We start from the raw sequence: 72,089 nt of genomic DNA, 5'->3' as shown, positions 1-72,089 counted from the left end.
TAATTATACCATTTTAATTTTTTTATTTTTAATTATACCATTTTAATTATATCAATTTAATAAAAGAAATAGCAAAATGTAGTTTGTTTTACCTTCTGATAAAATGAATAATTTAGCAAAGAGGCATAGAAGTAAAAACAAACAGCCATTCTAATGGCTAAATGTAAGTTGAACTAAATTCTATAGTTTTTAAAAGGTTTAAAGAATGAATTAAAAATAAAAATTCAACAAAAAGACATTGCAGGAAACAAATTTAATGCAGGAAGATTTATACGAATGATCAAATGAGTAAAAATCACTTATTAATGCTTGCAATGGCAATGGGGGGGAGTCAGGTGGCCTGGAGTAGAACAGAACATTGGGCCTGGAGTCAGGAAGACTCCTCTCTATGAACTCACATCTGGCCTCAGACATTAACTAGTTGTATGATCTAGAATCGGTCTGATCCCTATTGCATAGCACAGCACATCACTTTGAGTACCTCAAAGCAACCATCACGGACACCCTAAGTCTTCTGTTCTCATCAATAATCACATTACCCGCTTTCCCTGGGATGTATTTTAGACCATCTGAATTTCTCATGACTTTACTTCCCTTTTCCAATGTTGATTTGGCTGCTCAATTAAAAAATCATAAATGTTTATTATATAATATAATATAAATTAAATTAATATAAACATATGTAATTCTAGAAGAAATTGCCCTGTTTTCAGGGACCCCCCCAAAGATGCATGAGTACTTGAGGAAAAGAAGGGCTTCCTTCTTAAGAGAAGCAATAGATGGAAATCATGAAAAAAAAAAAAAAGATTCCTTAGAAACAGCAACAGTGAGGATAATAGCATTGGCTGACATTTATATATGCTTGAAGACTCCCAAAGGGCTTTGCCTACTTCATCTCATTTGATGTTCACAACATTCCCAAGAGGTAAGGCCTGAAAGTCTTATTAGCTCTATTTTATAGAAGAACTGGAATCGCAGAAATTAAGTGACTTGTCCACAGTCACACAGATCCAGTGGGGGCTGAGATAGGATTCAAATTCAGACTTTGACTCTATGTCCATTATCCTCTACCCCAGGAGTTCTCAAAGTGTGGTCCCCCAAGGCCCTTTGGGGCAATGAGTTAATTTGTGAGCTCAAAATCATTCTCATAATAATACCAAAAGTTTTCATTTCTAATATAGTAAATATTAATAGATACAATCTATATAATTAAAAGCTTTTTGGGAGGGAGTCCTCGACAATTTTTAAGAATAAAATAAAAAATGAAAAAGTTTGAAACCTGCTGTTCTCTACCACTATCTCTGCGAAAGAGCCCCAAATTGGGAATTCAACCTGGAAGACATAAATTTTTACCATTGTTGATATTTACTGTTGTTCAATTGTTTTGTCTCTGATTCTTCCTGACCCAATTTTGGGGTTTTCTTGGCAAAGATGCAGGAGTGGCTTTGCCACTTTCTTTTCCAGCTCATTTTTTTGATGAGGAAATTGAAGCAGAATCAAGTGACTTGCCCAGAGTCACACAGCTATTAAGTGTCTGAGGTCAGATTTTAACTTAGGAAGATGAGTCTTCCTGACTCCAAACTCAGCACTTTATCCATTGTGCTACCTGGCTGCCATCCATTGATATTAACAGACATGTACTGAATATTTATTTACCATCTATCAAGCACTGTCATAGTTCTTTCCCAGAACTCTGGCTTATCTGTTTCCTCCCTATCAAACAGAAATAAGCCCTCAAATGTGACCAAACTCTCTTGCCCATGACAGTCCTATCAGTACTTTAACATGATGGGTAGAATCAACTCTCCCAAGGAGCAAGGGGGTAGAGGGGGAAACATGCCCACAGTTATTAGGGGGAAATGTGTGTAATTTCTGTTCTTGCTGCTCAGGATATGTTTCTTAATAAAGGTGAAATGATGTTAAATTGGTTAAATTATGGTGGCACTAATTATTGGTGATTACCACTGGGGAATGGGGCCCAACTCAGGGTAGTAGAGAAACACTCCCCACCTGCCTCACAACACAGGAAGCACATGTTTTTAACTCTCCCTTATGGACCAGAAAATTTATGAGGCTGGGAAAGATTGAGTAATTTGCTTATTTTAGTACAGTAAATAAAATCAGGACTTGAACGCAGGTCTTCTGAGTCAGTGCTTTACTCATTTATCTAAAAAAAAAAAATCCATCCAACGTTCTCCCACAACAAAAGGAAACAGAAAAAAAAATTTCAAAAGAGGTTTTTTTTAAGTCTTTGCCAAATTTCCTTCAGTTATTGAGTTAGTTCAGCAAATAATAGCCATTCTCTGGTACAGTTATCTTTTATATAATCCCCATTTCTTGCAGTGCTTTCAAGATTTTTTTTTTTTTTCACGCACATCATTTTCATGTAAAAGTGTGACAACCAATGTCTTTCCTACCAGAGAAGCTGTCTCCTCCTTGGTACTTTTCATGTTGCAAACAACTTAGATTAAAAATTCAATCCATATTATCATATTTCTTAAGAGCAAAAGCAGAAGTATAATTTGCCAAAAACAAGGAAATGTTTTACTCCCCTTTTTTACCTCTGAAGTGCTCTGCCTTCAATTCCATTGTGCCTATTTTAGAGTTCTGCAAGAACTGACCAAGAATTGTCTGAGAAGGTTTAAATGATATAGTAGGTGCTACCTGCCAATTTCCAAACTAAAAAGTACACGACAAACTCAATATGGTCACAAATGGTGATTGTGATTTTCAAGAGAACAAGAAGTTGAGCTGAAGCTCACAGGTTGTAGGTACAAGAGATGAATGTACAGGTTTTGTTATAAAAAAGGAATATTTCATTTTTTATTATTACACTAATGAGAATGGTCAGGTCCAGAATATTCTGCCTTAAAAAAAGTATTCATCTGACTTTTTTTAGTAGTGTTACACTCAGCAACCAGCTCACTCATGAATCCCAGAGGACTCCTCTAGGTTCCAGACATTGGATGTGTCAGAATTTTCTCCATCGTAGGTAACAAGCCCTGACTATCATGTTTCCTTTTAATTGGTCCACAAAAGACACTCAATTTAAAACAAAGGCATTGGGGGAGGGACAGCAGTCTACCAGTACCAGACCTAAAACTCTATTCTAAAGCAACGGTCATCAAAACCATTTGGTATTAGCTAAGAAACAGAGTAGTGGAATAGGTTAAGAACACAAGACATCAATGACTATAGTAATCTAGTGTTCGAGAAACCCAAAGATTCCAGGTTCTGGGAGAAGAACTCACTATCTGACAAAAAGTACTGGGAATATTGGAACATAGCATGTCAGAAAGTAGCTATTGACTCATCTCACCCCATACCGAGTTAAGGTCTAAATGGATACATGATTCAGACATAAATACCATAAGCAAATCAGGAGAACAAGGGATAATTTACTCATCTGATCTTTGGAGAAGGGAAGAATTTTTGGCCAAATAAGAAATAGAGAACATTATGAAATACAAATGGATGATTGTGATTACATCAAATTTAAACATTATTGCACAAACAAAGCCAATGCAGCCAAGATCAAAGGGAAGAAGAAAGCTGGGGGAAATTTTTTATAGCCTTTATTTCTGATAAAGGCCTTATTTCTAAAATTATATAGAGAACGGAATCAAATTTGTAAGAATATAAGCCATTCTCCAATTGATAAATGGTCACAGGGTATGGAGAGATAATTTTCTGATGAAGAAATTAAAGCCATTTATAGTCATATGAAAAATGCTCTAAATCACTATTGTTTAGAGAAATGAAAATTAAAGCAACTCTGAGGTCAGATGATACCACCACAGACCTTTCAGATTGGCTAAGACAACAGGAAAAAATAATAACAAATGTTAGAGGGGATGTGGGAAAACTGGGCCACTTGTTGGTGGAGTTTGTGAACTTATTCAACCATTCTGGAGAGCAATCTGGAAGTATGCCCAAAGGGCTATTAAACTGCATACCCTTCGATCCAGCCTTGTCTCTACTGGGCCTTTCCAAAGAAATCATAAAAGAGGGAAAAGGACCCAAATACACAAAAATGTTTGTAGCCCTCTTTCCATGGTGGCAAAGAATTGGAAAATGAATAGATGCCCATCAGTTGGGGAATGGCTGAATAAGTTATGGTATATGAAAGTAATGGGATATTATTATTCAATAAAAATGATGAAGGGCTGATTTTAGAAAAGGCTGGAAAGAGTTACATGAATAAATGCTGAATGAAGTGAGCAGACCCGGGAAAACAATGTACACAGAAACAAGAAGATTGTGTGATGATCAACTATGACAGATTTGGTTCTCCTCAGTGATTCAGTGATGCAACGCTTTGAATGTGAAGCACCATTAGCATCTAGAAAGACTTATGGAGACTGAATGTGGATCAATGCTTACTATTTTCACTTTTTTCTTCTTTTTTTTTCCTTTCTCGTGATTTTTGCCTTTTATTCTGATTTTTCTCTCCCAATACTTCTATAGAAATATGTAAAAATGATTGTGCATGTGTAACCTAAAAACAAAACCACTGAAGCAATTTTTTTCTAAAGTCAATCCCAACCCTCAATGAGCTCACAATCTAATGTACATGCCATGTAATAACATGTTATAACCATCTGTGTTAGTATTTTGCCTTCCCTTATCCCCCGCCACACTGTCAGATCTTTAAATTCAGAGACCATGACTTATTTAAACTTTGCTCCTCCCTCAGCATCTAACCAAAGCTTCTACACACAGTAAGAAACTAATAAGATTTTGTTGCTATTGAACCTAGCAGCGTTTGTCCCTTTGAAGAGCTCACTAAGTATGAAGTCTCCCTGGCACGCTAATCAAATTCTTGTCAGTCAGGATGCCCAGGAGACCAGAGGAGCCTCCTGGCCAATTTGCACATCATTTGTGTCTCCTCTGGGATCCACAAAGCCCAAGACATGTGATGCTCTTTTTGTATTTCCATGGTGACGGGCTTCCAGAGGCAGCTCTCCAGACTCTTACCTGAAACCCTTCAAACATCCACCCTTCCAGCTACTGGAATCAAAACTCAAGAGTTCCCAGAGGCCTTTGCTAACAAGAATGACCCACAGGAGTCGATCTTTTGTCTATATGGGTAGAATTGAGGTCAGAGATGCTCTAAAAAGACTTTTTCAATTTTTCTTTTGAAAAACCAGCCTCCTCTGGCCCACAGCCCACACGGATGAAATACCAGCAGTGGGACAGAAGCACCAGAAGCTTCAGGAGCTCTTAGGTGAGACCCTAAGGGGCCCTAGCAAGTGGTCAGACAGATTATAGAAGACCCAGGGTTAGCACTGGACACAGACAGGATCGGGTGCTGTTTGGCAACTTCATTGGCTACCCATAGCTCAAGAGCACAGAAAAGCACTGTCCATCAAGAAGGAGTAGGAGCCCTGAGAAACAGTCCAGTTTCTGGTCCTAAGGGAGCAGGGTCCTCGAGGAACAGTCCAGTTTCTGGTTCCAAGTAAGCAGGGACCTTGAAGAACAGTCCAGTTTCTGGTCCCAAGGGAGCAGGGACCTCAAGGAACAGTCCAGTTTCTGATCCCAAGGGAGTAGGGATCTCAAGGAACAGTCTCACTTTCAAGTACAAGGGATGAAGGGCACTTCCTGGGTAATGACTAGAGTACATATCAGGAGAGCAATGGTAACACTTCTTTCCAGAATATACCACCTTGGAAGTCCCCTTCCAAACCTCCAGAATTATTTCTCAAAACAACAGTGAGAAAAAGACTAAAGTTTGAAATTGGATCTCCCCACCTAGTAATAGGAAGCAATTTTAACAAAGTTCAAAATCAAGAAATAAGGTGAATAAATGAGCAAACAACACAAAAGAATTATAAAAAGATTATAAATAGCTGCTATGGTGACAAAGAAAATCAAGACACAAACTCAGAAGAATACAATGAAATAAAAACAACTATAAAGACTCAAAGAAAAAAATGAATTGGACACAAACCCAAAAAGAATTCTTGGACATGTTAAAAACTGACTTTCAAACTCAGAATTGTAAAGGAAAGTTTAAGTTATGAAATGAAAGCAAAAAAAATAAGAATGAAATAACAAATAAAAGTTTGGAAAAAGAGACACAAAAAATGTTAAAGAAAATATCACCTTAAAAGCAGAATTGTAAATTGGGAGAAAATAAAATGTTATTTAAAAAATAGCATTTGTCAAATTGAAGAGGCAAAAAAAAAAAAAAAGCTCACTGAAGAAAATAACTTCTTAAAAATTATAATTGGACAACTGGAAGCTAATGACTCCATGAGACATCAAGAAACAAATACAAAGTCAAAAGAATGAAAAAGTAGAAGAAAATGTTAAAATCACTCTGGAAATACAACTAACTTGTAAAATATATAGAGGAAAGATAACTTGAGAATTGCTGGACTATCTGAAAGCCATGATGAAAGAGTCTAAATATCATATCTAAGAAATTATCAAAGAAAACTGCTCTGATACCCTAGAGCCAGAAAATAAAATAATAGAAGTTGATCAACATCTGAAAGAAAACCCAAAATGAAAGCTCTTAGGAATGTTGTAGCCAAGTTTCTGAGCTCCCAGGTCAAAGAGAGAATACTTTAAGTAATCAGAAAATAACTATTCAAATATTATATGGAGCCACAATCAGTTGCACAAGATTTAGCAGCTACCATATTAAATGGTCAGGGTGTGTTTGGAAGATGATATTCTGGAAATCAAAAGGGCAGGAATTTTAACCAAGAATAACCTACCCAGCAAAACTGGGTATAATCTCATTGGTTATAATTTCAAGGGAAAAAATGGTATTTAATAAAATAGAGTACTCTCAAGCATTCCTGATGAAAAGACCAAAACTGAACAGAAAATTTGACTTTTAAATGCAAGATTCAAGAGAACATGAAAGAGAAATCATAAGGGACTTGGTAAGATTAAACTCTTTATTTTTCTATATGGAAAGTTGACATATAAACTCTTAACAACTTTATTATGTAAGGACAGTTAATACCGGCTAAGAAATAGAGTGATGGATCAGTGGAATAGATCAGTTACACAAACAAAGCACAGTAGTAAATGACTATTGTAATGTAATATTTAGAAAGCCAAGGATTTAAACTTTGGGTATAAGAACAATTTTGAGAAAAATTGCTGAGAAAACTGGAAAGCAATTTAGTTATACATTAGTCATAGGATAATATCTCACACATAAATCTAGATAAGGTCAAAATACACACATGATTTAGACATAAAGGGGGATAAGTAAAATGGAGAAAGGAAAATGTACTTATCAGATCAATGTATAAGGGAAGAGCTTATGACAAAACAGAAGATAAAAGAGGATCGTTAGACATACAATAGATAATTTTGATTACATGAAATTTTTTAAAAAGACTTTTCCACAAAACTGAATGGATGTCCATCAGTTGGAGAATGGCTGAATAAACTGTGGTATATGAATATTATGGAATATTACTGTTCTGTAAGAAATGACCAACAGGATAATTTCAGAAAGGCCTGGAGAGACTTACACGAACTGATGCTGAGTGAAATGAGCAGGACCAGGAGATCATTATATACTTCAACAACAATACTATATGATGACCAGTTCTGATGGACCAGGCCATCCTCAGCAACGAGATCAACCAAATCATTTCTAATGGAGCAGTAATGAACTGAACCAGCTATGCCCAGAAAAAGAACTCTGGGAGATGACTAAAAACCATTACATTGAATTCCCAATCCCTATATTTATGCACACCTGCATTTTTTATTTCCTTCACAAGCTAATTGTACAATATTTCAGAGTCTGATTCTTTTTGTACAGCAAAATAACGTTTTGGTCATGTATACTTATTGTGTATCTAATTTATATTTTAATATATTTAACATCTACTGGTCATCCTGCCATCTAGGTGGGGGTGGGGGTAAGAGGTGAAAAATTGGAACAAGAGGTTTGGCAATTGTTAATGCTGTAAAGTTACCCATGCATATATCCTGTAAATAAAAGGCTATTAAAAAAAAAAGAAAAGAAAAAAAAAAAAGACTTTTCCACAAACAAAACAAATGTGGCCAAAATTAGAAGGAAAATAGGAAACTCAGGGGAGGGGGAATATTTATTTGTTTGGGTTTTTGTTTTTGAGATAAATTTATAAAAACAAGAGCCATTCCCCAATTAATAGTCAAAGGATGTAAAGAGGTAGTTTCCTGGTGAAGAAATCCAAGCTATTTATAGTCCTATGAAAAAATGCTATAAATTACTATTAGAGAAATTCAAATTAAGCAGCTCTGTGTTACCACTTCATACCTATCAGATTGGCTAAGATGATAAAAAAAATGACAATACTGGAGGGATTGTGGAAAAATCAGGAGACTGATGCATTAATAGAGTAGTAAATGTCTAATCATTCTGGAGAACAATTTAGAACAATGCTCAAAAGACTATCAAACTATGTATGCATACCCTTTGACCCAGGAATATTACTATTAGATCTGTATTCCAAAGAGATCAAAGGAAAAAGAGTCTATTTATACAAAAATATTTGCCACCAAAAGAGGCAAAGAATTAAAAATTGAGGGGATGCCTATGAATTAAGGAATGGATGAACAAGTTGTGGTTTGCGATTGTGATGGAATACTATTGTACTATAAGACCTAGTCTGTTCAATGTCCATTTTTTTTTCTCATTCAAAACTATGGATAGTTTTGCTGGATGTAATATTTTTGGTCATAGGCCTAGCTCTTTCTATGATCTCTAATATGATTCCAGGACCTGTAATCTTTTATTGTAACTGTTGATAAGTCTTGTAGTTTTAATTGTAGCTCCAATGTATTTGAATTGTTTTTTTCTTGTTTCTTGCAAAATTTTCTCTTTGATCTAGGGGTTTCGAAATTTGACCAGAATGTTCCTATGTGTTTTCCACAAAGGATCTCTTTGAGGTGGGGTTTTTTTATTTGTTTTGGGGTTTTTGGAGCAATGTGGCTCTTTTCAACAATGAGATGATTCAGACCAGTCTGATGGTTTTGTGATGAGAAGAGCCATATGCACCTAGAGAGAGGAATGTGGGGACTGAATGTGGATCACAACACAGTATTTTCACTTTTTGTTATTTGCTTGCTTTTTGTTTTCTTTCTCATTTTTTCCTTTTTTTATCTGATTTTTCTTGTGTTGCAAGATATTTGTAGAAATAGTATAAAAGGAGGCAGCTATGTGGTGCAGTGGAAAGAGTACCAGCCCTGAAGTCAGTAGAACCCGAGTTCAAATCTGGTCTCAAACACTTAATACTTCCTAGCTGTGTGACTCTGGGCAAGTCACTTAACCCCAATTGTCTCAGCAAACAAACAAAAAAAAAAGAAATATGTATAGAAGAATTTCACATGTTTAACATATATTGCATTACTTGCTATCTAGGGAGAGGAGGGAGAGGAAAGGAGGGAGAAAAATCTAAAATAGGTTTTGCAAAGGTGAATGTTGAAAATTATCTCTGCATGTATTTTGAAAATAAATGGTTATTATTTTTTAAAAATTAAAGAAAAAATCAAATAAAGTAGAACCAAGAAAACAATATGCATGACTATAATGATGTGTAGGAAATGAATAATAACAAAGCTATAACTGAATGCTATGGAATGATAATAACCAAGCTTAATCCAAACAATAGATGTGAAAATACAGCTTCTTCCACCCCTTTGCAGAAATGGGGGCTCATGGCTGTCGAATGCTGCATTTAAGTATTACTCTTTTGATAGAACATTTAGTTTTGTGACATTTTTTTCTTTTTTTCGTATTTTGCTATAGGAGGCAGGAGAAAGAATAAAAAAATTTAGGAAACACAGATGATGTTAAAAGAAAAGATACCAATTAAAAATGTCTTTAAAAAAAAAGCAATTTCTATACCTTGGGGATAACTTCTTTTAGGCTAGTTTTTCCAGGTTTTAACTGTCTTCTGTAGAAATGTGGTAAAGAAAAACTGCTTGACCGAAAAGGAGGCACCAGAGCAGCAGAAGAGATGGTCTCTTCCTAGTATATGGAGAAGAACCTCTGGGACAAGGGATAGAGCCCAGTGGGTGAGACAAAATCTGATGAAAAGGTCATGAAGTCAAAAAATAGCCCCACCAAGTTCACTCCCAGATCTTCTTCTGCCTTCCCCACTTCCTCATGCTGGAGATACATCTGCCCTGTGACTCTCCCATGGAATGAGGTAATCCTTGACCTTAGCCACCATGTCATAAGGCACTTCAGATATGCTCGATTCACTTCCAGTTTCACTGCTCACTCTATTTCTCAGTGTCTCACTCCTTGGGTTTCTCTATCTCCCTATCAGCAACTTTGGCCCTGCATGGGTATATCCCACATTTGTCTTTGTCTTTTCTCCTCCTTCCAGCTCCCCTTTATATTATCTTTTCCCATTAAAATGGAAGCTCCTTGAAGGAAGAGTGTCTTATTCATTTGTATTTGTATCCCCAAGAGCTCAGTTTGGCACATAATATAGTATAAGATTTGCAAAGTGTTTTGCAAAAGCCTTAAGGTGCCATATATTTGCTCAATATTTTTATCAGCAGGTAATTAATAAATGATTTATTTGGCATAGTTGATAGAGGGCTGGATGTTCGAGTCCTGCTTCAGATTTTTAATTGATATGTGACTGTTGAAAAAGTCCATTAGCCTCAGTAGCCTCCTCTGGAAAATGAGATTGGTGGCTTCTAAGGTCCTATAAACACAGCATTTTCTGGTATTAAGCTGATGAGTATTTGTCAAAAGTTCCCATTTATATACAAACATCTGTCATTGTCATCCATCTTATCTGAACTCTGGCTCCTCCCTCCTTTCTAACCTCTCTTTCTTCCCCATTCTACCCAATGGTCAACCAATATGACAGCTTGGCTCTGAAGCATTAAACCAATTTCATATCGTTATGCAGTACGGCACCATATTGCATGAATATTCCTAGCCAAGTCTCACCATCGACCTAAGTCTCAGTTTCCTAATCTGTAAAATAGGAACAAAATAAAAAACTTTATAGGGTTGTTATGAGCCCCAAATGAGATGCTATATGTAAAGCAACTTGAGAACCTTAAAATGCTATATAGAATTAGGATTTTATTACTTATTGTATCATTATTTATTATTATTGTTTATTAGTATTATTATTATTGAAGGTGAATCCACAAATATGTATTAGGCTTCTACCCTATGCACAGTATTGTGCTAGGTAGGCAATGATACAAAGAAAATGAGAACCAGTTCCTATGCCAAAGGATAGGATACACTCAAATGGAGAGAAAACCATGGCTAATTCAGTGCAAAGTACAGGCAAAATTATACAAACCTATTTTTAGAACACCAACCACTAGGGCCATCTAGGAAGACTTCATGTAGGAGAGAGCACAAGGCTTAAGCTCTGAAGGTTTCTAAGGGATTCTTAAAGAAGTGAGAAGGGGATGTGGTACAGAAACAAAGGAGCACAAGCGCAAAGGACGGAAAGAGATGTCTGTTCTGTATGGAGAACGGTTGCACTGCAGTTTGATGGTGATGGAGAGGATGTAAAAGCAAGTAATAAGAATTAAGATTAGATAGGTTGATGGCAGCCATATTGTGGAAGTCTTTCAATAGATTGCTGAGGAATATATGCAAGAAGCAATAGGGAGCCATTGAGGATTTCTGATTATAAAGGGAAGAATTATAAAAAGAAAATGAGAGGAGGCCCACAGATGGGTAGAGGAGAGAAAATCCACTAAAGCAAGAGCAGTGACAAGAATGGAATTTTCCTGGGCTCTTTTCCTCCCTGGTTGGGGTAGGAAGAGGAAGAGGAAGAGGAAAAGCTTGCTTTCCACTAGGAAGGGGCTCAGCAGGCCTCCACCACAGGCTGACGCCCAGTTGGGAATGGAAATCCCAACTCCAAGGAACAACATTTTTGCACCAAGGAAATGATTCAAGCAGAGAAATCAAAAAAAAAAATCTGCTGCGATACTGACAGAGCAAGCCACATTTATGTTGAACATTGTCATTATTCCTTAATAGTCATTAATCTGTAATAACTCATTTCAAAAGGAACTAGAGAGAATCATTGCCAGGCAGAAAATTTTCTGACATTTCTTCCTTGAACGGCTTCATACATTATTAAGAAAAGGAAGAGGATGAGTCATGAGATATCATTCTACCTGACAAATCACAGGTTATCTTAAATCTTTTTTTTTTCCAAAAACCTACAAATCCTAGACTTTTCCTAGCTAGAGAGGGAACTAATTTGTCATTATTGAAACATTTAAGACAATCAACCAGTGGCTCTGACAAAAGCACAGAGATCGCCTATTATGTATTTTAAGTAGGTCTGGTCCTACTGAAGACCTCCCAGGGGAACTAAGAATTCAGTCAACTGGCAATCAACCAAGAAGTATTTATTAAGTACATGCTACATGCTGTATTTATTTATATATGTTATTTATACATTTATAGCATAATTTATTAAGTACCTACTACATAAACACAAAAGAAATACCAGGTTGTAAAATAAAAAGTAGTTGGGGGTTTAATTATTAAATTAGAAGAAACCAGAAAAGCTTCATAAAGCTCAAATGAAGTATTTGTCAGGTTTCTAAGATAATGACTGGCACACAGTGGGTGATTAAAAATGTTAGTTCTCTTCCTTTGTTCTAAAAAAAAAGGTGGTGTTTGACCTGTAGAAAGGAAAAGGGCCTCTAGGAGACAGAAGTTAGGCGGTCATATGTTTCTACCATGGGGAATAAGCAATGCAAAGGCTTGCAGACATGAGATAGCATCCTGTCTGAGGGATGGAGAGAAGACAGGTTTGGTGGTAATTCAACGTATAAGAGGGGAAGTAATGTGCACTGAGCTTGTCAAGATGGGCTAGGTTATGTATAGCTTTAAGTCAAACAGACAACTGCAGTTTATCCAAGAGTGGAGCAGAAATGGCCGGGGCTGATGAACCAGGAGAGTCAAAGAGGTTACTGAAAAATCTATTCTGGAAATGCTACTTGATTTGGCAATTAAGGGATCATTGGAATTGTGCAAAGGGAAGTGAATCTGTATTTAGGGAAAATCATTTGGGACTGTAGCAATGTGGGGGAAGAAGTGGGGTAGAACGAGTTTGGGGGAAGTATCGAGCAGAACCCAGGCTGGAGGTGACTGTGAGCACAGACATCTGTGAAGGGTAGGTCGGGAGGTGACGGGACGCGTGGGGCTGAGGGAGATGCAGGGATCAGGAGCAATCCCAAGGTCACAAACCCGAGATATTGTTAGAATGTCTTGCGAGACAAAGTTTGCAGGGGAAGTCTGTAAGCCCTGTTTTGGTTAAGTCAGGTAGGAGTTTCTAAGACATCCGATGCCAGGCCATGGAGCTGAACCTTGAGCAAGAGATGAAAAATGTAGGCATCATTTCCATAAAGATCCCATCAAGAGAAAAGTCTAGAGAAGAGGGCCCGTGGCAGAAATTTTAGGAACAGCCAGAGTCAGGAGGATACAATGGGGGAGAAGAGACCAAGAGACTAAGAAGGAACAGAACCAGGAACAAAAGTCACAAAGATGGCCTCGTGTCCAGTGCAGTGGGGAGGTCAGGGCAGAGCAAGACTGGGAAGAAACCTTCCATTGGGCAATGAAGAGGTCAAGGCTGACTCTGGGGAGAAAAGCTTCTGAGGAATTCCCCAAATTGCTGGGGAAAGGGGGAACTAATGAGAGCAAACAGCTTTCCCCCTTAGGAATCTGAATGGGAAAGGGAAAAAAAAGAGGATGGCAGTGTTAAAGCTGGGAGTTCTGGCACGTCTGCAGGCAATACAGGGAGAGATAGAAAGGTAAGATAGAAGAGAAAAATAAGATAGAAAGGGACAGAATGTCAGAACTGGAAAAGAGTAAGAGACAGACAGAAACAGACACAGAAACAAAGATAGAGACATAAAAACAAAGACACAGCCAGAGCCGGGGGCGGCACCCAGAGGGCCAGGCCCATGTGACCAGAGCAGTGATGCTCCATCTCCAGATGTGGAGGAGGGCCAGTAACCGGGGCCCTGGGACGCCAGCTCCTCCCTTAGGCTGGGTGGATCAGGGATGCACAGTGCCAACCAGGACCTGAATTGCAGAGAACCTTTAGATGATAAAATGGGTTGTTTTCCTGTGATTCTTATCTGTTAGACGGGGATAATAATGGTCCAGTCCTGCCCTGCCCCCCCTTGGTGTTTCAGAGACCAAAGGAGAGAATATTGGGTGTTGTGCAAACTTTAAATCCTCCACAAAGCGTTCAGCCTGTTTGACTCGACCACCTGGATCACCGTCCATGCGGTTTTCTTGGCAGCGTCTGGGGCAGTTGGCCATTTCCTTCTCCAGTTTTATGCAGGCAGGGGTTGAGTCCTTGCCCGGGGTCACACAACTAGAAAATGTCTCGAGTTGGACCTGAATTCTGGCCTTCCCGACTCCAGATCCAGTGAGGTGTCCGCTACACCATTGAGTTATCCTCAATATAGAAACGCTAGTTGTTAAAACAAATCCAATTATTAGCAGACTCTAGGATGAAATGTTATTAAACAGTTGGTTCTTACAAGAATTCTCCTATACTTGAATACTGAGAAATTATATTTTAAGAAGCCTAGTAGACTTTCTGAAAATGTTTAACTTTAAGTAGAACTTCCTTAAAAACTCTTGCTTCCCTCTCTTCACCCCCTCCTACAATGCAGCTCTTCTGAGATTTGGTCCTCTGGTCCAAAAGGCAAATAACCAAACCACACACGTTTACCCTGTTAACATAATTTACTATTATTTTTATTTGTGGATAAAAATTAAGGCTCACAGTACTTTATATTGTTTCACAAGCAGGATTTTTTTTTTTTTTTGAAACAAGAATTATCCCAGTACAAATTTTTGCAAAATAATGTTTGACATATGACTTGACCCAAGACTTGAAATGAACATATTGTACAGGGCAGCTATGCTCCTTTAGTAGGCTTTAAGCTAAATTCCTTTAAAAAATAAATGGGCAAAGCACCGGCTTCCTCTCTGCAGGGAAAAAACCCACTACATTGTGTAAACTCCATAAAACACATTCAAGGCAGGTGAGGGCAACTGTTGTCCACTTTTAACTCTAAGACTTAACAAAGCCACCCAGCATTTCCCCATCATACAGTACACGTGTTTATTGAATTTTTAAATATAGTAACAATTCTGTACATGAGATCTTTTTGCAGGTTCTAAATCCCACAGATGAAAATAATCACTTCTCCCACAGAGATCGTTCTAAAAAGCACGAGACTGTTACAAACCTCTGCGGGAATGAGAACGATTCTGCTTGTTAGCTCCTAAGTGAACGAATGGACACACCAAACTTGGACACGTACATACCATATACACGTACATACCATATACACGTACAAGGAGATATATATATATGATATGTTCATGACACCACGCCAATAAAGATCACGAGTTATTTCGACATCTAATCTTTGCAACACATTTCAACAAAACCAGGAATTATCTCGATGCTGGGATCGCATACGCTCCTTTCTAAACAAGGACCTGAAATTAAAGAGAAGCTCTAACTGAAGTCTACTGAGGGGAGTGGCGACTTAGCATAATGAAATCAGAAATACTAGTTCCTATTAAGTGTTTTGAGATTGGCCTTTAAAAGCGCACATGGAAATCTGACAGTTCTCAATGGCGTTCCTCCTGCAGTGATGAAGCTTGAAGCCTCTCTAATCACTCACTGTCAGTCAGAACTAAGAAAAGCTCATTGTGTCAGCTGCGATTTCAAGTGTGCCCGCCCCCAATTCCCCTCTCAATCTCCTCCTGATTAATCTAACCACTTCTGGCTGCTACAAGGCCTACTCAAGCACGTCAAGGCTTTTTTGTACCTTTGGTGATGGCGGAGTAGAGACGATTCCTGGTACGTGGGATTTGCCCAAAATTTACAAATAAAAGGTCAGCACCATAGAATGCCTTCCATTCTGGGGTTCTGATGAAATCCACCCAACCACAGTAAAGCCAAGGAGGTTTCTCACAGAACCCAACAGAGGAATTTTCCTTCTATCACATCAAGTTCTTTTTTTTTTTTAATTAAACATCTATTTACCATTTTTCCTACTTAAAATTAATACTAACAACTTATAGTATACTCAGACAAGGGGGCACATGGAGCCCAAGAAGGGGTACCAGAAAGGGCAGGCTTCCCATAACACAGAGGATCATTGCATTTAAATGATATCACGTGGCTCACGGGAGATCACACTAGGTACCACACGCATCCTCCAGATTACACTGCAGACACAGAGTAAGTGTGGCAGACGAGGGCATGGGAGACACCGTTCCACTAAGATTCAGTGGAGGGATAGGGGTAGTTCCAAGTTGCTTTCCCATAACCCATCACCCACATCAACAGAATGAGACTTCCACTCAAAAGCTCCTGTAAATAAAGGAATATGACTGTGGTGTAAACTATGGCTTTTTGACAAATCGGCCTTGAATTTTCAGCTGGGAAATCTGGTGGGGCAGTGAAAGTTACAGCTGTGGAGGAACCCCGGGGTGGGAATGATTTTTTTGTTTCCTTTTGTTTGCCTGGCGCTGCCTGCGGGAGGCGCCGAGCTCAGCCCAAGTCCCTCTGGGAATCGCAACACCACGCCAAGGACAGCCCAAACTTCTCAGGTAGTCGAAGGCACTGGGCCTTTGGCCTCAAGGAACGTACCAGAGGAGCGTGGCCATCAGACTCAGGAGGCTCTTCTCCGGACAGCGCGGCCGCCTTCACCAATCACAGGGCAGCCTCAAAACCCTTTTTCTTAATGGATCGACGGCCGCCTAGAAGTCAAGTCCACAAAGAGAGGGACGTCTTCGGGCAGCTCCTGTGAAAACCAATTTGGCCCAATAGAAAAAGGCATGTGCAAGAGGTCAGGGCAGGTTTGCATAAGTACTTGAAGGCTTCTTGTTCATGGAACTTACAAAAAAAAAAAAAATGCACATCCTTCGCTGGTGATGAGGATAAAAACGACCCAACCTCGTGTCTGTTATTCACATTCTAGACAAAAGTCCAACATCCTCCCAGGGAGAATGAGGAGCCCCGGGCTGTGGGTCCAAGCCCAACCCACCACCTGTGGTGGCTTCAACCAGCCATCCGACCTCTCAGAGCTTCGCCTCCTCCCCTGCACTAGCTACACCTCCAGAGGGCACCTTCAGCACCTGGCGAGATAATGTCAGCACGTGATTGTCAACTTAAGCTATTCTACCCGCGGGAGGACAACCGGACCGCCGGCGCACCGCGCGATCCCCGTGCAGAGGCCAGCAGAGTCGCCTCTCTGGCTTCTTCCCTCCCATCTTATCACAGACACCAAAGCTTAAGCAATCAGAGGATGAAAGTCCTATATACAAACAGTTTTGTTGCTTCCAGGAAAGCAAAAGGATAGAAAGACAGCAAGAGAAAGATGAAGGTCATTTCACATTATTTTAGCCAGGTTATTGTGATTTCAACATTATTGCCTGAACAACATGGAACAGACGAACAGCACACAGCCAACAAATACATAGTATTTCCACAATTCAACAATATCTACTACACTATTCCATTTGGCAAAATATTTATTTATAACAAATCTGTTCAAAAGCAGTTGGTCACATTTGTTTTTCCATTTTCCATTATGAAGTTGTAACAATGGTCTCGGTAAATGCAAATAAATGGCCTCTTTTCATGTGGGTACACAAAAAAGCATAATTTGCTGTTATGTGACCGGTATTCTCTAAAGGCGTATATGTACTCCATCTGGGTTACGACAGGCGGGGGCATCCAGGGAGGAGAGCTTTGGAGCTGTAGCTTGTAGGGCTGAGGAGGAACAGAAAACCTCTCCAGATAATGTTTAATGTTCCAGACTTACCCACTGGGGGAGATACCGACAGTGGGTAACAGGAAGGCGCAATGGGGTTCTGGCCACTTCGCAAGTTTGGGTCTGTTTGCTCATCTGCACAACGAGGGGATGAGTCGAGTTTTGGAGGCTCAGCCTCCTAGGCGAACCCCAAGTTGCCGTCGAGTTGGGTTACTTAACACTATCATTCTGGGCTACCAGCAGGACGACCTGGAGTTCTCCTGGTGTAGAATACTGGAGACGGGAGGGAGGGGGAGAGGGAGAGAGCACATCCTGACCTCTGACAGGGCCCCAAGACCTTTCCCATTGTAGCCAATGAGAGACAACACAAGGATGGCATCATGACGCCATCTTGGTCTAAAGCCAACCTCAAACAGAGGCCCAGGAGGGGCCACCGGGAAACTTCAGTTGGTCTAACCTCGTGCCATGGCCTCTCCCCTCTTCTCACTGCTAGGTTTGCGGAAGGATCCGGCTCTCACCACTATTGGGGGGATCACAACTCCTCCCCTTCTCTGCACTCTACCAACCCCTTCAAGGGCAGCCTCGATTCACTGTGGGGGCCCACGAGCACCCCCGCCACCTGGAAATGGATGGCGCCACTTTCCTCATGAGAGCGGGTTGGATAACCTGGACATGGGGGAGCATGTGTGGAAGGGAGAGGCAAGGTAATCGAGCCTGAGAAAACTACCCAAGATCACCTCAATGGCAGTGGCAAGATTCAAGCACCGGCCTCCTGATGCCGACTCCAGCAGTCTTTGTTAATTCATTTTTCCCTTCTTTCACTACAGCAATTACTCAGTGGCAGGAACCCTGCTGACCACGGGGGCAGCTCCTGGAGCTGGGAGGGCTGGGGACCACCTTGGCCAGAGAGCAGCTCTCAGATGCAGATGGCCACCCCCGCCTCTTCTGGGGTTCCCCAAGGTGAAGAGAAGAAGGCGGAGGTTTGGTCGTGGCTGCCGCTCCTGGCCCATGTCAGGCCGGCTGCAGGAGGAGCAGCTCCTGGAGCCAGGCCCCTGATCCACTTGGGACGGGAGCAGCCCCGGTGCCATGTGTAGGCTGGCGCTTCTGCCCAAGGGATTGCTGCTGCTGACAGGATTGGCAGGGCCTGAGGTGGCTAGGGAAGGTCTAAATGATGAGAAAAGTGCGGCAGAAGGGGGAAGCATCCAGGAGAAATCCAGGGGTCTCAGCTGCTGTGGTCACGCCAGGGCTACTCCCTTCTATCCTGGCAGATCCGAGAGGTGACTGGACTCTAAAAGTTGGGAACATTATTAGGGGACGTCCCAAAGAGCTTTTCTTTTACAGCTTTGGCTGGAGTTTGCAAAAAAAAGTGCCCATCTCCCATAAGCAGAGACTAACTGGCAGTTCCAAGCACATCAGCGGCTACAGACACTTTCCCCAGGACCCCCCAGGGCCCCCCTGGCCCCTGCAGCTGCTGTCACAGCTGGGGATCATCATCCCAGGGGTCTGAGAGCCGCTCTTCTGGGTCCCACAGAACCACCAAGTGAAGCTCTACCTCCTTCGCCTTTCTACTCTGTGTCAGGGAATACCCTGCCACCCTCCCTGGACTCTGTGGGTCGGCCCTCAGGCCTGAGAGGATGGAGCTCACCAGGGAGAGGACAAGGTGGCCCAGGATGATGGCACCGGCCTCTCCCCTCCGTCTCATCCCTCCTCAGTCAAGTAAGCCTGCAGACAAAGGACTTTCTCTTATTTTTTTTTTTTTTTTTTTTAGGAATTAAAAAGTTGTGATTTGAGCACATCTCCAGCTGAGACAGGTCAAAGTTCTTACTGGTGAAAGGAAAAGGTTCCTGGGGGGCCATGGAGTTAGCAGCCCCTGCAAAGCGTCCTACCCGCGATGCTCCCGTGCCGGAGACAGTCCGCCATGTGGCTCTCCTGAGCCTGCCCCCAACAGGAGGCCGCACAGGTACCCCAAGTCCCCAGAGGGGGTACGCCTTTAGAGAAGAGGCAGCTCAGTGACTGCAAAGGTGAGACCCAGAACAGAACGAATGTGAGAACACAAAGGTGAGAGTCAGATGAGTGTGTCTGAGCACAGGCTGTGGCGCCTTGCCTAGTTACCCGTACAAATCCTCAGCCCGCTCAGGGTTCCCACACAGCCCCTCGGGGCTCCCGCCGCTCCCGGACAGGCCCCGATGGAAGGAGCGCCCCGACGCTCTCCTCTCAGTACTGCATGGCAACCCTGGAACGTCTCTGACCATTGAAAGGGCACACAGCACTTGCAACGCAAAGGAAGTTTATTACTCCCACTCGGTAGTTCCTGGGGGCTTGGATGTTAAGTCATACATAACGCGAGAAATACCCGGGATCTTCTTGATCTCCGTGACCATCTTCAGCACCACCTGCAGTCACAAAGACAAGAAGGTCCAGTGGGTGACCCCGGGAGAACAGGCCGCAGGCCCCATGCCTGTGCATGGTCACAGCTGTGGTCCTCAGGACCGGCCACCAAAGTCACAGCACAGCCCTCCTACTGGCAAAGGCAGTGACCAAGGGCCCCAGAACTCTGGCTCCAGCCCTGGCACTTCAAAGCTCCTTCAGGTCTGGCTCTCTGCCCATGGTCCTCACTCTCCCCACCCCACCCCCATGATCCTCACTCCCCGCCTCCCCCATGGTCCTCACTCCCCGGGGTTTCTGCCCCCCTGCAAAGCCCCATTTATCACCTGGAATCTAGCCGAGACAGGCTCGAGGCCGGGGGAGGCCGCTCCCCCAGAGCACTAAGCAGCCATTGCCGGGTCAGGGCACCGGCCCCTCTGGGGACTTTTAGAAGGCAGTTACCTCGACGGGAATCTCGTTGCCAGGCGTCGCTGCAATCCCAGTCATGAAGTCGCTGGTGATGAAGGTCCGGATCACCACTGATCTCTGGCAGGACGGCTGCTTCTGAAGAGGGTCCCGGTCAAAATGCAGGGGCGTCAGGATCACCGGCATCTGGCTAATCTTCCCGGCGTAGCCTGGGCCGAGGGGAGCAGCGAGTCAGCCTCCTTGCCGGAAGGGACCCCCACCAATTTCTGAGCAACGCAAACCCTTCAAGCCCAAATGAGCCTTAAAAGTCATTAAGGCGCCTTCGGAATGTGCCCCTGCACACTGGCAAAACTCCACTCAGACAAACATGGAGATTTCCAGAGTCTACAGACAGAGCACGGGCCGGGCAATGCAGTGGACAGAGCCGGGGTCCAAGCCCAATCTCAGACACCCGATGCTTCCTGACCGTGGGGCTCCCCCCTCCTGCTGTCCCTCCCCATGGGCACCCCTGCCCCAGGCTCAGGAGCCAAGGGCTGAGACAAGCCCCATTACCACATTTAAAGAGTATCCTTGAGGTAGAGGGGCTGGGGGGTAGAAGGGAGGTGAGGGAGACCCAAATGAGCCCTAACTTGGGGGGAGCAGGAAGAAGAAAGGAACTGCCTAAGTGAGAGCCCCCCTGTCCCCCATGGGGTAGGCCGGATCCAGGACCACTCTGCAGCTCCCCCCTCGCCCCCACACACACAAGTCTCATAGGAATTAGTAAGTCAGACTGGGAGATTTCTACCAGCTCTCCCCCGCCCCAGCAAAAGACAGCTACAGTGGGGCCCCCTCCCCAGAGCCCACTTTCCAAACACCAACCCCTCAGGGCTCTGTCCTGCTCCCTCACAAGGCCTCTGGTCTCCTTCAGAGCGGTGAAAGGGACAGCCCCAAAATGAACCCAAAGGCCTTTCTGCTTCTCTCATCCAGAGGTTCTCAGAACCCTGGCCCAGCCCCCCCCCCCAGAGCCCGACACCCCCTTTCCTGCCAGCACTGTGGAACACAAGGGGGCTGCTTCCTGCCACTCCCCCAACACCAGCACTCCTGAGTCCCCCCCTGAGCCTGCTGGCCTTCACCGGCCTAGTGTGGGCACAAAGGGGCAGCCCGATGAGAACAGGAGAGGGGCAGACAGAGTCAGGAAGGAGGGAGAGGGGAGAGCCATGGCCCTCCTCAGTGCCCGCCCTCCCTGGTGGGGAGCTGGCACTCACAGCTCTGCGTAACAATGCATTCCATCAAGGAAAACATCAGCTGCCCCGGGTTGGCGATCCCCGTCACAGAGCCCCTGCTCCCCAAAGGGCAAGGCTGCCCACACCTACCAGACTCCCTGAGAATGTTGTGGGCCTCAAAATCAGCTTGGCGCAGCGTGCTGAGCACTCCGGTGGTCAGGAAGGTGGGCGTGACATCCGTGGGAGGTTCTTTGACAGGGGGGCCAAAGACGTAGACCACCCTGAGGACACAAAGGAGAAAGGGTCCTCCCTTTAGTACAAGGGGGCGTGCTGCCGGGGCGCCTGTGTTTCTGGGGAGACTGCCCCAAATCTCCCATTAATGCAGGCGCATCAAACCCATGACAGTCACTGCTTCTGGGACCATGAGGCCCCCTCCTAGGAGGTGGCCCACTTTACAGGTGAGAAAGCCGAACCTCGGTCAGCATCCCACCGTGTCAGAGGCAAGACTTGGAGATGAGCCTCCCCCCCGGGGGCCAGAGCTCCGGCAATAAGTCACAGCACAAACAGCTGGGAAGGAGCAGGTGTCTCCGGCCCATGACTGACATTGCTGGACCTCTGCCTCATGGCCCATGGAGGGGCGCTCCATCAGCACGCCTAGCCCAGAGATGCAAGCACGGAGGCCCGGCTGGCATGTCTCAGGGCCGTGACTTGGAAAAAGGGCAGAAGGTCTAAGGAAACACCGGATGTGACTCCCAGCGCATCAGGAACCCTGAGCTCCAGGTCACGGCTTAGACTATCAGAGTAACAACAAACATGTACACAGCCTACACATTTTCTCCTTTGACTTTCAAACAACCCACTAAAGCAGGTATGTTTATTGCTCCTATTTTACAGAGGTGGAAATTGAGGCTGAGCAAGGGCAAGCTACTTGTCTGGGTCTGACCAGAAAGAAAAAGGCTACCAAATAAAACCAATCCTTCTGCCACTCCAGAATGGATTCCCCTGCCCCATTCTCCACAGAAGTTGCTCCACACTTTCTCTTCTCTCCTCAAAGCTTCCACACTTCCTTCTCTCCCCTCCACCAAGAACTTGTGCCACGAGCTCCCCCTTTTCCTTTCTCCTTGCCTCAAAATTCCTTTTAATTATCTTCTACTCCCGGCCCTGCGCTCAAGCCTCTGATATCCAATGATGAGGTGGCCCTTCGGCAAGTCCCCTACTCTCTCCTCCAATTTTCTTTAGCTTAGGGAGTGCTCGATCAACATTGTTTTCCACTCATCTCTAATCTTTCTCTACCTGTTGGTTACATCCCTGTTGTTTTCAAACAAGTCCGACGTCCCGCCCCCACTCCATCTTTCCAGTCTCCACTCATCACCTCGATTTCCTAACCTCTCACTCATTCCTTCACCTTCTGCAATCTGACATCCAACCTCTTCACTCGACTGAACTGGCTTTTCCAAAGTTCCCAAATCTGAGGTCTGTTCTCAGCCCCGGCCTTTAGGCCAATCTGTTGCATCTGACAGAGTTGCCCACCTTCTCTCTCTGGGCTGTCTGGACCACCCTCGCCCCTGGTTTCCGCCTACTTGTATGAGCCCAGAGAAGAGGGTTTAAAAGGTCAAATGGGATGAGGACTGAAAAAAGACCCCCCTCTCCCCCCAGAGATGGTGACTGAGAGACCACCAGTAATCTGGGGGTGTCACCTGAATGAGGCGGGAAGCCAGATCACAGAGTTAGGGAGGAAGTGGAGGGAATGACCACAGAGCACACCTCACAGGGGTCCGGGGCTTAGGGAAGTCTTTAAAGGGTGAGGGAGGCAACGGGCAAGAGCTTAACAGGGAAGTTAGAAGAATGGGGGAGGGGGAGCAGGGGGCTGGCAAGGGCTTCTGAAAAGTAGAGAAGATGAAAAGAGGAAACTGTCTTTTCAGTTAGGAGGGTGAGAGGAGGAAGAAAATACAGGTTACATCAATCCATCTATAAGCATTTATTAACTATCTATCTTGTGTGACGCACACAGGTTCTAAGAGGTCCCCCCTCTCAAAGAGCTTCTGAGAACAAGCCCCAAGAACAGAGTCCAGCAACAGCCTCAAATATCTCTCTTTTTAAAAGCACTTCCTTTCGGCCTTGGGCAATAGCAGAGACAACAAAATGAGATTCAAGTGGATTCTGATTTAAACATATTTCTTTTCCCAGCAAGACCTTTTGTTTTCTAACAAAAACCACTTCATTTCAGGAACGAGCCGGAAAGCAGTACCAGGCCTAGGCAGCTCCTCCAACACTCTTGCAGCAAGCGTCCCCCCCAAATCTAAATCTGGCAAAAACTCCTTTCTATACTTAATTCTCAAGTCCCCTCCCAGGACTGTCTTCATAATCAGCCCAAGAAGCAGCAGCCTCCATTTCAGGAGGCCCAAGGAGGTTGAGTAAAAGCCGGAGAAAGAACCGGCCAAGGGAATTTCAGGATCAGAAACTTCAGGAAGATCAGTAACGCCCAGCGGGATGTGACAGGACTTCTCTGGATAACAATGCTCATGAGCATTATTTTAACTAAAGGATTTCCTTCACTATTTGCCAATACTCTGAACCAACAATGATCCATCACACTGCACATCTGCGGGATAGAGCTTGTTCCTACTGTCCTATTTCCAAAGTCCCAGCTCTGAGGGACAAATCCTATGACTGTGTTCCAGTTGCTAAACTGCCCGATTCCCTGGGCACCACGTGACATCCACTAATGCTATTCTCCTGTTTGGAACTGTTCACTCGGTGTTAAAAGGCTGACTGAGTTTCCAGCAACAAATCCATGCAAATGCAGCCCTGAAATGCCCTTTTCCTCTTTGCTGTTTTGAGATCAGGATGGCAGATCAAATGAGAACAGAGTTGTCCCATTTAGTGTAACTGCTAAAAGGAGAGTTGGTCTTATCTACGGCTTTAGAACAAGCCAAGAGAGGCAAGAGCACACTTCAAAAAAAGGTACCTCTAGCCCAAAACCTAGATTGAATGCTAATTCAATAATATCAAACATACATGGCACTATTTTTTATAAGATCTGGCATCCATTTGGGGGGAAGAAGGATCCTTCAAATTATTTTTCTCAGAATTACTACTAATTTAGGCAAATCCCACTTGTCATTCCAATTACTTAAAACTTGGAAAATTGAAACAAAAGAAGAAAAAGAGTCCTACTGCTCTACTTCCAGGCCAAATACATTGAGGAATTAAGAAACTGGCAAGCTAAACAGCAGTGAAAATTGTCACCTAATATGGAAAAATGGTAAGAGAGAATTACAGGCACAATTAAAAACGTTAGTAATCTATATCAATAGTGAATGATCAAATTTTTTGATCAATAAACACATTTTAAAAGCACTGTTTTTTAAATATCTTAATCTTAATATTTATGTCCAATTTTTTCCTTTTTACAAAAGATATTCAGAAACAAAATGCCAAGGAGTAAGGCTTTGGTTAGACAGAACATGTGATACTTTCCCATTGCTTTCTCAGCATCGCCCCGTTTCTATCATTGCCAAGAAGCCCAGATGTTGCTCTTGGGAGCCTGAATGCCTTAGGCCTGCCTTCCTGCAGGAGAAGCCGAGCAGCCGACCTTCCGAGGCGCCAGGGACGTACCTGTTAATGTTGTGGCACATGCGGGGGATCAGCCGCGCGAGAAACATCAGGGACTCCCAGTCAGGGTCTTCTTTACTGGAGATGCCACAAACGTAACTGTAGGAGCGGCAGTCCCCCTACAAACACAGGGCGAGACAAGCCGTCACCCAGGGGCCGGGCCAGAGAATCCACGGGGCTAAGAAATAGTGCATGTGCATGCGTGTGTGCGTGTGCTTGTGTCTTCCCCACTGTGTGGATGAGAGGTATCCAACATGAAGCTACAACTCTCAGGGTTCAGTCTTTTTAGAGCCATCTGCTGCTGACTCACACAACTTTTGCAAAAAGAAACCCCTGTCCTTTTTTATTTTACTTTTTGCAATAAGGGACAGATGACTTAAATCCAAGCTGATGCCACCAAAAAAAGCATGAAAAAACATGGTTATCTTCACAGAATTTTCTAGAAATAACCCTCATTTCCCAGACCTGAGCCAACATTTCTAGATTCAATTTACACTCCTGGACCTTGCCACACCAACGAAATTTCAGTTCATCTCCATCTTTATTTCCTCATTGCAACCCAAAGTTCCAAGGGTCCAAAATGGTGTTTTCCTCACTCCCATCATACAAGGACTTCCCAATTTCTTTTAATAAGAATATTTGACTTGGCTCAGAAAGAGACTCCTCCCCCCCCCCCCACCTCCATCAGCTCAAATCCTCTACACTCAAAAACTCCTTAATCAGTAAATGTAACCCAAGTTGCTCAATGTGGGATTCCGAGGCAGCATGTGAGAAGAGTCTTTCCAAAAGGACTGTGATCCATCGATGTCATTTTTTCATCTATTGTTCATCCCCAATCTTTTCCTTCCAGAATGTAATAAAAATACCCACTATCTTTTAAAAGCTTCTTTTCACTTTTCAAAAGGACACTGATGAGTGCTTTCCTTAATGGGCACTTAGGCCATGGAGATGTTAAGTCTTAATTTCCTGTGTCATCATGATAGGAATTTCTCCCTCAAAATGAGGGAAGCCTTTTGATAAGAACTTAGCTTGTGGTTGGGAATGAGCTTCCAGACCCCCCTCACAATCTGATCAGGAATCACTTGCTCCTTAACTTGGTTCTCCACCATTCAGGAGGAATACTTCAGGGGGTACACAAGGCTACCAGGGTGCATCCTGGCATTAAGCCCAAAGCGCTGCCCCAACAAGGTCTGCTCTAGGTAGGGAAGGAGAAATGTCTTTTCGGCAGCCCATCAGCAGCACGGTAAAAAACTGGACTTCTGGGTTTTTCATCTCTACTTAACGTAGTTAACATAATCTAAAACTTTCAGTATCCCAAACACTCCCAAATTAATTAAAAGATAATTGAGTGAAGGGTCATCCATCCATACTAATCAGCAGGCTATACATATGATTCGGGGGGGGGGGGGGGGGGGTATTTTTAAAGATTCGCTCATAAGTTGATCATTTAGGGTAAAAAAAGACTCATCTGGCACATTTTTATTCTAAGGGAATTTAAAGGGCCACAAACAAGGCAAGCTGAATTCTTTTGGGTTAGAATGTTATCACAAGAAATTTCCTTCAAGGACACCTCACACAGATATTCAGGCCCCAATTTTCAAAGAAAATGCCCAGGACTCCAAACTCAAGGAACTCTAAAGTGGATTTCAAAAAGATTCAGCCTCAAACTTTGGACTCTCAAAGTCACAGAAGGTCATGGAAAGCCTGACCCAAGCAAGTTTGTTCCCAGTTATCTTCCAGCCCCTCCCAAAACACAGGGTCGACATTTTCTCCAGCAGTTCATCAGCCCTCTCCCTTCTCTTGGCTGGTACCACACTTGGCAAAGTCACACCCCCAAGGCCTCTGCAGCCTTTGCTGGGACAGAGCAGCTGGGAGGCCACGCCCCCGAGGGCGCTCGCCAGAGGAGGGGGCACAGTGGGCACACATGCCTGAGGACACTTACCTGGACCCCGACGGTTTTAATGGGCAGCAGGAAGGCACTCAGGGAGTGCAGGCTGGTGATCTGCATGAGCTTCTCCTGGTCTTCCTCGGTAGTGCAAGCTTTGACCCTCTGTAGCAGCGTGTGAGGCTATAGAGTACAAGGGAGAAGGGCCTTGAGGGAAGGCGGCCGCTGACCCTCTGAGCCCCACCTGGTATCTTTCTGTGATACATTTCAGTTAGCCTTTATCACTCCCCTCCCCACTCAATGCTGGTGCTGGGATGGAAAGGCAAATATGGAGAGGAGACCCCAGCCCTCCCAACCCCTCTGACCCGCCATGGGAAACAGATCAGCTGTAAGGTCAGCCTGCTGGAAGGGTCCTGGACCAGCCCCAGGAGGGGAGAGAGAGCTGAAGAACTGAGGGGGAGGACAGCCCATGGTGGGCAGGCAGGCAGCCGGGCCGGGTTCAAAGACCATACTAGTACTGGGTGACAGAGACAGCCAAGCCCCAAAAGGAGCAGGAAGAAAATCCTCTCCTGCTCCCAAGTCCAGGCCAGGCACTTGCATTCTAGTAGCCCCCCAGTCAGTCACAGAGATGGGCAGAACTGTGGCTTCCCACCAGAGAGCCTCAGCATTTCTGCCTTGGGCATGAGGCGGTGAACGTCCAGCAGGTGGAAAAGGCCGCACAGAAGGCTCACGCAGCTTTTATGGGCTGGGCAGGGAATCCCCCACCCCAGACCTTGACTAAGAATCCTTGCAGATCCATGTGAATTTAAACTTGGAGAAATTATGAATTCAATGATAAAGAAACAGAATTGAGCTCAACATTTCAGAGTGGGAAAAAGCCCAAGAGGTATTAGCATGGCCCCTTGTTACAATAGAAAATGAATCGTGCCATGGAGGGACCTGACCCAACGCTGCCCTGTGCCATAGGATGGGTGGAGGGGGAGAACAGGCAGAACATAATGCCTCGGGGCAGGGAGCCCGACACAGCCTTCTCCTGACACCAGCATGTCACGGGCGCATCCTGGCACTCTAACTCCCTGAGTGCAGATTTTCCCCTTTACATCCAACACTCTTCCAAAGCCAAGTTTTTTTCAATGTTAAAAAGACACATCTCAGAACACTTAAAATTCACACAAATTCTAAATTAATGGCTTCCAGATTTGTAGGTGATTAAGTAATTAAAAAAGGTCAAATCAAGAATCATTATTTGCTGTCATCACCGTTTCCTCCCTTACAATTTCTTACCTTTTTCACACTTGCAGAAAAGTCAGCTACTATTTTCAAAATGTTGTTGGTTTCAGGAAAGTCTTTACATACGTAAGGCTCTTCGGCACAAATTACTCTTATTGCCAGGCCTGGACCTAAAGATCAGAGGAAAAGGAATGATCCAAGTATTAAACCAACAATTGCCCAATATCCACATTCAAGTACAGCTGACCCCCAGCTTCATCGTCAGCTCATTCAACAACCGAGTATCCCCTCGAAGAGGAGGTACAAAGCCCTGAATTCTAAAGACCCTTCTAAGGTACGCTCCTTCACCTTGAATAATTCAATCTGCTAAGGGAGAGAGCAGCGAGCCACAGGATTTGGGGGGGAGAGGGGGCAAACACTGCCCTGATGGAAGGAGGGGCACACATTCATGGGCACCAGTCCAGGGCGTTCCCGGGCACTCACATCCAAAGCAATGCCAGGAACCCCTGGATCAGCCCCCTAAACAACAGAGCCAGGCCTTTCAGCAGGCCCAAAGTGAGGGAACGACCATAGGACCCTTTATGACCCTCCTCAACAAGTTCCTGCAGTGGGAAGATGGCGGAGTTGGGTCTGGGCTCAACTCCTGGCTCTGGCCCAATGACCAGCACCCATCCATCCCACTCCCTGGGCCCAGCATGGACCATCCGTAGGCCTGTTTCCTCATCTGTAAGAAGCTAAGCTAAGGTCAGACTGGGTCATATCTCTGGTCCCTTCAAGGGCTCTGGCTGAGAGCTACAGAGACTCTGACTCGATCCAATCTGTAAGCGTCAAATACGCTGACCAGGGTCTGACGAGGCAAGAACAGATCAGTAAGGCTAACGCACAAACACCCATGACAGCCACAGGAATGACGATGTGAGGTATTTATCACACGGGGTGAGACACAGAACTGAGCGTTGGGGAGGAAATGCAGGCTGCTGCGGGACAGGATCGCAGACCCCCCGAATCAGAGGGGAGGAGCCTTGAAGTCCCCTGGCTCCACTGCCTCCCCACAGGCAGATGGAGACTGTGCCAGGTCCCGGAGGCAGCGGGTGAGCAGCTCCCGCTCAGCATCCCTTCCTCTGGCGCCCGTGGACTGGGAGGGCAGGGCCGGGCCAGGGGTCCCGCGGCTTTCTCACACTCATTCCCAAATGTCAGACCTAGGCTGAGCCGCCCTGCTGACACCACCTGGCAGCTCTGTCCCGGCCTCCAAGTATTACGGCTGCAGTCGGGGCTGGGACTCAAGCCCACTGACTCAAGCGCCCCCCAAATCCAGGGCTGACGGTGCTGTAACAGCCCAAGGGTTGCCGTCCCCTTCTACAAATGAGCCAATGGAGGCTGACCCGGGGCACACACGGAGGAAGCGGCAGATCCGGATTTCAGAAGTACATCCCGACTCCAAAGGCCTTCCCAGGAGACACTGCTCTTGGTATAGTGAAAAATCATGTTTATGAAATAAATTTTTTTTTAAATGGTGTAGGTAATGGAGTAATGGTGAGACTCAGGCACCTACTTAACATGACATTTCCATCAGTCACCTGCCTAAGAAATGGGTTATTCTTCACAGCAAACATGGAGAAGGAAATTCATGCTTTACATTAAATCTAACAGATAATGAAGGGCAGCGGGGCAGGATAGACATGGAGTCAGGAAGCGGGCGCCCAGTGCAGTGGGGTGACAGCCAAGGACTTCAGTCTACTCATGAAGAAAAGGAGAGTAACAGCCTCCCACAGCTTTCCTTACAAGCCTGAGAGATCTATAATGGCTCAGGTTGTTGTATGTCCGACTCAGTGATAAAGGCCTGAGGGTCTGGAGTCAGCAGACAAATAGAAAACACTGAGATACTGTAGCCACAGCCGTGCTTTACACCTATAACAGGGAAGCCCCATCTCCTCGGGCCCCGCATGGATGGGGCCCAGCCAGGAGGGACACAGACCCAGGGGTCCTCACTCTTTACCTCTGCCCCCCATTCGCACTGAAGGCTCTGGGACTCAACACCTTTTCTGGACAGATTACGCCAGACCCAAATACATCTTTACCTGGGAATGGATGTCTAGAGACCAGTTCTTCAGGAAGACCGAGTTCTCTACCCAAAATCCTCACTTCATCTTTATGGAAGTCTTTCAGAGGTTCTATTACTTTTCCCTAAAAAGAAAACACAGTTGTTGAACAAAATGGGGGGGGAAGAAGGGAGAGAATCTGGAATCCAAAATGTCAAAAATTGTTTTTACATGTAAGTAGGGAAAATACTAAATAAAAGAAATAATGACTACTTACAAATAATTATGAAAAGTTAAGATGCAAACCCAAGAGTCCAGAAGTATAAAGGGGGGTAAACATAAATGAGTAATCATAAAGGATTACAAAGATTAACCTATTTATCTTCTTATATCGGGAGGTGGTACATATTACAAAATTTTATCATCATTGGGGGTAATACAAGGAATCTTATTAGACAGACAGCCTGAATGATTCTGTTATGTTTTGATGATCTTCAAAGAATGGAAAGAATGGAAAAGAGAAGTATACTGGTAGAGGAGGAAAAGGACAGGAAAAATGGGGAACATCCCCTTATGTTAATTATATACACAAGTAAGAGCCTATATTAGGAAAATAGGAACACTTGAACTTCATTCTCATCTGAAATGGCCTGAGAAAGGAAAAATAGACACACCCACACACCCAAATTGGATACAGAAATATATTTTGTCCACTAAGAAATAAAGCAGGGAAAATGTTAAAGGAAAGGGAGAGAGGGAATTAGGAGGACAACTTAGAAAAAAACAAAGTCTAAAAGAGAGGCCAGGAAAAAAAAAAAAAAAAAAGGAAAAGAACTTAAGAATGGAGGGAAATACACAATTAACAATCAATAACTATAAATGTGAATTGTATGAACTCACCCATAAAAGGTAAGAAGACAGCAGGACGGATTACAAACAAAAATACAATATGATATTTACATGAAACACACTTACAACAAAAAAGTTTAAAAAAAAAAGAGGTTAGAAAAGAAAGTAGCAATCATGATCTCAGAAAAAGCAAAAAGAAATCTAAGAGAGATAAACAGCAAAACTATATATTGCATATATATATACTAAATGGCATAGTATATAAACTCTTAAAGGAAAAAGCAAATGAGTATCAGGCAGAAATGGTAAAACTACAAAAGTGGGTGACTTCATTCTCAGACCCAAGTAAACCTAACAAAGAAATGAAGGATCTAAATAAAATTCTAAAAGAAATTTTGGATATGAAGATAGCTGTCTGAAGAATACTAAATAGTATAGAAAGGAATAGATGTGTAGGGCATTTTTATAAAAAATTACAATGTATTAGGGCATTAAACATCTCACAAAAACAGAAAAGGAAAACTATTAAATGAGTCTTTCACCAACCACAATGCACAGTTACATTCATTAAAGGGATTTTGAAGCATAGAATAAAAATTGGAAACTAAATAGCTTAATCCTAAAGAATGAGTGGATCTTGACTCACCCATCACAGAAATCACAAAAACAATAGAAAGAACAGAATCAATGAAGCAAACAATTAAAAGAGCTAAAACAAACAAAAAACCCAAGAAATTGAAAACATTCAATTAAAGACAAAATTGAAATATTTTTCAAATCAAGGAAGAGATTTTTAAAAATGAGAACAAAACAATAAAAGCCCTGAAATTAGTCGGTAAAATTAAGAGCAACTTAAGAAAACAAAAATCTGTAAAACAGATAAGCTATTAGTTAAACTGATTAAAAAGAGGAAGAAGAAAACCAAATTATTTATATCACAAAGGTGAATTTGCAACCAATAAAGAAGAAAATAAAAAATTATGAAAACTATTCTACCCAATTGTATGCCAAAAAACCTGATAATCTCAATGAAATAAATTTTATAGAAATATAAATCACTCAGATTAACATAACAGGAAATAAACTACTTAGCTCTATCTGAGAAAAAGAAATTGAAAAAAGCCATTAATGAAGTCTCAAAAGAGAAAAAAAAAAAACCAAACTCAAAGATCACATGATATATGAATGAAATTTACCAACTATTTACAACAATTAATTCTATATAAACTGAAAAAAAATAGGAAGAGTCCTATCAAATTCATACAAATATAAACTCAAATCAAAATGGAGTGAAAATTATAGACCAATAACTAAAAGCAATACTGATGCAAATATTTTAAATAAAATATTAGCAAGGAGACTACAGCAATACATCACAAAGATTATAAATTTATACCAGGAGATTAGGACAGAGTTCAGTATCAGTAATAGTATAAAGATAATTGGCCACATTAATAAAAATCATACAATAATTTTTTTTTTAAAAATACAAGATAACACTGCTAAAAGCATTAGGAATCAAAGGAATAAAAGGAGTTTTTCTTAAAATGATCAGTACTATCTATCTAAAACCCAAAGAACCACTATTACATTTAACTGGGATAAGCTAAAAGTCTTTCAAAAATGAAAGAGGAGAGGGAGACGGCACAAAAATGTCTGTCACCATTATTATTCAATATGGTGTTAGAAATTCTACCTAGAGAAGTAAGACATTAAAAATACATTGAAGGGAGCAGCTAGGTGGTGCAGTGGATGGAGCACCAGCCCTGAAGTCAGGAGGCCCTGAGCTGAGTTCAAATCTGGCCTCAAGACACTTAATACTTCCTGTCTGTGTGACCCTGGGCAAGTCATTTAATCCCAATTGCCTCAGCAAAAAAAAAAAAAAAGGCATTGAAGGAGTAAGTACAGACTAAGAAAAAACAAAATTAATCAATTTTTGTGAATGATATGATGGACTACTCTGAGAATCCTAAAGTCAAATGTAAATAATTTCACCAAAACTACTGCAGGACACTTACATAAGTCATCAGTACATATATAGGATTTTAAGAAAAATGGAAAAGAATTTCTATTTAAAATGACTCTACATAAGATACTTGGGCGTCTATCTGCCAAGACACAAGCAAAACATAGACAAGAACTATGTGAAAACCATTACAAAATACTCTACACAAATAAAGGCAATTATAAATAACTAGAGAATTAATTAATCAAAAGAGATCAGGTGCAAATGAGCACATCAAATAGCATCTGAGAAACCAAAAGATCAAAGCTATTGGAGAAAGAACTCACTATTCAACAAAAACTGCTGGGAAAACAGGCAGAAACTAGGCCCAGCCCAACATCCCACAGAGCACACAACTAGACATACAGGTGACCCCCTAAACAAATCAGAAAGCCAAGATAGTGGTCAGAGCCAGCTTCCGCTCCCCATCTACTGCCCAGACAGACCAGGAAGTACACCGGACCAGATTTTGATGAGGAATCCAGGAAAAAGTCAATGACTTGTTTTTCCAGCCCAGGTAAATCTATGGAGGAGATTTAGAGATCCACAGACATGGCGGCGTGGAGCCGGCCCCCGGGAGAGGCTGAGTGCCAGGGCACAACAAGAGGTCCCAAATCCCTCCCAGAAACTGTGCGCAGGAACGGACGCCAACTGGAGGACCTGGTGCTCACCCCCCCAGGCTCGGGTCACAAATTCAAAGTGTCCTGAGGAGACCCGCAAACTTGGTGGCCTTCCCAGGTCCTGGGCAAGGTATCAAAAAAGAAGTGAAGTTCAGCCAAATTTATAAGAGTCATTTCCTAAATAATAAATGGGCAAAGATACAAACAGGCAGTTTTCAGAGGAAGCAATCCAAGCTATCAATATCCCTATGAAAAGATATTCTGAATCACTAATAAATAATAAGAGCAATGAAAAAGTACAACTCCGAGGTACCACCTCGCACCCGTGAGCTCGGCAAAGTTGGCAAAAGAGGAAAATGAGAAAGCCACAGGGCAATCCTGCAAATGCCAGAGGAGCTGCCGGAAAATGGGTGCATTAACGCACCAGGGGCGATCTGTGAACCAGTCCAAAGGGAAGCAACACGGAAGCAGGAAAAGCTATTAAACCGGGGAAAGCCTCTGATCCAGTGATGATACTAGGTGGTTTACCCACAAAAGAAAGGCAGAGTACCTGTTTAAAGTACAGATATGTACAAATCAGATTGGGAATGGCCGACCATATTGCAGGATACGTATATGCTGAAATGCTGTGCTGTGAGGAAGGATGAAAGCTCAGAGAGCTTCTCCCATCCCGGGGTACCTAGGCCGGTGCTGCCCCTGGACTCTCCCCAGGGAGGGATCTGTCCCAGCCCACCCAGGCCCGGCGTGGCCCCTGAGGACGGTTCCCGGTCCCTCCTCCTCACCTCCTCTCTCAGCTTCCTGATGAGCTCCGTGTCGTTGTGATGTGTTTTGATGACCTCGGCTTTGCCGCTTGCAATAAGGGATGCACTTTCAATTAGATCAGGCCTTAATGTTCCCTGGGCAAGGAAAACCTCCTCGGGTTTCAGGTTCATCTCTCCAATCACTTCATTGGCAATCTGTAACCGAGAGGACACGCACAAGGTTCAAGCAGACGCAGGCGCCTTCGGGGCAGAGCAGGCCAGGCTGGCATGAGCTGTGCCCACACATCCTGTCTGCCTCAAACCCAAGCCCCCTTCTTCCCTGCAAAATCCCACAACCTGCTAGGTCTCCTACCCTCCCAGTGCCAAACGAAGACCCGCCGCCTCTGCCCCACAGTGGTACCACACCTCCAGCAGGAAGGCACAGGAACAGGAAGTGAGTTTGCTCAGATATGGAGTGGGCAAAGTGGGGAGTGCCCACAGAAAAGGAGCTGCCTCTCTGCCAAGTGGGGGCGCTTCTCTCCTTTAAAGCGACAGCAGGAAGGGGAGGCTGCTCCCCAAGAGTCGCCTCTGTCCCTCCCCTCCCTGCCCCCTGCAGCTGCAGCCGTCCCTCCGACTATCTTTGTGTCTCTCTCTTTCTGTCTCCATCTCTGTCTCTCTGTCCCTCTCTCTTTCTGTGTCCCTGTTTCTTTAATATATCTCTTGTCTCTCTCTATTTTTCTCTCTCTCTCTTTCTGAACAGTTTCCAAGCCTGGCCAGGAAGCTGGGGGACCCAGCCACAACAGAGGGAAACTCAACTAATAGCATCATGAATTCCAAAGACCACCTGTTGTAGAGCAGAACATTCCTATTCAAAAATCACATAGTGGCTCTGAATCGAACTAGTTTTTCCTTCATCTATCACTCCTTTTATGACTAATATTAGGTACAGGAAGCGCAGGAAAAATTAGGGAGATTCCTTATCAGCTTACTGGAAAAGTCTATCTAACAAGTTGCGATTTTTTAACCAAGGATGGAAAAAGCAGCACTCTTCAAAGCTGTGTAAAAGAACTAGACAACGCCATTTCAAACACTGTGAGAAGTGCTAAACACTCAGAATCCTAGATTCAGAAAGCGGATCAGAGTGCAACACTCACAGTCCGAGGCCCTCATTTTACGGGCCAGCTGCCCATGAAGGGGCTCACGTCTCCTTTCAGAGTCAAGAGAATGGAAGCGTGGGAGGGTCTTGAGGACACCACCTCAGAGTATCCCAGAGCACCGTCCAGCCTCCCTCCCCGCCTCCCAACAGACCATTCCACCATGTCCCTTAACAGACATTAGGGAGTCTCTAAGTTGCCATTGCCACTAGGCTGATTCTATCTGAAAATAGCCCCTTCACTTGTCACCAAGAAGCAGGACAGAAACATCAGTCACTTCAGATGTAACTAGAAAAGTACCTTGACAAAGGTGTCTCCAATAATTTTCCTTTTTTCCTCGGGACTTGTGGTCATGTTTAACGTCTTGCTGATCCTTTTTCGGGGAGTTCTGTCTTCCTCAGATATCGGTAACGTTGTCGTGCCGTTGTAGAAAGAATGAGCAGCATTGACCACTGTGTGACAAACAGAGGCTTTTTTAAAAGAACCACCAAAACCTGAATAAAGCATCCTCCACAATTCTCAGGGTCTTTCACATGTTCCAGAACTACTATCCACTTAGGCAATCCATGAACATTTGCTCTCAAGAACAAAGTTAGGGGGACTCTGTAGGATTCTAGGGCATCTCTCTCAGCTCTGCCCCAGAAAAGCAAGATCCAGCTCATTCCTCTGACTAGAATCCAGTCTGGGTGCAGCCAGCGGAACCTCCCAAAGAGATCATGGATCCTGATCAGGGGGCGCCTAGGAAACATCACCAACCAATCCATGGGACTCCTCTTCCAGGTTTCCCACTTAAGAACTGAAATACGGTTTCCATTAACTGCCTCAATTTTCACACATGTGTCGGGCCCAGAGGAAGGAAGTTCTGAATTCACCCCCAGTCCCAGATGCTTGCTAGCTGTGCGACTCTGGACAAATCACTTAACATTTCTCTGCCTCAATTTCCTCAAGTGTAAAACGGGACGATGGCAGCCCTACATCCCAGAGCTGCTGTGAGGATCAGATGAGATGACCAGAGAGCACTTAGCCCAGCAACCGGCACATAGTGAGCTCTCCACAGAAATGCTAGCTATTATCATTACCATCACATGTAGTGATGTCAACAAACATTTCTTATTTGCGCCTCCTGAGAACAGGCTCTGTGCTGGACTGCAGGGGAATCCAGAAACAAGCTTAAGGAACCCTCGGGGCTCCCTCAAAGGCCCCCCACCTAAGGCAGGAAGACCCAGAAGGGTGCTGCCAGAAAGCACTGGAAGCTAACACAAAACTGAAGCTGGGCTACCAATGACGGGTCCAAGGAACATCAATAGGAGATGGCAGACATGCTTGCAGTCACCGTTCCTGCAGGCTTGCCCGCCTTAAGGAAGTTCTGTAAAGGTCACAAAGTTTAAAATGTACAAATATCTCTTCTTTTAAAATGGCTATGACAGCCCTTTCTGAAGCCAAGCAGCTGATGCTAAGAGAGAACACAGAATTTGAGCAACTGATGTGAGGTCAAAGGCCTGAACTTGCCACCTTCTTCCTCCATCTCTGCTCCCAAGTGCTCCCCCAAAATATACTCACTTTGGCTCACTTATAAACAGATCCTGCTCTTTCCTCAGGAAAGCAAGAAACATTCATGCTGATCCTTATGACAAGAACTATCAAATCTTACAACAATTTCTAAAAGTAAAATTATTCTGTGCCATAATTTCCTCCCAAGGGGAAGTGTCAACTCTTTAAAAAAAAAACTTTCATATGGAGGCATATGTACATATGTTAGTGTGCGTGCTGTGTGTATATACACATACGGTTAAAGCTATGACCGCTTCATGATTATAGTTGAAAGAGATCGTGTTCTGCTGTTAGGAACTGATGCTGCTAAACATACGAGTTCCTGAAAGAGACTCTTCAGATTCAAGAAAACTGAGCCCCCAGCACCGAACACCGATCAGGACGAGGAAGGCCGGGCAGTTAGCAAAGTCCTGTTTCCTGGACACCTACCGAGTGAGCCAGGTCCCAGGCCCTGAGAGGGCTCAGATCACGGCCACAAAAACGCCACCATGTCCTTCAAATCCCAAGGAAGAAAAGCGGCCTTGCATTCTATGGCACTTTGACCTTTCCCAAGTTCCTGCCTTCTCTCCTCCTATAATTTTCAATGGAGAAATTATGGGAAAAGGTGAATTACAAAATTCATCAAGAATGAAAAGATATGAGTGGACTGCAAACCTCCCACTGAAGAGACTTCTCCAGTGCACTCTGTGAGCCAGGGAAGGCAGATCATTTATAAATGTCTGAAAAATAGAGAAGCGGGGTCTAAAGGGCTTACGTGCTTTGCTGAGGTAAGATGGATGAGATTAGAAAGGGCTGGAAGGAGCAACCAGGCCATCAGCAGCTGCCTCGGGCTCCGGGAGAACCCCTTAGTGGAGCCATGAGGTCAGGAGGCAGCCTGTAGGAGCCTGGGAGAGGAAGAGCCCACACGTCTAAAAGTCTGTGAAAGGGAAGAGGCTGGAGAGGATGGCAGAGGGCAGGGAGGGGGCTGTGATGTGGTGGTCAAAGGCAGGGGACACCGAGGCACGTGGAGAGGAAGTAAGCGGGGGGCCATCCATGCCAACATGTGCCCCAAGGATGGAGGGTTTGGCCTTAGGGAGGAGGCGTACGTCTTCCCCACTCACAGGAGGAAAGCAGGAGAATTCAATCCCATGCAACATGGAGGAGTCCTTGCCCAATGGCCCAATGGAAGCTGGGAGGGCCCGGGCTGAGAAGGGAAGGGGACGTGGGACCCTCGAGGAGCGATTCAGGAGGGCCAGGGCTGCTGGGCTGGCTGTGGCCAACAGTGAGCTTCAGGCTGCCGCTGCCGGACTTCCTCAACTCAGCTCCATGACCCATGAGGAGACCCAGAGTGGGGAAGAAGTAGGGGAGGGAGTCCAGGTCATGCTGGCCCTGATCTTGCACCCAGAGCCGGCCTTATCACACCAGGTAGTTACCCACCCATCCCAACTGAACAGCAAACCCAGCTTGTCTTTAACTATTGGCTACAAGATTACCAGAGCCTTGTAAATATCCAGTGTCCCTCTACCTCTGACAAACACAGAGAGCATCCGGCCTTCTTCCTCCCTCCCTGCTGTAGAGACCCTTGGGTTCCCCTGTCCTAGTATGGTACCAGGAAGGTAAGAAAGAAGGAAAACAGTATAAGAGAAATTATAGAATTACAAACAAAATGCGATGCTGTTAAATTAAAACTGGGAAATACAAATGTGTTGGCTGCAGAGCGACTCTGGCGCACCCTAGAGCTGATGTGAATAGATCATCACTAACATCCCATGTCACAGCAATTATGAGTTTTGTTTCAGATGCTGTACTAAGAAACAGAAATACAGTTTAAGATCTCACAATCAGTCAATAAGCACTTATTAAGTGCCTACTGTGTGCCAGCCCCTATGCTAATCACAGGGGACACAAAAAGAGGCAAAAGAAGTGCCGCAGTCCAGGAGCGCACAAAATCAGGAGAACAAGCAAGCAATGAATCCACAAACTACAAACGATGAACCGGAAATGATTAACAAAGAGAAGGACGGAAAAGAAAGGTTGGGAAAGAAGTCCCATAAAACCCACGGAATCTGTTCAACAGGTCTGAAGAAAGCTTCCACAGCATCCAAATGCCCAAAATGTCAGTCTTAGCCATACCTTTGACCTGAATGCCAAGTTTTTTGAGGGCTTCTTCCACAGACTGGCTCTCTCTCTTCCGCATAAAGCCATTATCTATATGGACAGCAATGACTTGATCTTGGTCCAAAGCCCGATTCAACAGAGCCGTGCAAACTGTGGAGTCGACGCCACCACTGAGTAAAACCTAAAGAAGAAGGACACAAAAAGGGGAAAAATGAAACTGGCTCCAACGTTGGAGAAAAGCTGACCACTCACTTTTCACCACGAACATCAAGGATGACAGTCCAACTCCAAGAAGCAGCGTTCTCAATGATTTGTGGCTACAGACTGACAGCACAGGCACAGGACCAAGCAAGAAGGGCCCCTGCTCACCCAGAGGTTACCAGGGAATCCTCTCCACCATGACTACAGCCCAGACCATCCCTCCCACCAGCGACCTCCAGAGGGACTCTAAAGCTCCTTAGGAGGCTCAGCACCCCAAGAAAGAGGTCAGTGACTTTGTCACAACCACAGACTGCGTGGGGAGGGCAGCTTTCTCCTCAAACGGCCCCGTCGCCATCCTTCCAAAGGCCTGGGTTTCCATCTGTTGCTTCTCTGTGCCTCAGCTCACATCTGCATTGGATCACTCAGGCCTCTTGCTTCCCAGGTCCTGCCCCAGCTCTCACCAGCCTCGGGTCTCTTCCCTCGCCCTCCCATCCCCAAGCTGCCCATGACACTTCCTCCAGCCTAGCTCTGGACATGCTCCTAGGCTCACACAGCCCTGCATTTTTATCTCATCTGTCTGTGATTACTACCGTGACACGTGCAGTCAATTTACTTGTAATACACACATTTAGAAGGTGTGCGCTCCTTGTTTACTGACAAAAAGTACAAGATGGAGGAGCTTGAGAACCACTGGGCTAGACCACAAAGACTAAGTAGGAATAACTGCTTCGTGTGTAAAGGACCCATTTTATGGAATCTGATGAAAAAGAAGAAATCAGGCAGACGGACTTGCTGCCCGAAGGCCTTCAGGCTGCTCACCAGAACCTTAGACGTTCCTACTCGCTCCTTGATCTCCCGGATGCACTCCTGCTCCCGGTTCTGCACAGTGAAGGTCCCGCTGCACCCGGCTATGTCGTACAGGAAATTCTTCAGGATCACTTTCCCGTTTTCTGTGAGGCCGACCTCAGGGTGGAACTGTACTCCATACAATTTTTTGGATTCATTTGCTATACCTTCGTGAAAAAAACATTACCAGATATTTAAAAAACTGCTCCTATTTAAAAGTCTATTTTTCCTTTGTAAGTTTGAAGACAGGTAACAGAGTGGGGGGCACAGAAAAAATACAAAATGAAAACCCACAATAATGAGTCTCCTTCAGAAGACCTCGACATAGCCCAACCGCCATTTAAGTGCCTTTTGCTTCAAGAGGCAGGGCCTCAGAGGTAGGGGGTTTACAGAGAAAAGACAGTAAGGGAAAAGCCAAAGGGGCATCTGGCGACCACCTTCCATACTGGCTGAGCATGGCGGGAGCGGCTCCTTCCCAGTGTCTTCCAGGGGAAGAAGGGCCCATCCACCGGATGTACAAAGGAATCTCATGTCACAACATGAAGTGAGGGGTCAGAGGAGCTCACGTGTGGAGCTGTGGGAGGAAGAAGGTCAAGCCCAACCCCTTTATGGTAAGGAAATTGAGGCACGAAGTTTCAGTAACTTGTCCATGGTCATATGAATCCCAACTGGGTACAATCTGAACTGGAGGGAAGGAGGGAAGAAGGGAGTGGGGAGGAAGGAAGAATGAGAGAGAGGGAAGGAAAGGAGAGGGAAGAGTGAGAGAGAGAGGAGGGAGAGAGAGAGGGAGGGAGGGAGAGAGAGAGAAAGGGAAGGACAGAAAAAAGGGAAGAAGGGAGGGAAGTCCCAAAGATTTCAAACAGCCTCACCTGCCACGATGTTCCCAGACTGTGCCACAACTTTGAATCCCTCCGCTACTTTGTCTACACTATCTCCATGTGTGAGCAGCACAATCTCTTCCTTCTGAAGACCCCTGAAAATAAAATTTCAATTGGAGTCAAGATGCAAAAAATGCCAAAACCCAGAACACTGAGATTCATAAAAGCTTTAAAGCATGTCTCGAAAACAGCGAGCCCCTGAAGAGCAGCTCGTGGCCGAGCTTCTGTAGAGAATGTAGCCATGAAATGAGAAGCCACAATGTGGCTGCTGTCACTGATATACAAATTGAGCTGCAGGATGACAGAAATGCCTTCAAACTCAAGAGAATCAGTGAGCTAATGGGTTTAAAAACTCAGACTAGTTAGAGCCCTGATTTTCAAAACCTCCTCAAGCCAAAATTTAGTGTTTTTCCTGTAATAAAAAAAAAAATCCATATAACATATGAGAATACTCGGGCCAGAACGGACCACCTAACTTTGCCCGTCCACTTTCAGCACAACCCCCAGGCCGATGGCCCCAGTGCTCTCAGGGACAGAGCCAGGCCTGGGAAAGCTCCAGCCTCGAGGAGACATCCTCCAAGCCCACCTGTGACTAAGCCTTGAGGGAAGAATGGGGGAGCCGGCCACCCTGTCTCAGAGAGGGGGAAGCATCCCTTGGATTTCAAGCCGGCATCAGTACAATAATTGACAGCTACAAAAGGCTCCTCAGAGTAAAGCTACAAGAGAAAACTGGATTTTGGGCAGCACTTTCCCAAAGAGGTCCCTGTGAGGTGAGCAGTAACAAGCCTGCTGCTGGGAAGACATTGTGACTCAGCACAGTCCTCCTGCCATGGTCCCAGATGCCAATCCGGCCCTCCCTGACCCCCGACCCCCACGGACTCTGCTGTGACTCACAGCCCTTGCACACTAAGCCCATGAGGTCACTTCCTTTCAAACTGATTAAGGAAAAGCCTTTCACTCCCCTTTCCTCGATGCTACAATGAAGCCGGGCCCCAGGCATGCGGCAGCCTTGGCCCAAAGCAGAGGCCTCTGTGCACTGAGGGGCTGACTCTGTGCAGGTGGGAAACAACAATGGCTTTAAAACAAGCGGCACTCGTTTCAATGGCGCCAGAGAACGCCGACGGGCAAAGCCGGGACAAGCAGAGCTCTCTCCCCTCACTGGGCGGCTGAGGCCCCGGCCGGCTCATCCATCAGTGCCATGGAGCCGAGCTGCAGAGGCTGCGACGTGCCCCCGCGGGACCAGCAGCTGCACCAGGCCTCACCAGGGAGAGAAGCCCGACTGCGGACAGGGCCCAAGCCGCAGGAGCGAGCGTTGGAGCCGGGCCCGACAGCAGGACGGACAAGGGCCCCGCAGCTCTGTGGCTCTCTCACCAAGCAGGACGGGCAAGCCCAAAATGTCGCTACTACCTGAATAACGTGCAGGTGTTGTCCACGCTGATGTTGAAGACTCCGTCTTCTCGAACGTTTTTCTTGTGCACCGTCCCTCCAAATACCTTATTCATCATCTGCCAAAACAAAAGAAAGGACACTTACACCGGGCAAAGGAGAAGGCCCTAAAGGCGTCCGGGGCGTCTGTTACGCCCCGTTACGATGCGTAACAGATGCTCCACCGGCCGTGGGGGAGAGGGGGACACCCTTGGCTTCTCCTCAGGCCCCATAGCTGGTGGCTAAGTCTGCACCCGGGCCCAGTCTGAGGGAGCCCCGTGCCCTGTCCTGCAGAAGCCAGATGCCTTGGTCACAAGCTCACACCCTCAGGACACTCGATGCGCCATCAAAGGGTCGCCACCTCCAGCTATCACCAGCAGGGGGGCTCACGACTCCAGGGCTGGTTCACAAGGGAGTCTCCATGTACCCCCGGCTTTCTAGAATGTATAGAGAAGCCCAAAGCCTGAGCTTGGCCAAGGGATGCTCTCAAGATACAGGCTCTGCCCCCAGGCTGGATACCAGGACAGAGCCAGGGGAGCAGCCCACTGGCCAAGCCAGTGCTGGCCCAGTGTCAGGAAGACTGAGTGCCGATCCTCCCTCGTGACCATGGGCAGCAGACTTCTCCCAGTCTCAGCTTCCTCATCTCTAAGCACTGTGGACAGCCAGCCATTGCACTTGCATCCAACTCTTTGTGACCCCCTGACCGTGCGGTCCCCAGGTTTCCATGGTTAAAAACCCACAGGGAGTTTGAGTTTCCTTTTCCTTTTCCTTTTCCCATGGATTAAGGGGAAGCGGTGAAGGGTCCCGGCCAGTTACAAGCCAGCAAGCGTCCAACCACAGGCCCAGCTAGCTACCACGCCGCCCAGCCACAGCCACCTCCATCTCCATAAAGTGGATCTAAGCTCCTCCTCTTCTCCTCTTCCCCCAGGGCCATCAAAGGGATACAAGGATGCCCTCATTTGGTCTCCCTACTCTGCCCTTCCAACTGACCTGAACTCTCCTTATGAACCGAAAATACCTGATCAATAACCCCCAGATTGCAGCTCTTGAGTGTGGCCCGCAGTGACCCAGAAGTCAGGCAGACCCAGGAGTCGGGAGACCTCAGTTAGGGACCCCAGCGGGCACCTCCTTGTATCCCAGATCTAGTGTATGAACAGGAGTCAAGTGCAGCATCTCAGAAATGTCTGAGCGGCGTCCCAAGACGAGGCTGAGAAGGGTTTCAGTTAATTCCTCCCTTTCATAAAATGAAAGCACTGGGTAATTAAGAGAACGCTGCCCATGCTCTGGCTGTCCGAAGCACCCCGTGAAAGTAGGATGAGTCAAAAACGGTCCTTTAATGCCTAAGTAATGTGAAAGGCTGAAATCATGAAGAGATCTCTCCAGGTGCTCTGACTGTGTCAAAAACGCACCAATTTCCTTCTCCTATTTTTCTATAAAAAGTCCTGAATAAGAAATCCTGTAAAATTCCCCTCCCCATAAACTAAGATCAAGCCACTTTCCTCTATTGCAAACAGTCTCTTAAGTTGATCGTACATTTATTATTAAAGGAACTACACTTGTTTTTTGGGCAAGGGACCAATCAGTTAATTCTACAAATGCCAACTGTAAAAGCCAGTTCAAAGAAGAGGACATATTTATACCTCCATATAAGAACAAAGCGGGGAAAAAAAACTTAACAAATTTTCCATCAATTGACACAATTTGGAATATAACTGACTAAAGTCCCCATAATTCCAGGAGGAAAATGCAGTAGAAACTCAAGGCACATTATTAACTACTTGCTGTATTTCTCTAATGTTCAACTAAATTAAGATGTATTTTTATGGTACGACAAAGAAAGGTTAATAGTATACACGTGAAAGCCTTTTTATCGGAGATGCTGCCTTGAAGGAAGCATGTGGATCCTTAAAATTGAATATCATTGCTTGTTTCTATTTGGATTTCTTCTATTCCCAAGAACTAATCCAAGTAAAATCTGCAATCGACCCGGCAAAATTGGCTTTAGGTGTTTGACAGGCCAATGCTCTCTGCTATAATGAACTCTATCAGCAAGAGGAACCATGAATACATTTGTATTCCTTGCACATTGTGAATCATTGATCTCTATTTCCTCCATTCATTTTCAAAGCTTGCGAGCTAGTAAAAGAGAAGAAAAAAAATTGACCTGCACACTTCCTGAATTCTAACAGATTTCCTTTCTGAAATGTTCAGCATCGAGGCACATAGGTCATATTTTGATCAAACAAATCTGTTTTGGCCATTTACAGAAATTGTAAAATCACCACTTTCCTCAGAAGGATTTAAAACAGCTCAATTGGGAGGAGGGGAAAAGAAAAATCAATAGATAAAAGACAAGTCGGATATGATTAAGTCAGATGTGGAATGAGAACTCTGCCATTCCTCTTTTGGTTGGGCGTCAGCCCTACTCCAGACCCACAAATATCTACGTCACCATCATCTCTCACAGACGTTGGCAGCCAGAATGGTCAAAGGTCAGGAGCAGGAAGAGAACCAGGCCCGGATGATTCACGAAGGATAAAGTAAAATCCTGGGTCCTCAACACGTGGTTGTCTCTAACATTTATAGAAACTAGCAGCCAAGGCCGTTAGCAGAGCAGTCCCAGGAGAGCCTGGGGAAGCCAGAGCTACTGCTCCGGGCTTCTGTCCCACAGGGACAAGGGCACCAGAGAATGACACAGAAGTCTATCTCCATCAGCTGGTCTAATGAAAGGAAGGTGGTCATCCTGTCACACCTTTTCTCGCCTCTACTCTCACTGCTGGCTTCCTTCAAGGCCCAATTAAAACACACCTTCCACAAGAAGCCTCCCCAGCTTCCTAATTTGGGTGCCTTCCCTCTGGCACTCATCTCCTTATCCCACACAAAACTGGCTTTACAGACATTTGGGGGCTTGTGGGGTCTCTCTTCCCCATCTCCAGCAGTGAACGTGGTGCCCGGCGTACAGCAGGAACGTGAGACAACAAGGCTGCCCGGCTGGCATCAGGTATTGGCTGCCAGCCAATACTGTTCCCTCACAAACAGACCTTTCTGCAGTGGGGCCCATGAGGGAAGGCTGGAGCAGACAAGAATGAGAAACAAGCCTCCAGTTGTGACTTTGTGGGGGGTTTTCTTGGCAGAGGCCAGAAGGGTTGCCAGTTCCTTCTCCAGCTCATTTTTGCAGATGAGGAAACTGAGGCACAAAGGATGAAGTGACTTTTCCACAGTCACACTCGGGCCTCCCCGAGTCTAAGCCAGCGCTCCGCTACCCTAGAAACGCCAAAGGCCTCTCAGTCTCTGGGGCGCAGGAGGCTGGGGATGACAGCCCTCACCCAAGAAGTACATCAGCACGACTCAGAGTGAAGGGGAGGGCTGATCCACAACACACATTCCTCCAGACTCTTTGTGCCCGACTTTTGGGGAAGCCTTCGGGGCTCCAAGGGGTCTGAGCAGCCCCAGCCACACTGTACCCAGACCCCCAACACCATCATCTCAAACACAAAGAACAAAAGCCAACCATGTGGGGCACAGAGAATAAACAAAGAACAAGCAAGGGTATTGCCCCCAGATCAGAAAATAAAATTCAGAGGACTGAAAGGAAAATAAATAACAAAAAAGAGAGCAAAGAAACTTCTCAGAAAAGACACAGTACAAGAAAATTGTTTAAAAGATGTTGGAGGGGAGGAACAAAGAAATTCTCCAATAACAACCCAATTAAGAGGGGAAGGAGAAGACAAAGAGGAAAAGGGAACAGATTAAAGAAAAAAAAAGTTAAAAACTTACATAAAATCTAAGAACTTGGGAGAGGGTAAGACAGAAGGGGGGAGGAGAGGGGAAACCACCCTCAGGAAAGGACTTGCAGCAAAGTACATCAAACTAAATTAATCCCAGGAATGAATTTATGAATTTAAAAGAAGGGGATAAGGAAAAAGCAACACTAGGGGATGAAGAAAAACACAGACTCATCATCAAAACTTGAAATGTGAATGAATTAAAAGTGAAAATTTCAATTCTATGAAAAACTGACTTCTACCAACTATCTCCCAGAGAAGCCAGGCTGATGGAGGCCCGTCCCAGCTGTGGAAGGTGACAGAGGAGAAGCCATGTCTGGACTAAGGAACCCCAAGAGCTGGAGTCTGGGGCTGCTTTTTATGGACCCCCAGGGGCGGTTTTCCTTGTGACTTGCCTCTTTCCAAAGCACGGGAAAAATCTGGGCAACTGGACCGCTTGGTTCGCAGTGCTGCAGACATTTCACTTAGGGCAGCCGATGTTAGATCCTTAAGTGAAATATGATTTTTATGACCTCAAATTTTATTTTACCCCAAACACAAAAAAACACTGGCGGAGCTGGCACAGACCAAGATGTAAGCCCATCTATACCTGTGTGCTGGCACTTATGAGAGAGTACCTGCATGCCATAACAAATGCCAAGGACCGGCTTGCCGATGGTGAATATTGCTGGATCGAACCAGGGGGCATCTTCTGCATACACCGAGTTTGGTCCTCCGGAGATTATGATGGCGCTGGGGATGAAGGAACAGACATTAATTAGCCACACACATCAACTGTTAAGTTTCCTAAACTCTAGCAGCCTAAAACCTTCCCTGATCCCTGCAGCTGCACGTGATCTCTCCCACATTATGTATTTCTCACGGCTCCTAGTTTAAGCCAGTAATTGTGGATTCATCTCATTCACAGCATCCCATTTGTTTGCACACATTTCTCATTACAACTAAGACCAGGAGCACCTGTCCGAGCAGGGATAAGATAGTAAAGATCCAGTAGGACTCAAAAGGAGATAAAGATACCCCACCAGCCCCTTGATAAAGGTAGGAGGGTCTAAAGGGGTTATACACTGCACATGTTTTTGGATTTTTTCAATGAACTGCTTAAAACACGATGACTTGCTAAAAAATACTATTTCTCCTAAGGCATAGTTCTCTGGGAACAGGTGGGAGAAAGGTTCAGGAGATACATGGGAAATTAGGATAAAGGAACAAAATCAATAGAAACTTATTTTTAAAAATAAGTTTTGAAAACTAAATACTGGAGAATCTTACAACAATGTCCTCAGGCTGTACAACTATCTTCTAAGTTAGACTTAAGAGACCTTTTGGGTAATTTTTTGTGACTAAATCTCCTCTGTATGAAGTCAGAACAGACTAATTTTATTATTTTTTTTTAAATCTTTTTTTTTTTTTTTTTTATTTAATAGCCTTTTATTTACAGGATATATACATGGGTAACTTTACAGCATTAACAATTGCCAAACCTCTTGTTCCAATTTTTTACCTCTTACCCCCCACCCCCTCCACTAGATGGCAGGATGACCAGTAGATGTTAAATATATTAAAATATAAATGAGATACACAATAAGTATACATGACCAAAACGTTATTTTGCTGTAGAAAAAGAATCAGACTCTGAAATATTGTACAATTAGCTTGTGAAGGAAATCAAAAATGCAGGTGTGCATAAATATAGGGATTGGGAATTCAATGTAATGGTTTTTAGTCATCTCCCAGAGTTCTTTCTCTGGGCATAGCTAGTTCAGTTCATTACTGCTCCATTAGAAATGATTTGGTTGATCTCGTTGCTGAGGATGGCCTGGTCCATCAGAACTGGTCATCATATAGTATTATTGTTGAAGTATATAATGATCTCCTGGTCCTGCTCATTTCACTCAGCATCAGTTCGTGTAAGTCTCTCCAGGCCTTTCTGAAATCATCCTGTTGGTCATTTCTTACAGAACAGTAATATTCCATAATATTCATATACCACAATTTATTCAGCCATTCTCCAACTGATGGACATCCATTCAGTTTCCAGTTTCTAGCCACTACAAAAAGGGCTGCCACAAACATTCGTGCACATACAGGTCCCTTTCCCTTCTTTATAATCTCTTTGGGAAATAAGCCCAGTAGTAACACTGCTGGATCAAAGGGTATGCACAGTTTGATAACTTTTTGAGCATAGTTCCAAACTACTCTCCAAAATGGTTGGATTCGTTCACAACTCCACCAACAATGCATCAATGTCCCAGCTTTCCGCATCCCTCAACAATCATCATTATTTTTCCTGTCATCTTAGCCAATCTGACAGGTGTGTAGTGGTATCTTAGAGTTGTCTTAATTTGCATTTCTCTGATTAATAATGACTTGGAGCATCTTTTCATATGACTAGAAATAGTTTCAATTTCTTCATCTGAGAATTGTCTAGAACAGACTAATTTTAAAAGAATGTCCCTAAGAAAAAGTGTTCTAGTAGCAAAGAACTGGAAAGTGAGTGGATGCCTCTCAATTCAGGAATAGCTGAACAGGTTAGGGCATATGAATGCAATGGAATACTATCATTCTATAAGAAATGATGAGCAGGCTGATTTCAGAAAAGCCTGGAAGAAAGACTTACATGAACTGATGCCGAGTGAATAACCAAGAGAACCCAGTACACAGTAACACTATGTTTCTGTGATGATCAACTGTGATGGATTTGGCTGCTCTCAAGTGAGTCAAAGTAATTCCAATAGAATTAGGGTGGAAAAAGCCATCTACAGCCAGAGAGAAAACTAAGGAAACTGAATGTGGATGGAAGCAAAGTATTTTCACCTTTTGGTTTGTATTCTTTCTCATGGATTTTCCCCTTTTGATCTGATTTTTTTGCATCTGTCATGTTTTTTGCATCTGTCAACATGACAGAAATGGAAACATGTTTAAAAGAATTGTACCCATTTAACCTATATCAGATTTCTTGCCATCCTGAGGAGGAGGGAGGGAAAAAGAAAAAAAAATTGGAACACTAAGTGTTATAAAAATGAATGTTGAAAACTTTCCTTGTAAGTATTTGGAAATGTAGAGGGTCACAGTCACCCTCTGTGGTTATTTCATTAATAATGACTTGGAGCAGCTAGATTCAATTTAAGTGAATCTTTGCCAAATGTTCCATGCATCCATACAAAAAATTAAAGGATTCAAGGAGCTTATTGTTGTTGTTCATCCTTCATTTCTGAAAAGGACCAATGATATCATGGGCAATGTCTTGACATGTGAATTGGGTTTAAATGAGGCAGAGCTGCATAAAGTTGTCAGCCTACCTCTCTCCTGCAAAATCACTGAAGTCCAGTGATAGGCAAAAGTTTCCCTTTTGGGGAAATAGTTTCCCTATGGGGAATATTTAAGCCAGTAATTGTGGATTCCCCATCTATGGGGAAATTCTGGATAAGATATAAGACCCTTCAGCCCAGAGGGAACCTACTAACAATGTCAGGTTCGGCTCCCCATCTCCCCTAAGGGCCCTCGGCCTTCCTGAGAAGTTAGGGGGTGGTGACAACCTGTGATGAGATTGAAGCACAATGATAGCAGGTGGCAGACATGGGCAACAAACTACAATAGCAAGTTATGTAGTCCTACGTGCTCAGAGATGGTTTTGTTACATTATAAAAAGGGGAAAGCCCTGGAAATAAATGGACTCCATTTTCCCACCATCCTCGGGAGTCCCGCCTCATCACTTCTCCACTAGGAAGGTATATTTTTAATCAGCCCAACTTGGGGCTCTAGAAAACAGGATACAATATGAAAAAGTAAAATAGTGCTGAAGAAAAAGTATTCTATCTGAGGCCCTGTCTACTTTCCTTCGTTGGTATATTGCTTAACATTTCAGCATTGATCACTTAACTTTGACATATAAGAGAACATATGAAATGCAATCCTTATAGGGATTCCCAAAGGGGCATGAGAAGGGAATAAGCATTTCTATAGCATCTACTATGTCAGCAATGAGCTAAGCATTTTATAATTATTTTTTCATTTTGATCCTCACAACCACTCTAGGAAGGAAGGGATGTTATCATCACCTTTTGCAGATGAGAAATTGAGGCAAATCAAGGCTAAATTCTTGTCCAGGGTCACCCGGCTGAGTCTCTGAGGCTACATTTGAACTCAGATCCTCCTGACTCAGGACCCAGGCTCTGTCTGTTGGGCCACCAGTCCATGGAAGAGGTGTAATAAGAAATGAGAAACTTTTTTTTAATTAAATAAATGAGTTTACATTATTTTTGCTTTTAAAGAGTAAACCCTGGGACATTTCTGGTAAATGCCACACTTTCCTATAAGATTTCATTGCTCAGACAAATTGAAAACAAGAACTCCCAGAACAAGACAGACATCTACTCGAATCAAACAAATCAGTCAGTCTGATATCCCAACACCTGAGATCCCTGCTCCATGCAGAACAAAGCCTACCGAAATCCTTGCTCTTTGATGGCAAATGCTGGTGTTTCCAAAGGGAAGATCTCAGACTGGACAAAGAGCTCCCGCACTCTCCTGTCAATGACTTTTCCATACTGAGCACCAGCATCCAGAATGACAACAGCCCCTTCATAGTGGTGGTGGCCATCCTTGAGATCTCCTCCAGCATTCTCCAACTGTGAATAAAATTTACAAAAGAATTTTTAATTGTGAAAATGAGTACCACAGAGAAGAAAGGAGTCATGACATCCATTCCAATAAACACAGAAAGAAAGCAGGTAACTGGGGACCTAATACTTTATAAAAGGATAGTTAACAATAAATAACTCCCCCACACGAAATGTGTTAAATACTGAAAATGAAAAATCTTCCCTGTCTTAACACAAGAAACGTGGATGCACACCTAAACCATTTGATGTAAATCCAGTTTTTTTTAAAAAAATCTACCAAAAATTGAAACTCAGCCTTATGACCATTCTTTGTATCTCCCAATTCCCACCGTTCCCCACAACCAAAGCCCTCACTATTTTTACCTTTCCACTTTGTAAACCACCAAAAACCAGGTAGTTTTTAAGTAGGACAAGATTACTAACTGGGTTTTCTAAAGTAATCCCTCCAGTCCCAAGCTTTCTCATTAGTCATTTAAATAACTTTTAATTCTAAAATATTAGGTTTACAAATTTCCTATAAAGGTCTTTCTATTCCATGGAAACAAAGATAATGCCTAGGAAAGATATAAAGCAGAGTCGCTACTGGTGCCAAATAGTGAAGAATACATCTATCTACAAAATCTGAGAATAAACTCTACTATAGTCAAACTACTTTAAGCAGCTCTTTTTGTTGTAAAAAAATAAATTAAAATTAAGGAGACGTTCATCAGTGGGGGAATGGCTCAACAAAATATTGTTTATGAATGTATTAAAATTCTATTGGGTGAAGAGAGAGACAAGAGAGAAGGGATAGAACTTGACCTTAACGACCCATTTAAGAGTTTTATGAAGAAAGTCCTCTGAAGACTGATAGGGGTACCCAAAAGATGGTAAGACAGAGTTGTCTTATCCCAACACCACATCACAATTTAGGATTCTAGAGCAGAAATGCAAACAAGTTTAAAATATAACTTTTTGTTTGCTTAAGGCAAATCCTTGGTTTGAAAGATAATATTAAAAAAGAAAATTACAATGCAATTTCGCCAACAGTTATAGCTGAATGAGACAGATGGTGTAGCTTTCTAAGAAGAACCAAAACATGTAATGTAGTAGCTACAGAAGCAACCAGTTCACAACTAAACTTTTTCATTTTCCTCTTAGCCTCCTACATCTGAAGGTGCCACAGTAAATGACTGCTCAAGAGCCTAGAAGTAAAGCTCTTACAGCGGTCCTGCAAATGGTGCTTTTCTTCTCTCAAAGAAGCACAATCCATTTAAGCTTCCTCCCTTTTACAGTTGGTCAAAATTTTAAAAGGATATGTACTCTTTTTCCTTCCAAGAGCCTGGTATTATGAATAGAGAACTAGACTTCAGAGTGAAGAGAACCTCTCGCTGACTTACGAGATGCGTCAAAAAGAAGTGCCACAGGATCTATTTTATTAAAGTGGGAATTAAAAATACTTGCTGCAAATTAAATATAAATTTTGTTGTTATCCAATTGTTTTCTCGGCAAATATAGTGTAGTTGTTTACCATTTCCTTCTCATTTTACAGATGAGGAAACTGAGACCAACAGGATTAAGTGACTTGCCCAGGATCACACAGCTAGGACGTGCCTTAGGCTGGATGTGGACTTAGTTTTTCCTGACTCCAGAATCAGGTGGTCTAATTACTGTCATTTAGCTGCTCCAAATGTAAATAGTTACATCATTTTAAAAATGGAAAAAAAAAAAAAAAGAAAGTATCTTTCACAACTGTTGATGAGAAAAACAAAAAAAGGTAAAAAATTTTAACTACCTTTTTTTTTTTTTTTTTTTTTTTTGCAGAAACAAAATCAATGCACCTAGAACAAGAGAAGTTCCATGTGGGAAAGAATATTTTCATCAAATTCTTCTAATAAACCTTTGAAATCTAAGACATAAAAGAAATGTATATATTTGTACATATACAAATATATAAGACTAACAACAGTTCCCCAATGGATAAGTCACAAAAGGTCAATTTTTTTAAACAATTAATCAAAAACCATTTGGAAAAAAAGAGTCTGGAATTACTAATTGAGAGAAATGTAAATTCTAGTTTCAAATAAAAGCAACAAACTAGCAAAGATGACAAAAGGTAACTGGACCCACTAATCCCCTCTTGGGATGTGTCCAGCCCTCATAATATGATTATGAGAAAAAGTGACTAAAATATTCACATGGACTGAGCTGATGATCCCACCTAACTGGGCATTTAAATCCAAGGAGGTCAATAACAGAAAGGACCCATATACATGTAACAATGGTCATAAGACTTTTTGTACTAGCAAAAAACCTTGGGGGAAGTGGGCCCTATCTACTGGAATTCTCTAGATAAACTTTGGCACATGAATATAATGGAATATTATTGCACCATAAGAAACAAACGAACACGAGGAATTTGAATTCCTGAGAATACTTGTGCGAACTGACCCAGAACAAGAGAGCAAACCACAAGGAAAAGATTATCGATGATAATAACATTGATAAAAAAGTATTAAAAGACTCGATGACACAGATGTGACACCATGGCCAATCCTGATCCAAGAGGGGAGGTTACAAAACTACTATCTATTTAAAGATGAACTTTGTCAAATTCATAAGAACGTAAGCCATTCCCCTACTGACAAATGGTCAAAGAATATGAAACCAAAGAAAGTTCTATGAAAAATAACTGAATTGTTAAAGAACACTAAAGCTCTAGTACAAAAACTTATTTTATTTTAGCCATTTGGGGCAGAACCTGTACGAAATATCTACTGCATCATCCTGCCTTTTCCAAAGAAATAGGTGCACTGACCATCATGAACTACTTTCTTTTCAGCTCTTAGTTACAGTAAACACTAACTGCTGTACTTAGCAGTGACAGGCCTTCAGGGAAGGCTCTAGGTTGTATGGCTTTGTGTGTCTATGGGAAGAGAAATCTTAGATTACTGGGATGTTTTAATTGTTTTCTTTCTCTACCCAGGTGGAAATAAATAAAGGAAAGCTGAGTGGGAAACCAACCTGACTGTTTGCCCCTTCACCTAAGCCTGAAACACAGAAGGAAAGGAAGTCCTAGACCTTAAAATTCTGAGCTCTTCCCCTCAAAATTGTCTGGTTTGTAATTACAAGTAGCCACTTGTATTTATTGTCTTTATATTCTTTATATCTCTACATCTCTCCCTTCAGACTGCAGGTGGCTGGGATAGCCCGGGGTAAGAGTCCCATCAGGTAAGCTTCTGGCCAAAATATTGGAGGTGCTTCATGCGTGATCCTCATATAACCCAGAACCTAGTACATACAGTAGGTGCTTAATAAATGCTTATTGACAGACTAACCACACCCAAGGGCTGGAGCTTTGCTACCAGGTTTTCTCCAGATTCTCTCCTAAGCATTCTATCAAAAAACAAACCAAAAAAAACCTTTCAGAAACCAAGTCTGGTTCCTGACTTACATGTTCATCACTGAAAGGTTTTCTCTAAATTGAGGGTTAGGATTCAAACCGGGATTCAGAAGTTCACATAATCCTAAACTTCAGACTATCTTGTAATGCTATTACAGAGAACAGAAGGAAATTATGCAAGTAAAATAAATGTAAATAACCAACACGGAGATTGTTATGACAGAGCATGTTTAATCTATATTGGATCACACGCTATCTGGGGGTGGGGGGAAAAAGGGAGGAAAATTGGGAACATCTTGCAAGGATGAATGTTGAACACTATCACTGCATTTAAAAAATAAAAAGCTATTGTTGTAAAAGATGTTACGGCATAGAACAGACACTAAATTATTAACCATGAACCCAACAAACATGCCTTTTTAACAAACTAGAGATGACATCAAATTTTTTTAATGTTTATTAAGCTCTTAGTGGACACATTAACCTTTCATGACCATTCCCCCCATGTAAGCCTTATTACTTTTGTTAATTGCTGAATCTTTGCTCAGGATCAATTCACAAAACCAGACCAGCCATGAGAACTACAGGGCACCGACTCAGGAAAACCCGAGCTCAGATGTGGCTTCAGACACCACAGGGCCCCCCCCCCCGCCCCGGCCCATCACCTCACGGCCCTGGGCCTCCACTCCCCAGGAAGAGCCCCTCCCTCCCAGAGTTGTGAGAGCCCCAAGAAACCCTGTCGGGAGCTCCATCCCCCACAGCGATCCGGACGAGGCCTGGTGATGGGGACAGCTGGGCCAGCAAGGTCTGGAGCAGAGGGGTTAGCAAGGCCAGCAGAGTCCCACGACCAGACAGGCCCCTAGCCTATTCCCACCTCCATCCCCAGCCCAGAAGCTGCAGGTAAGAGCTGGAGGTCCAGAGCCCGTCTCAGCTGGAGCAAATTAATCTTGATGGGGCTGATAATCTCAAGGATCTGAAGGGGGACCAGGATGGGGAGAGCAGACTGCAAAGGAGCTGAGGATGTGGGGGGGGGGGGAAGAGGGGGAGGGGATGTGTGTGTGTGTGTGTGTGTGTGTGTGTGTGTGTGTGTAACCTTTTCAGTCAGACAGGGCAAGTTCATCTGAACCCCCCAAGCCAGAATCCTCAATAACTGGAATACAATTTCCTTTTCACTTTCTGTGGAATACAGACAGAACTGTAAGGGGCTGGATGTGTTTAAGACTTCCTGCTGCCCCCTCCCCCCCTTAACTCAGTATCACACTGGAGCACACTGTTATCAACGCTGATTTTGGAAAATCTTTCAGACATAATTTACCTCAGAAGAAGGTACATCAGCACATGGCCTCGCATGGCATTAGCACTAAGTGACCGTACCCAGAAATCTCCTCCAGATGATAAAGGTATTCATAAGAGAAATTACAGGAGTCGAATGTGAATTTCCAGATTAACAAAGGCACTCGAGGCGCTCCGAGGGGCTGCCTGGGGCCCCCTCTTCCCAAGGGAAGCAAGAGGAACGACTTCCAACTCTAACTGGTAGAGAGCTCTAACAAGGACGAGAGCTAGTCCTTGGCAAGCCCTCTGACAGACACAGAGGCCCCAGACTTTTACCAGCTCCCTGGGCCCAGAAGAGCCGGCAGCCATCACCAGGCCCAGCTGCTTCCTGTGCAGCAGAGAACAAAGGTCCAGATCCCCGTGCTCACCAGCCGGGCTGGATGTTGAGGCCGGGCCCCCAAGCCCAGCCCAGGACTCTTCCGGCCTGCTGTCTGCATCTCTCCATCCCTGGCTCCTGCACTAACTCCGGGCTCTCTTTTGCACATCACAGCCAGACTCTCCTGCAGAATGACTCACTCCTTCACACACACCCTCCTCAAAGAGCATCCACAGGAAGGTCAGAGCCACGATGGCAGAAAAAAGGCAGGACGTGCCCGAGCTCTCCCCAATTTCCCTGAAAACAATCTTAAGTAACGCTTCTCAAGGAGTTCCAGAGCAACAGAGCCCACAAAAGGACGGGTAAAATAACTTTCTGGCCAGGACCATCGAGAAAGTCAGTATGGAAGATCGGTCACCCTAAGCTACAGGACACACCAGCTGCACCTTGGGGTGCCAGTCTTCAGGCAGGAGGCAGCACTTGTGGGGCCCCTTTGCTGGCCCCGGGCACAGGGCTCTGTGGCACTCCCCATGCCCAGCCAGTGGTTTAGTCCCAGGAGGAGGAGCACCAGCACTCGCAGCTGCCAAGAGGCAGAAAAAATGTGTGGTCATTCATAAGCAGGAGCACAGGCCAGAGCACCACCAGCCTCGGAATCCTAGAAAACTCACAGATCCCCAGAACTAGCTCTGAAAACAGCAACATAAAGAACCCGAAGCTTGTGACAGTGACTCCTCCAAGCCCAACTCGAATATGAAGCTAAAAGTCAATAAATAGGCTGGACAATGAACAAACAACAACAAAAAAAGAGACTGACCATAAAAAGTGACTATGGTGAGAGGGAAGATCAAATCAGATACAAGATAACAACAAGATTATATGATGATCAGTTCTGATGTGGCTCTTTTCAACAATGAGATGAACCCAATCAGTTCCACTTGTTCAGTGATGAAGAGAGCCATCTGCACCCAGAGAGGGAACTGAGTATGGATCACAACATAACATTCTCACTCTTTTTGATGTTGTTTGCTTGCATTTTGTTTCCTTACTCATTTTCTTTCCTTTTTGATCTGATTTTTCTTCTGCAACAAGAAAATTGAATAAATGTGTTTACACATTTTGGATTTAACATTTATTTTAACATGTATAACATATATTAGATTGCTTGCCCTCTAGGGGAGAGGGGGAGGGGAAGGTGAAAATCTGAAACACAAGGCTATGCAAGAGTCTATGTTGAAAAATTATATGTGCATGTTTTGAAAATAAAAAGCTTTAAAAAAAAAAAAAGATAGGGAAAAAAAGGCAACCTTGAAAAAAATCTGCAAATTTTTTTTCAAGGTGTAACAAGATATCCCAATAAAAAATTTAAAAACCTAAATATAGTAATTAACAAGAATGTTCAAGGGAAAGAATATTTTGATTAAATTAATTTTTCAAGTTAACTAAAGATTAATTAGAAAACCTTTTTAGTTTTAGCCTTTGTTCCTTATCTTTCTCCAAAAAAAAAAAAAAAAGGTTGAATGGGGGGAAACCATTAATTGCAGATTACAAGTAAAAATTTAGTCTTCCTAGATTAAAGTCAGAAAATTGTCATATAGTACTGAAAGAACCTTTTGAGCTTCTTTTCAGTGTCAGGGGCTCAGGTCTCATTTTAAGATGCCCCATCCCCACCTTGTCATTCTCCAGAATATTCTGAGTTCTGGCTTCTGCTCTGTGTTTATCTTACTCCCTTAGCACAAATCAGCCCACTCCAGCTTCCAGTAAGTGGTAGGAAATAGGGGGAGCGTCCCCCCAGAAAGCATCCAGGCCAAGGAGAGTAGAGCTTTTAAGCAAGGAGGTTCGGCCTAATCTCACTCGGTCTCCAGGTTCCGTTCAGGTAAGCAGCTGGAGCTGGGTTTTGTTCTTTAGATCTGAGATACTGTATCAAATGTAAAAAAGATGTTGAATGTTTTGCATTCAAATCATGACATTCTGAATACTTCCTTTCTATGGAAAACTAATGCTGTTTCTTCAAATCTGATCTTAAATAATTTCTTGTCCAGCATTTCTATTATATCTGAAAACCAAGTTTCCTTTAAAAGGATAAGTCTCCTTCAAAATGGACCGTTTTGGTCAACAGAAAGCCAGGATTGAAATAAATTCACTTTAAAATTATTTATAAGCATATTATCCTGCAAAGTAAGATACAAGCCACCAGGTGGCACTATGAGGCACAGAGCTCTGGACCTAGAGTCAAGAAGCCCAAGTTCAAATCCTGTCTCAGACACACACACACAAGCTGTGTGGCCGTAAGCAAGCCATTTCACACCTCAATTTCCTCATCTATAAAATGGGAATAATAGCAGAACCTATCTCCTGGGGTTGTTGTGAAGATCAAATGAGATCATCATTATAAAATGCTTGGCACATAATAGACATTATATAAATGTTAACTTTTATTTTGATTACTATATTCAACCATACATTTGTGCACTATTAAATATAACAAGACAATACTTACAGATAAATAAAATAAAATATTTTTGGTCTCAAATTGGTTGAATTTGTGAAATGATTCCATCTGTCTCAGGTCTTAATAAAGCCAATTTTCCTAAAAATACTTTAAAACATTACTTCTGCTTAGACGTGATCTATAGGAGAGCTGGGTGGTACAGTGGCTAGAGCAACGACCCTGAAGGGAGGAAGACTTGAATTCCAGCCACTTGACACTTAAGAATTGTGTGACCCTGACTGGGCAAGTCCTTCACCCCAACTGCCTCGAATCAAAAAAGGGACCTATGAATTTCTCCTGAAGGAAAGAAAAAATATTACCTTAGAAATTAAAGCAGTAAAACTGTCAAGCTTTCACAAATATCATAAACTTTGAGTCCACCTTTACAAGTGATACTACTGGATTCCATAAACAACCATGCTTCATGCTGGCGAGTTAGACAATCTTGCTAGAAAAGCCAATAATGTCATAAAATCATTTTATTAAGCTCAATAGAGCTTGTGGCTTTTTGAAGACCCTTTTTCCCATGTATTAAGCTGCCTCATTTTAAAAAATTGGTTAATTGCTGTATACTGAGTTCAGAATCACTTCACACTCCAGAAACCGTTCTTTTACAGCCTAGTTACTGCATAGCATCCACACCACTGAACACCTAGGCCAGAGGTGTCAAACCTGCAGAAAGGCCCACAAGGCACCAGAGGAAACCTGATCCAGGCTGGGATGTAACCGGGAACTAGTCAACAAAATGATGAAAAATACCATAAAACGGAGACAAAATTAACATGCTGTTTTTACGTAGCATCAGTTCGTGTAAGTCTCTCCAAACCTTTCTGAAATCATCCTATTGATCATTTCTTATAGAACAATAATATTCCATTACATTTATATACCACAATTTTTTCTAAGTTCATCTGTGGTCTGCAGTGATCCTTAAACATGTTTTCCCGATGCCCATTTCTACTGGGGTCTGACACCACTGCCCTAGACTGCATCATTAACAAAAGCTTTCCTCCCTTCCCTTTCAGTGGGGTCTCCTGATTAAGGGCTTTGAGCATGTTTAACTATCATATAAGCTTCGATGAAACAGTAACTTGTGACCCTAGCAATAACCTATGGATACTCTATTAAAGCTGAAAAGCAAATATTTGCTTACTATATCCTTAAGCACTGACTAAAGCAGCTACACGATGCAGTTTTTCCCCCAATTCAGGTGCAGCACAACTATTAATCACCCTCTTCTGTCAGTATACCAGGGTCAACATAATAAGGATGTTGGATTGCCCCAGGGTCAGTCACTTTTCAAGATTGTAAAACTGTCAGAAATTCTTATCAAAAAAAGGAAAAAAAAAAAGCCACTTAAAGGGGTTACCTGCCTGATTTTAATCTGGTACTCTAAGAAAAAAGAAGTTTGCTTTCTTCAAGTAGGTTTTAACAAATTAAGGATTCTTTCAACACATCCAAGTCCAGCAACCGCTATGAAGAAAAGGTCTCCCACTAGGGAGATGCAGACACACGTGCACATGTGGGCCTGGGAGTCTCCATTCAAGCCCTATTAGGAATTCTTACGCGTTTTCCTCCGTTTCACTTACCCAGCAGCTTTCACCCAAATGAAGGAGTTCTCAGTGAACTAGAAATAAAGAACAAAGACTACAACAGCTCAGCTGGCTCAGGCTACTTCATTCAAGTCCTGAGAGGGAATGTTCAGGACATTCCACTAAAAAGTGGTGGCGACTACCAACAGTCACCTCCCGGCCACAAACCAAAAGCAGAAATGCTTCGTACCATCCAGGGAAACGAACTTCACGCAGGAGACCCGAGGTTGTTTGGAGGCAGGAGGAATCTAGGGGAAGATGACTCTGAACAGGGTCGGCTCACCAACTGTGCCTCAGCAAATAGAGCCCAGTCCTAGAGGCGGAAGTTCAAATCCAGCCCTAGACACTTGGCCCTCACTGTGCGACTCTGGACAAGTCACTTTACCCCAATTCCCTGGCAAAAGCAAAACCCCCAAAGCCTAAGCAAGCTTCTCGGAGAGAGAGGGTGAGAGCAAGAAGTCGTAGGGAGTTTGCCTGGACACACCTCGGGGATGAGTGGACAAGGCCTGTCTGGCCATGGTGAGGACCCAGGCCCTGTGGAGGAGTGCAGGCGGATGGTGGGAGCGATCCAAGGCCGAGATTAGCAATGGGAGAAGGGAAGGGCTCCTGAGGACCCTAAAGCCAAGATGGACAAGCGGCAGTGCAACTGGCGCAGGCGTGAGGCAGGAAAGTGGGACTAGAGGGGTGAGTATGGACAAAGCAGAGAGGGAGACGGCCTGCCTCCTGGGATGAGACCGGGGAACCTGAGTTCATGAACTTGGAAGCGGTCCACGTGTATGTAGGAGAAGGAAAGCTCCAGAGTGGGTACAACCACAGTTGTGTGTGGCTGAGGAGGACCCGGGAAATGACCGAGCTCCACTATGAAATGAGGGTGTTTGAAAGAGTAATATAATATCCATCTATAAAGACTGTGAACTAAGACACCAAATTAACTGAGAAAGGAAGGGGAGTTTCCTGGAGATTGGCAAATAGACACTCCGCTATGGACTGGATTGGGTGCCCTCTACTGCCCTTCCAATACCGAGATTTTGAATTCGTTTCTCTAAACTACAAAAGTGCATAAAGGGAAAATCCTCCATGGCTTTTGGAAGAGACTTCACGTCCCAAGAGATGACAGAAATGGAGCACTTTAAACACTGTGCAGTTTGAAACTGGAAACACTAAGGAGAAACAAGATCAAGGCAGAGGACCTGCAATTCCAACACCACTTGCCTGATTTTTAAAACAAAACCACAAGTTAAACTGTCTCTCTCAAGTTCAGCTTCTTGGGGGCATCTCCCGGGAAAATCAATTTCTTTTGGGCTCACCTTAAATCTGTGTTGTTCCCACAAACCAAGGACACAACATACATTCAAGCATCCAAATGAATGAAACCGCCCAGAAGCACATAAGATAGAATTGTCGGCAACCCAGGGGCTTCTTCGCTAAGGGAACCTTAGTGTGGTGAGCTCTGGAGGCTGGTTCTGGTTCTGGAGGGGGCTCCAGAATACAATCGAAGGGTTCCATATGTAAGGGACTAGTGTTTATTGCTTTTAGGGCTATTAAAATGAGCTTGCCATTTTGAATTAAGAGCAGGGTATTTCATTTAACAGAGAATTAGCAGATAGCATGAGGCCAGCCTTTCTTTGTATTGATAGTCTGGTACACAGCAGACACTTAATAAATGTCTCCTGACTTAAAAATAGCTCACTTTTATAGAGTGTTTTACTTACAAAGCTCTTTTCTTACAGTTAATAAGTTGGAAGTGTAAGAATTACTATTCTTGGGGCAGCTAGGTACAGTGGATAGAGCACTGGTCTTGAAGTTAGGAGGACCTGAGTTCAAATCTGGGCTCACAACTCCTCCTGGCTGTGTGATCCTGGGCAAGTCACTTAATCCCAATTGCCTCAGCAAAAAATAAATAAATAAATAAAAATGAAAAAATAAAATGTTCTGGGTGCTTGTTTTTACTGATGAGCAAGTGATTTTATAACCAGCTTTCCCACAAGCGAGGCAAGTAAGTATCAGAGCCTCCATTTTCTTAGCTCAGAGCCAGGGCTTTTGCCAGTTTATCAGAAGCAAACTGACCAAGCTTTTCTTGGGTAGAAGGCAGGAAAAGGGAGCCTCAGGAGTTCACCATGCCTTAAAAGCACTCATCATGTTCACACCACCAGAGTTTTGGGAGAATTGAGGAACTCTTTACTACACACACTGTCAGAGAGGCAGGAAGATTTCAGAGTGATTTCTTACAAATCGTTCTTCTGAATTACTTTGTATTTCATTAAGTAGGACTCCAAAAAGTTTGCAATACTTAGAGTCTTTTAAGAGAGAGAGAGAGAGACAGATGGAGAGAGACAGAAACAGAGAAAAAGAGACAGGCAGAGACAGAGAAACAAAGAGACACACAGAGAGACAGAAAAAAAAAAAGCAGCCAATGACAGAGACAGAGGGAGAGAGGGAGAGAGAACAAGTAACAAGCTTGTCTTCATCCTCAAACATACCCTGTTACCTGGAGAATTTCAAAGTTTCTAAGTTTCTGCAACATAACACAACTGAAAAGGAACCAAGAGCAGACACCGCTTGGGTTTTTTCACCACACACTGCATTTAAGAAACCGTTCTCTGCAGGAGAGCTTGGTCTTTGAGTCCTATCTTGCAAGCCCAGCATAATCCCACCTCCATGGGATAAGTGCTCAGGGCACCGAAGGGATCAGAGCTCAAGTCCTGGGACCCCAGTTCAAATCCAACCCCATGCACTTGCTAGCCACGGGACTTTGGACAAGCCACTATTCAGTCTGCTTCAATTTCCCCAACTATAAAACAGGGATCACAAAAAGCACCTCAAACAAGAGTGCTTGGTGCCGCATAAATGCTGCTTAACCTCCACATTTCAGCTTCCTCTATAAAAACGAGGGACTCATACAACTGATTACAGAATAAGTTTGTCTATGTCTCGTGTCCCGGTAGAGTCCCATTTAAAGTCCCCCATTTAAAGTTTGTGTTTGATGATTTGCAGGCTTTTCCCCTCTCCCAACTCCTGATAGTACAGGACCCGTGGTGAGGGGAGGATCCCCAGGCCCGTTTGTCTCCAGGCCTCCCATGAACCTGCCTCCTCCTAACTCCAAGGGCAGCTTGAAGCCTTTCGTGTGGAGATTCTGCAGCTCACAAGTCTTACAGGCCATCGCTCATACCGAAGCTCTCTATAAGAAATACCTGAACCCTTAAAAATAGTCACGTTCCATACCAGGCCTTTCGACTACCCATGCAATTCATAAATGGACTTTTCCAAAGCCTTTTATCCAAAAAGCTACAATCATCTTCACATCACAGACTAAATGATAGCTTTCTTCTAAGGTAAAGTAAGACGTCTCTATTGGAATAGAAGTCAAATAAGGCCGACACGGAGCTATCCATTTACCCAATCCAGGTAAGAAACCCAAGCTACTCTGGCCCAGTGATTTTTCTACTGAAACAAGAGTTTCTGTGAAAATTAGAAACAAAACAAAACATCAGTTATCAGTGGAGATTTTAATGAAAATAACTAGTAATTTTATTCTCTGTTTTAATTCAAAGTGAAGATCTTACAGCAATGTTACTATGTTAGTAATGGCAGCTCCTTAAGAGAATTTACTAGTTGCAATTGATTAGGAGAAAGTACAGGGGCCAAGGAGAGACTTGCCCCGCTCTTTCTAGCCCCAGACACCTCAACCACTTCCCCACTAAATGGCTGTATTAAACTGAAGATGGTAGTCCCGCCTGTGGTGAGACACACTGGGACTCAGTTTCCTCATCTGCAAAATGAGGATGAATCGCATGCCGAGACCATTTCTGATAGTACCAGGAAGATTTCATCTTGGTGGCATTGGAGACTGGGAATCCCTGGCTCACCCACAGAGAAAATAACAGGCCACTTGCCCAGAGCCAGCACGCTGCAAATCAGTGGGGAGACCTTGAGCCGCTGTCTCTGATCTGAGCTTTAGGTTTGCCAGCCCCCACTCCTCTTCGGGTTCAGCACCCTAGTCCCAGGCTTAGCAGCAGCCATCCAGGGGACTCTGCCTGCCCAGGAGAAAGGGTTACTTACTACTTGAGCCCCCCAGCTGCCTGACACATACTAAGTAGTAAGTGTTTTCTTTATAGCTTTAATCAAATTCATGGACATGGACCCCCCAAAGTGAAATTTCCAGCCAGGTCCCTACACCTGCAGAACTCTACAGAACCTGTCATAAAGTTGCCACACTTAATTTAAAAAAAGAAAGGATCATTTTACAAAAGAGTTCACCATCAACTTCTATTGAGTAATTTCTACAACAGGTATTTTAAAAGTGACTCAAACCGCACACAACTCTGCAGCCCCGGTCACTGATGGCAGTTCCCTGGGGGAGGGGCACTGAGGCCCACTCTGACACCAGGACTTACTAAATAATAAGCTCCAGTGATCTGCCCCCCAGAAAAGCCGGGCCTCACTAACACGGAGACAACAGAGGTCCTTAAATGGAGAGAAAGGAACAATTGCGCCGGGGCACAGCCACTCCAGCGCTCGCCTCCCGTACCCCGAGGAGGGCAGCAGGACTGGGGCCGGGCCGCCCCCAACGGCCGAGCGCCGGCGCATCAGTGCCACGGGGGGGCCAGAAGGGGAGCCCTGCTGCTAAGTCTGCCTAGGGACACCACCCGCGGGAGCCCTCCCGGCCTGGACTTGCTCCTAGGTCAAAGGAAGGGGCTGAATGGGAGCCCCTGAAGGCCCCGCGGCTGCCAACCGGAGACCCCCGATCCTCCCCCCTCTCAGACCCTCGGCTGGCTGCAACCGAGGGCAGAAGCTCCCCTCCCCCCTCCGCACACCCTCCAGGTGCGCAACCAGCCGCCAGCCTCCCTCCGACCCAAAGCCCAGAGCGGGGCGAGGCAGCAGGAACTTTGCGAAGCGGACGCTGTGAAACAGGAAGGAGAGAGAGAAGCTCCAGGCCTGGTCCGGAGGGAGTTCCAGAAGTGAGATTAAACTCGCAAGATTCCGGCCGCGGGGGGAGGAGGGCGCCCCGGCAGGTTCCGAGCCCACCGTCCTTCCTCCCCCCGCAACATACGCTGAACCCCCTCCATCTCCGGCCGCCCAGCGGCGGGAAGCCTCCGGGCCGGAGTCGGGTTCGCACCTTGCCCGCGCGGGGCCCCAGCCACAATTCTGCAACACCGAGCGTTCGGCCTGCCCCCCATCTCCGGGCCAAGCCACGACCTTGGGGAGAAAGGGCCGCCCGTCACCGCCGCGCCCCTACCACAGATGAACAAACTGAGATCAAAGCCGCCGCGGGCAAGGATGCGGCAAAGGGCGGGCTGACCCCAAGTCTTTGCTGCGGGCGGACGAGGCTTCAGGGTGCCAGAGCCCCAGTCCGCACTCCCTACCACCTCCTCCTCTCCGCGTACGGATGACATTTCCTCCCCCAGGGCTGGGGCAGAGCCCCGGCACGGCAGCTGCTTTCTGCACGGGTTCAAGTGCGGAGAGAATCCTCTCGGCCAAGAACCCTGGCTGGACCCACCACCACCTCCCAGCCCCGGGTTCAGATTCTGGCCTAGGGAGGAGGAGGGAAGAAGGGCCAAAGACGAGCCGGGCTGCGCGGGGGTACGGAGAGCGTAGGGGCACGGGAGCGGGGGGGGGGGGGAGGGAGGGCCCAGATCCCGCGAACAACAGGGAAACCCCCGCAGGAGGTGGGATCTGACCCCGCGAGGAAGTCAGGTGGCCCCCTCCCCAGCCCCCACCCACGTGCCCGGGCAGGAGCGGGGTAGACACGTGGGGCCCCGGGCGGGGCGGCGCTCGCACGTGGGCCGGGGCGAGCCGCGGGGCCCGTCCAGCCCTGGGCCGGTCGGACAAAGGGACGGGGAAGAGCGGACAGACGGGGGGGGAAGAGCGGACAGACGGGGGAGGCGGCCCGGCAGCGGCCCTGCCCCCTCCCCCGCCCATCCACCCCGCGCCCCACTCGCTCCCGGGCCCGAACCCCCCCAAGTCCAGACACGCACACACTCACACTCACACACACACGGTCTCACACACGCGCGCGCGCGCACACTCGCGCCCCAACAAAGCGGCGGCGGCGGGAAGTGCGGCAGGCCCCGACCGGGGACTCTCCCGGGGCGGCTGCCCGAGAAGCCCCGGCCGGGACGGCGAGCCCAGACCGCCGGCGGCTCCGCCGACTGACCTTGGAGTCTCCGTTGCACAGAGCCATGGGTGCGGGCGCGGGCGGCACAGGCTGTGAGCGGCACAGGATGTGAGGGGCGGGCGGCGGCGCTCCGTCCGCGTCTCTCTGGGCCCTGGCGGGAGGGGGCGGGCTGGAGGAAGAGGGAGGGGGAGGGGCGAGGGAGGTGGTGGCGGGGGGAGGGGCGGAGCTTCCTGCACGCAGCCGCCGCCTCCCGGGGCCGCCGCTGGGAGGAGCCCGAGCTCAGCCCGGGGCCAGCTCCCTTCTCAGCCCTTCCCTCTTTCTCGCTACTTTCTCGGGTCTGCCCAATCCTTGCCAGCCCAGGGAGCTTCGAGCCTCTGCTGGGAACGGGCACGTGTTCTTCTAAGGCCTAATGCGAACGAGGGGCTTCTGCTCGGAATTTGGAGAGTATGGTTCGGACTACGTGGGTTGTTCGTGATCATGATCCCCGCGGCCGCCCCCCTCTCCCCCCCCTTTGTCTTCCTCCCTTGAGAAAGCCCTTCCATTGAAGCTCTTATCCTGTCTGCACATTTGTTTCTAGGTAAGTTCTCGTCAGAATGTAAGCTCCCTGAGGACAGGAGCTGCCTTTCTTTCTATCCCCTTGGCCTAGCATAGTTTTCAGTGCATTCTACAGGCATAATAAAAGCTTGTTGACTGGCTGAAGTGGCCCCTTGTTTTGGAACTCTAATAATAGTATTTAACATTTATAATGCACTTTAAATGCATTATCACATATCTATTCTTTTGGAGTTGAGGTAATAAGAGACTCAGGTGAAAATGATTATCCCACAGTCAGTTGTTGCTCTGATATGAGAGACAGAATCCAAGACCTCCTGACTCGGGTCCTCTGTCTGTAAAAATGAAGTGATTTACCAACATGGCTCAGAAGGTTCCTTCCAGTTCTACAGGTATTCCCTGTTATTCCAAAGTCCAGCACGATCTCATATGACATCATCTCTCAAGGAAAAACAGTTGCGGGGGGGGGGGAGGGTGGTGGTCTGATGCGTGGTAATTCCCTTCGGAGTTTTCGTGGCAAAAGTTCTGGAGTGGTTTGTCATTTTCTGCTCCAGCTCATTTGACAGATGAGGAAACTAAGGCAAGCAGGGAGAAGTGACTTGCCCAGGGTCACATAGCTAATTGTTAGAAGCTACATTTGAATCCATGTCTTCCTGCCTTGAGGCCCGGCTTAGTGCAAGGACCCGATATATTATTTAAAAAAACAATTATCTGTGTCTGTGTCCTAATCCTCCAATGAAGTGTCCATCTGGAGGATGGGAATAGTTTTATTCAAACTCTTAACTTCCCAAGCACCAAACAGAGTGCTATATAAACAACAGGTCCCGAATGAAATCTTGAATTAAATTGAGTCTGCACAGAGATAAATGCCTCTAGCAACCACCACTACATGCCCCACCACTATCTCCAAAAAAAAGTCAGATTTTTTTTTAAACATAGCTAAGGAACAAATACTACCTACAATAACCTAAGTGGAAAGATCATTTAATGAGAATAAGAATGGCAGAAATAAGATGACTGGAATTTAGAGATCAAGTTTTTGTCAACTATAAATATAAAAAAAGACTTTGAGAATACTACAAAAATATTTCTAATAAGTGATATAGTTCCATTTAGTACTTATTTAGTATTAAATTACTCCCAGAAGGAAAAGGACAAAGGAACTATTTATCAAACATAAAGTATAAAATTAATCTGTTCCCTATAAGTAAACAGAATATTAATTTAAAAATCAATAAAAATTATATATGTATAGTGTGAAGAAAGTACCATTTTCATAACTACGATGAACAATGTTGTACAATTCTGCCATCCAATTCACCTAAGTTTTGCATCACATCAATGATTTCATTGGTCCTCTTTAAAACAAATGACAAAGGGCACCTAGGTAGCACTGTGGATGGACTCAGGAGTCAAAAAGGACCTGAGTTTAAATTCGACCTCAGACATTTGACATTTACTAACAGTGTGACCCTGGACAAGTCCCTTAATCCTGACTGCCTCACTCAAAAAAAAAAAAAAATTACAAATAATAACGGTTTTTAATCCTCTAAGGTTCTGATCTGGGTCTTCTTGCTTTACATTACTTCACTTGATCATCAGCTCCCATGGATTTCTATTGCTGATGAGTCTCAGTTTTGCCTATCTAGACTCTACCGCTTCAGAAAGCAGCACTATCCTCCTGGTCCCTCAGGCTCCCACCCTAAGTGCCACCCTGGACTGTTCACTATGACTCACCCCAACCTCTCTCTACATCAATATGCAAGCTGTGCCAAAGTCTGTGGATTTCAGCTCTGCAGCATCTCTGGTCCATTTCAGCTCTGCAGCATCTCTGGTTGATTTCACCTCTGCAGCATCTCTGGTCCATTTTAGCTCTGCAGCATCTCTCCAATATACCTCCTTCTGTCCTCTGACATTGGCCCAATCCTAGTAGATCTTCATTATTTCATTCAAAATGGACAAAAACAATGGCTTGGTGGTGGGTAGGCCTCTGGCCAAAGTGATTTTCCTAAAGCCCAGGTCCTACCATGTCACTCCTCTATCCATTAGACTCCTATGGGTTCCAATGGCCTCCTAGTTCAAAGGCAAACTCCTCTGTTTGGTAATCAAAGCCCTTCATAAGCTAGCCTTCCCAACTTTCTCCCCCCCACTCACCCCCCCTCACACACACACTTCTACCTTTCCTGTCTTCTTATACCTTGCTCCCTGATCTGTAATCAAGGGTTTCCTGGCTGTTCCATGAACTAGATATTCAATCTCAACATCTCTGCTCTGGGCATTTTCTCTCATCTGGAATGTCAGGCCTTTGCCTGGTATGATGGAATGCTCTCCCTCCCAATGTGCCTCATAGCTTCCTTCAAGCCCTAACTAAAATCCCATCTTCTGCAAGAAGCCTTTTCCAATTCTAATGGCTTTCCTTTCTTATTTCCTACTTATCACTTATGTAGCTTGTTTTGTAAATAATTCTTTTGCTCATCTCTCCCATTATATTGCAAACTCCTTGAGTGTGAGGACTACTATCTTTTGCCTCTTTTCCTAACTCCAGCATTTAGTACAAAGTAGGTGCTTACTAAATGCTTAGTAAATGACTAATGTAAAGCCAGAAATGAGCAGAGGCTACAGGATGTGCTGAAATGAACTGATTTCAGTTTTGGTGGGATTAGAAAGTTTCTGAGCATTCTTTCTGTACTTCTGAGACAATGAAGACCAATTGAAGGGTTCCAAGCAGATGTAGACATTCAATCTTTGCATAAGGAACCTTTCTGTCATTTTGCACTGGGAGTTTCCACACACTAGAAAACCATAAATACAAATGACCCCACCCCAACCCTAGCCAAAAAAGGAGTGGTGGTGAAGATGGAATTTATCTGACAGCATTGTTGAGAATTAAAGAAGAGGGTATGGAAAGGTGTACAGCCTGCTTGAGAAACTATTGAAAGGCTCCGTATACAGTGACAATTGGGCTTATCCTAGAGTAATGAATGGCCAAGTGAGGGAAAAGAAAGCAAGGAGGAAAATGTCAGAAGCGTGCAGTAGAAATGACAAGGCTCAAAGCTGTAAATTTAAGCCAGGGCAATGCTGGTCTCAGCAGGAACTGGGAATTTGGAAGGAGGAGAGGTTTTCGAGGAAAGGAATATGTTCTATTTTAGTAATTTGAGAGAGAATAGTTTTATTTCAGTGAGGTGGGTCAGAAGCCAGATTCCAAATGTTTGAGTGAGAAAGATGTAGAAGAGCAAGTATGTAAAGCTTTTTCTACAAGTCTGACTCATTAATCAATCAATATTTTAAAGCACATATTATGTGCCAGGCACATTGCTAAATGCTGAAGATGCAAAAAGTACAAAGAAGAGCAAAAAGAAAGTAGTCCCTGCCCTCAATGAACTTAGAATCTAAAGGAAGAGACTCATGGAAACAAATGTGTGCAGGGGGTGGGGGTGGGGGGGAGGTGTATAACAAGTTATACACAGGATACATATGAAATAATTAAGGGAAGACACTGGAATTAAGAGGAGTTGGGGAAGGCTTCTAATAAAATATGGATTTTTAGTTGGGACTTGAAACAAACCAAGGGAGGTCAGCAGTCAGAACAAAGGAGAGAGTGGCATGGAGGTATAGCCAGAGAAAATGCCCTGAGCTCAGAGATGGAGTGTCTGGTTCATAAAAGAGCCAGAAAGCCAGTGCCACTGCACAGAAAAGTTCATGGTGGGTGATAACATATAAGGAGACTAGAAAGGTTGGAGGGGGCTACATTATAAAGTCTTTTTTATTCCAGAACATTTTGTATTTGTTCCTAGAGGCAAAAGAAAACCTGGAGTTTATTGAATAGGGGAATATACATGAACTAATGTAGAGTGGAGTGGGCAGAACCAGAAGAACCATTGTACACAGCAATAGCAAAATTATGTGATGATCAATGTGATACTTAGTTCTCAGCAGTGCAGTGATCCAAGACAATTCCAATAAACTTGGGAAGGTAAATTACGCCATCTGCATCCAGAGAGAGAACTATGGAGACTGAATATGGATCAAAGCACAGTATTTTCATCTTTTGTTATTATTGTTTGTTTGCTTTTTCTTTGTCATGGGTTTTTCCTTTTGGTCTAGTTTTCTTGTACAATATAACATGGAAATATGTTTTAAAAGGATTACATAAGTGCCACTACTGTATCCCAAGGAAATCATAAAGGAGGGAAAAAGGACCAACATGTGTAAAAATGTTTTCTAGCAGCCCTTTTTGTAGTGGCAAAGAACTAAAAAATGAGTGGATGCCCATTAATTGGAGAATGACTGAAAAAGTTATAATGTATGAAAGTAATGGGATGTTATTTTCTATAAAAAATGATGAGCAAGGTGATTTTAGAAAGGCCTGCAAAGATTTATACAAACTAATGCTGCGTGAAACAAGCAGAATCAGGAGAAAGAACTATGAAAATGAATGTAAATTAACACATGCTATATTCACTTTTTTTTTCTCTTTTTCTTCTGTTTTGTTTTTTCTCTCATGGCTTTTCTCTTTTGTTCTGATTTTCTCCCAAAATGATTCATAAAGGAAAGTGTATTTTAAAAAATGAATGCACATGTATAACAAAAAATCAAAAGTTAAAATTTTAAAAATAATGCTAAAAAAGAATTTCACAAATTTAAAGCTTGCTGTCTCAAGACAAATATGGAACACAAAATCTTGTAAAAATGAATGTTGAAAACTACCTTTACATATATTTGGAAAAATAAAACATTATTGAGAAAAAAAGAAAAGAGAATCACTTTAGTGGCTGAATGGAGAAAGGATTAGAGTGGAGAGAGATTGAAGGCAGGCAAACCCAGCAGCTGCTATTGCAATAGTCCGAAGGTGATATAAGGAGGATCTGCACCTGGGTGAGGGCAGTATCTAGAGAAAGAAAGTTGTATTTGAGACATGTTGCTGAGGTAACATCTAAAGACCTTGGCAACAGCTTGGAGATAAAGGGTGGGGATCCAGAATGATTTCTAGGTTGTGAACC

At 44.4% G+C, this 72,089-nt stretch overlaps 1 protein-coding gene across 1 annotated transcript; it reads right to left on the bottom strand.

The window, feature by feature from the left end:
• Nucleotides 1–14,710: 14,710 nt before the first annotated feature.
• Nucleotides 14,711–66,722, bottom strand: GMPS (guanine monophosphate synthase). Its single transcript, XM_031957556.1, has 16 exons — nucleotides 66,577–66,722; nucleotides 51,137–51,318; nucleotides 47,308–47,422; nucleotides 42,888–42,985; nucleotides 41,472–41,575; nucleotides 40,576–40,769; nucleotides 39,571–39,736; nucleotides 36,208–36,359; nucleotides 34,796–34,969; nucleotides 30,579–30,684; nucleotides 28,555–28,670; nucleotides 27,328–27,453; nucleotides 25,389–25,504; nucleotides 21,921–22,051; nucleotides 20,605–20,777; nucleotides 14,711–20,171 (listed from the first exon to the last, which is right to left on the bottom strand). The coding sequence occupies exons 1-16, from the start codon at nucleotides 66,601–66,603 to the stop codon at nucleotides 20,070–20,072; spliced, it is 2,082 nt and encodes a 693-aa protein (XP_031813416.1). The 5' UTR covers nucleotides 66,604–66,722; the 3' UTR covers nucleotides 14,711–20,069.
• Nucleotides 66,723–72,089: the final 5,367 nt, after the last annotated feature.

Source organism: Sarcophilus harrisii, chromosome 3, assembly GCF_902635505.1.
Source record: "Sarcophilus harrisii chromosome 3, mSarHar1.11, whole genome shotgun sequence".
Taxonomy (NCBI): domain Eukaryota; kingdom Metazoa; phylum Chordata; class Mammalia; order Dasyuromorphia; family Dasyuridae; genus Sarcophilus; species Sarcophilus harrisii.
Note: the sequence above shows the minus strand (reverse complement) of the source record. Positions and strands in the feature narration are given on the sequence as shown.

Coding starts and splice junctions, on each gene's coding strand:
- GMPS (XM_031957556.1), bottom strand. CDS start 66,603: ATGGCTCTGTGCAACGGAGACTCCAAG. Junction 27,454..28,554: donor TTTCTGCAAGTGTGAAAAAG/GTAAGAAATTGT, acceptor TGTACTCTATAG/CCTCACACGCTGCTACAGAG. Junction 20,778..21,920: donor CAACATTCTCAGGGAGTCTG/GTAGGTGTGGGC, acceptor CCCTCGGCCCAG/GCTACGCCGGGAAGATTAGC.